Raw genomic sequence first — 72,089 nt, forward strand, 5'->3', positions numbered from 1 at the left:
TCAAGTGTGGCTTGGGGTAAGGAAGAAGTGATCCTTCCTTTGTACACGAAAATTGGTTGTAATTGATCAACTAGAAGAAACTTGCTTTATAAAGTGATATTCAAACTCAAGAGGAGTTTGATATTTAGTTTGCTACTTTATCTCTTTCATTTACTGTCTTGCAATATAAATTGTTCATCTCTTCTATTTACGAGCATTCGTGCTTTCTTATTGATTGTTCCATTGTGTGGTCTTCTAGAAAAGAGAGTAAATTTCATTTTGAATAAAAAGTGTCTCATAACTTGGTTAGTTTTTAATTTACCTAATCCATCCCCCCTCTTAGGTTGTTTTCGATCCTTACAGATAGCATTGACATGCTCTTTCGAATTTACTTCGATTTTACTCGGCAATTCGCCAGGGTTCCTGCTATTGATTGAATTGGTAATTTGATCAATTTGAACCTCTATATTTCTATACATTTCTGTCAATTGATCTAACCGTCCCTCAATCCGCTCAAATCTTTCTGAAGTACCCTTAGTCAATTTTTTCATCGCAATCTCCCAATCCAGTTTAGTATTCATTTGTGGTTGTCTTGATTGGAATCCTAGCAGATTGATCGATTTTTGAGGGTTGTCATGATCTTTCTTCCCAAAATTGGGATTATTCCTCCATCCTGAATTGTATGTATTTGAATATGGGTTATTTTAAGCATTCCTATTATAATTATTAACAAATTGAGCCTATTCAAAATCAACACACTCATTAGTATCATGTTCTCCTCCACATATAGAACAACAAGTAACATGCATATTGGAAGAAGAACTTGAACCACACCCGACGTGTCTATTCAGCATCTTCATCATATTGCACATTTGAGCACTAAGCATATTGATGGTATCAATTTCAATCATACATGTTTGGTGTCTTGGATTACCTCTTTCATTAGCTCATTGATAATTGTTTGCCACCATTTCTTCTATCAAACTTTTTAGTTTCTTGAGGCGATTTTACCATCAACGCTTCACCTGCGACTGCATCAATAGTAGTTTTAGTAAAAAAATAATAAATCATTATAGAAGATTTGTACGATTAGCCAATCAGAAAGTCCATATGTGGACATTTCTGAAACAAATCTTTAAACCTTTTCCAATCTTCATACAATGATTCACCATTCAATTGATTAAAACTAGTTATATCCATTAGAAGTTTAGCCGATTTATCTGATGAAATATACTTATTCAAAAATGCTCAAGACAAATCATCCCAAGTAGTGAAAGTATTATGGACATGAGAATGTAACCAAATTTTAGCCTTATCCCTTAATGAAAATGGGAACAACCTTAGCCTTATAGTATCCTCACTAACTCCATTCATTTTGATTGTATCACACATCTCCAAAAATGTTGCTAAATGTGCATTTGGATCCTCTACGATATTACCTTCAAATTGAAATTGTTGCACCATTTGGATTAATGATGGTTTAATTTTAAAATTATTAGCATTTATCGTCGACCGTACTAAACTTGTTTGAAATTCTTGGACTTTCGATAGAGCAAAATCCCTAAGTACTTGCTTATTTGCTTCACTTTTTGCCATTTCTTCTTCAAAAGGTAGCTCTATTGCGATTCCCTCTATTTGTTGTCGAATCTTTTCTTCTTCTTGTTATGGTGTATACCTTCTTTGTTTACGTAGTGTCCTTTCAATTTTCGAATCAAAAAGTGCGACTACCCGTAAAACCCGATGCATATACTACAAAGAAAAATAACGAAATTATGTAGAATTATTTCACAAAACTACTAGTAATTCTAACTTAACTAAAAACAAAGTTTACTTAACTAATATAGAGAATGTCTAAATTAATAAAGTTTGTTAGGCCTTAATATTGCAATTCCCCGACAACAGCGCCAAAAATTTGACGAATTTTAATATAAGTACAAGTTTAATTCTGAATTACACCCGTTTTACTGCAAGCATACATGTCAAACCTGTAGTATAGGGTATATATCGGATCGATCCTATAGAGAGCAACTTTGCAAGTACTAGATTCTTAGCTACTCTATTATTTAGGCTAATGATCAATTTAAGCAAGAAAAGTTGTAATTATTAGTACCTAACTAGTTTTAGCTAGATATTTACAAGGTAACAATGGAGAAAATTCACTAAATACTTGAGTTTAGGAATATAGATTTCACTTATGGCATGAAAGATACAAATAAATAGATTTACCTCTTGTTACAACTCTTGTTTAACTAGGGATTCATTTCCAATATTATCAAATCTCATTCTCATGATGAAATGGCCTAAAATATACCAGTTTTTCCTATTTTCATGGTGAATAACTAGATCTATTCTTGTTTCCTTCATGAAATGTAAATTTAATTCACTTAAGTGTATCTCTATTCTCATGAGTCTACTACTCAAGCTTCGTTTATGTGGTTCCATCATCATTATCAATTTTCATTGAATAATAACAACTATAAACTTGCTATTAGTGATCAAATAAGAACAAGTGATAAGCATGCATAAATAGACAAGTTAATACAAGGTGTAATAAGTTTAAATCATATTCAATTCATATCAAGTAGCCATAAGGTTCATCTATGTGAGGATCCGAAAATTATTTTTAAATTTTTTCCTATTTTTGAAAATTTATATTTCCTTTTAAATTTACTTTACTTGCTTATTTGTTAGCCTTAATTTGATAGTGAATTTAAAAGTTAAGTTAAGATTTTTATCATTCCTTTTTTTATAATTTAGTGTATGTTAAGTTTTGTAAAGTATTAAGGTAGTGTGACCGACTAGTGAGATGTGTGCGTTATATTTGGTGAACGAGAATAAGTGTGGTATTAGAGGAATTATGTGATTAGAAATATTAAAAGTGTATTAGAGAAGCCCTAGTTATCTTGGAGATTGGGACAAATAAAAGACAAAGAGATAGGTATTACTCTTGTTTCGCCATTTGTCGATCATCCATCAAGTCTTGACTAAGACTTTGACTAAGATAAAACTTGTATTTATCTTCCAAATTAACATCAAAATACCTTCATCTTTTCCTTGCTTTGGCCGAAATTAGAGAGACGAAAAGAGAGAGAAAATTTTCAATTTCCAACTTGATTTCTTGCTTGATTTCTTGAGAGGATCAACCTAAAACCCTAAATCCATCCATAGAAGGTTGCAACAAGGAAGGATCTTGGTGTGGTGTGATTTTGAGGGAAGAAAGCTATGATTTACTACTCTCCTTAGGGATTGAAGGTACTCTTGGCAAAGAATTATTTTTTTCCCTTTAATCTTGCATTTTAGTGGATATATTACTTGAATAAAGAAGTTTTATGGAAGATTTCATGATTTTGCTTACTAGCTTGTAATTTTTAGCTTTGATATGAATGGTTTAGTTTTGATATGAGGTTGGATATGAAATTTTAGCTTTGGTATGAGGTTATCTATCTTCTATATTTGAATTTCCAGCTTTAGTGTTAGTTTCCAACTTTGATTGATGAAAAATTTCAGCCTTGGTGTAAGTGACTTGGAGCTTGATATATATGGTCAAAGTTGATAGTTTTGTGACTTAGTAAATGCACCATTTGTCCCCTACAATATGCATCCTTGATTGAGTTTCATTTACTATAAAACTAAGATTTGAATTGGATGATTAACTTGAAGAGATATAGAGACATATTATTGGATATTCTCCTTGTTGGTCAAGTGAGGGGTGAGGTGTGAATCTAGAGCAGTTTTGTTTTTCTCTTGCATATGTTTTTACTTACAACACTTGTTACAATCTATTTCTTTGCATGTGTGTTAGTTTTGAGTCAAAACAAAGAGGTTTAAGATGGGCAAAACCTAGTTTTCTAAATTAATTGCTTGCTGAAAAATTTTCGCAAGAAGTCCTGCGCAGCTATAACTTTATATAGGAAAGTCAGAATTGAGTTTTGTTTGTTGCGTTTGAAACTAGACTCATAGAGTTTTCAACGATATAAAATTCAGGGTTGGTTCAACTATTATAAATATTAGCAAATCTACAAATTTTCTTGAAAATCATGACTATTTTGTTTTTGCACATGAGATAGCAGTGAGTTTGAACTGAAATTTGACTAACTTCTGAGTCGAGTTTCATGAAGATGTCTTCTAAATCCTGTTAGTACTTCGAGTCTATTTTCTAATGGTGTAAGTTTTGTGATTTTTTGACTTACGGAAGTCAAGTTATACTTTTTCAAAAAATGTCACCCAAGTTGGGAATTTTGTCAAATGAATTGAGTGGGATTTGAAAAACTTTGAAAATTTTTTTCTAGATTTTAAACCTTAATTTGGTGTGATTTTGGATGGTTAAATTGTTCTCCTCACTTTTAGAATACTTGTGTTGGATTTTATCTTAAAGTCTCGAGATCAAAGTGAGAAGTATATGGAATACCTTGAAATACTAGACGTGTATGTTTTGGCTAGTTGAATCTACTAAGTTTAAATCGATTGTAATTGTGAATCTTGTCTCAAGGTTTGATAGCGATCAAGGTTATCATCCAGAGAATTGACGTTTAATCTACTGATATCGGTGAATGTTTCTTGCATGTTGTACTACCAATAACTATGTGAAATATTGTGAATGTTTGCTTGAATATTAAATGTTTTTTAATGAATTTTCAATGAGTGAGTGTGTACTTTATCTCACTCGACCTAAGTGAATGTGAATTTTCAATGATCAAATGATTAAATGTTACTTGTACATGAATGTAAGCCTTTGGCTGAACTGAACCCTTGCCCTTCGTTGTCAGTCAACTCGAGCCAGAAGCAGATTTGGTCGGGCGGCTGGTGACCCTAAGATAGTGTTTGGTATACTCGAGTATGACCATGAAATCTGATGGAGTACTGGCCAGTGAATGCAATGTAATGATTGAAATAAATGACTGAATGAATGAATGAAATAAATCAACACTGAAAGAGTTTTCACTTTTAAATATTTTCAAATGTCGGAGGAATAATGGAAATAGTCAGCAACTGAATAATTGAATGAATGGCTCCAAGTGAGCACGTATCCTTCCTTCTAATGATTAAATGTTTGTTTCTTGAATGATTGTTTATTACTGTGTAAAATGTGCAAATTGTTAAATGTAATACTTTCATGTTTTATCTACCTGATTGTTTATTTGGGAATCTAGCTGGAATTTTAGCTGACAGGTGTCAAGTCTATGCAATAATAATTACTAAAAAATTATAATTACCACTACAATTAATTATAGAACAAATCCGAGTACTGGAGCAGGGATTTTAGGTATGCAATCGATTAATTGATTCACCCTATTCCCGAATACTTTGCTTGATCCGATATACCAGAATTGTCTATAAAAATATTAATTTTACATACAATGGCAAGTAGGGTCGATTCCACAGGAAATGGATAGGAAATTATTTTTTTCCAAGTCAATAGAACAAAATTGGAGGATATTTAATGGAATGAAAATAAAAATAAAATAAACAAAATTCAAAAGCTAACTCAACAAGTAAAATTTGCTAAAAATGACAATTAATGAAATTCTACCCAAAGGATCAACTTTTCAGGTACGGTCCAATTAAATGATCATCGATGCAAAGATATTTCATTCATTCGTTATTAGGTTGGTTATAATTATCAATAATCTCTGACTGCCAGTTCTTTCGTACTTTTTCGACAGCCAAGGGTAAATCATTGACTGCTTCTCTAACTAGAAAATAACCCTAAGTACGACCGTAGGAATTTAATTATCCAGTTGCATTAAAGCTAGAAGAACCCGACCCTAACCAATAAACACGCTAAGAGGGTTTATTTAAGTTAGACCTTACGTTTCCCCAACATAAAGCCAATTATGGTAGTTGCCACTAGTCGTCAATTAAACGAACAATTACGGATTCAATTTAGTTAATGTGACAATAGGCTATTAAATTAAATTAAATATCCGTCCATTGATATTCAATTAATAAAATATCCATGATCAATTAATCCAGGAAACGCACGAATAGTAACGAATTGGAAGAAATAATGAAAATTCGATTAGATCTCATAGATGTTATGGACCGCGCCTTCGCGTCGACCTTTGAGTAGAGGAGAAAAGTAGCCGCTCCTCATCGTATCAATTTCGCGTCATTTGATTGATATCATTCAATTAATTGCCGAAGAATTGGGAAAAGTGAACCAACGAAGGATGAAGAGAAAGTCTTTTAATCCCTTTTCTTATTTCGTGTCCGTACTGGGACGAAGTCAAGAAGAGTCTCACGAAATTTATCAAAAGCCAAAGCAGAGGGAGAATCCGTCTACAGTGAAGGAAACGAAAACTAAACTATTAAGCCCACGTGATTCTGGCTTTTACTCCTGTTCGCAGTCGAAAAGCAAGACAAAACGTCTAACGAGTTGGGAAGAGAACCTAAGCTAATGTCTCTATATTCATCGTGAATCTGGCTTTTCTCTTCATTTCTAGCGCCGCCAGGAGAAATCCACAAAAAGTCAGGAGCAAAGCTTTTCTTTTTTTTGGGGTTTTAATCCCATGCCTCTCGCGGTTCACGTGGACCCGATTTCTTGATTGGTTCTTCTGCTGTTGATCTCGCGGGTCTGGTTTTTTTTGGGTAACCTCCTACAATTTCTGGCGTGGGCACGCCCTAAGATGAAGGGTCTTCTGAAAATTTGTTTCAAGAGATTACTTTAACACCAATCACCTACAATTCACACAAATATCAAATATGAGTAAAATCTCAATTCTTAGCATCATGAGTAGCCAAAGTTAGGACAAAATAACAGTGCAAAGTGTGCCCAATAATTGTTCTATCAAATCCCCCCACACCTAGACAATGCTTGCCCTCAAACATTTCAAAACTCAGAAATACAACCAAGAAAGCAAAGGTTATGCGAAAATTTACACTAGCACAAGCATTTCAGATCCCTGATAATGTTGCCAAAATTGGAACACACCGGACAGGTGGTGATTCAAAGAAAATGTATGAATACTAGGGCGCTCAAATCAACATCACGGAATGGCATTACCATAGGATTTTACACTTATCACATCTCCACCACTCAAAAGTGAACTAAATATATATATCAAAGGGATTTTGATAGGGTTGTAATGGGATTTAGGTAAAAGCCAGGGTAAGAAGGTAAAAAATAAGGCATAATGTGTCAAGTGTCCAATATCCACTACATAATCTCAACACTTTACTGGAGTAATTTCACGATCCATTTGCTATACCCATTGTACAAGTGTCGATTTGATTTTTTTTTTCTTCTCTTTTTTTTTTTGTACAAAAGGGGCGACGTCTTGTAAGGCGTGGGCACGCCCTGTAAGCCAGAGTTTGTTGTTCACCATTTTATTGACAATTTCTCCCCCTTTTTTTCTTCTTTGTTTTTCTTTTCTTTTCTTTCGATCTCAGATGTACAGAAACCGCACCATACAGCATCTATTCTGACAACACTTGCGACCCTAGATTATTTGTCTTGCACAAGTAATGAATTTCAGACATCTCTTAATGACACAAGATTGAACAAGAAAGTCTAAAAAGGTCATGAGTTATCAAACACGGCTAACAAACAAAAGTGAAGAATAAAAGCTTAAATTGATTCACTATTGGGAGACAAGATAAATGCATGATTTTTAGAAAGTTAAAGGAAGTTAAATCCTAAATGCCCTTATCATTTCAAATGCATCCAATTCAACAAAATGTGACCTCAACATGTATAAAATAGCAAGTTCTAGAATGCCAATACCATATGTGATACCCACTCAATCAAACAAAAACAGAGCAAACAAGAATAATGTGCTCATGCATGGCTCAAAAAACTCCCAAAAGTTTCAAGAATGGGTTAAGTCCAACATATTCAACATTCAACGATATTGCCAAAGAAAAACAAGATGCATAGCCAGCATACATGATCGCATACCCGTGCACCATGATTGTGCAATCCATCATAGCAACATGCTCTAACAGTTAACAAATGTAGAAATGAAAATGAAAAGAAATTCAACTAACTACACTTTTTTTTTCTTTCTTATTTTTTTCATTTTCTTGTTTTTCGTTTTTTTTTTCTTTTCTGGTTGTTCCCATTTTTCCTCTTTTTTTTCTTTTTCTCTTTTTTTTTTGAATAAAAGAAATTAATAGAAACAAAAAGAAATAATAGAAACCATTCCCCTCACTCCTAAAATCTACATTGTTCTCAATGTAATCCAGACAAATAAAGTGCAAGGATAAAGGGAGCGAAACTTCCCTGACGACTGAAACAATGCAGCGAGAGCCTAAGGAAGCGGCGGATGTGGTGACTGGAATCCAATATGAGCATAGAAAACTGCCTGATTCTCCATCTGAATACGGAAAAAAACCTGTAGCGCTCGAAAACGGTCCTCTAGTCCCTCAACTCGCCCCTCTAGCGCATGGATAGACTCCTGAAAAGAGTGATAGTGGGACTCCCAAGCAGGGGGAGCATGGTAGAAGGACGGACTCGCTTGATCTGACTGAGGTGGAGACCCAGTAAGGGGTTCAGTAAGAGGGACTCGGGGCTGTGGCCTGCCCTCGTCAGGAGCCGTCATCTGATAGACATCTCCTACTTTGAAAATGACCCCTATCCGCTCCAAGTTTCGCAAATTCCGTGGCTCAATCTCGCGAGCTAGAGCGAAGTTGTGCTCGCTGTTGAGGTCAAGCAATCCCAACCGAACAGCAAAGTGAGTGATGAGCGAGCCTAGAATTAGCGGCTTATGCCGCTTTTGGACGATGAATTGCATTTGAGTGGCCACCCAACACCCAAAGTTAACCTGAATTTTGTTTCGCATGCACCAAAGAAATAAAATTCTGCCTTGGTAAGAGTGCCGGAGGAGTCCTTCCGACTCAAGAAGTTATAAGCCAAGAATCGGTGGATGACTTTTAGGACCGGATCCTTCATATAAGAGGCCTTGGACTGACTCGGATCATAGAGTTGAGTGTCCGTGGACCACTCTCTCCATGTCAATGTAATCACTAAAAAATGGTCTAGTGTAATCACACGCACTGTTTATATATGTTCCAGATGAAATAGTATCCTCATTAACAAATCCCAAAGTCACATTACAGTCATTAATGGACATCTCATGATGGGTACCCCTTAATCTAAATTGAATAATCCCCTTCTCATCCAAAGTGATGAATTCATTTTTTATGAACTCGAAAGTGGAGTAGAATTCACAGCATAACTCCTCGAACGTGGGGCAATCAATGGTTAGATACCGTTGCCAACCTATTGCCGAGAACAACTGTTCAACTTCTCGTGTAATTTGCAAATGCTCCAAGATCAGGGCATGGAAGCACTTACGTAGAGCAAAAGGGCGGTGCACCATGCTATTAAATCGATCCTGTTGTGCCCTTGTAAGGTTGGTGACCAGTTTCCCCCAATCCCCAGGAGACATAGTACTCTTATTCAGGCCTAAATCGGATCAAATAGGGCGTTGAATTGGGGCTCGCCTCTTACGAGGTTGGGACCCAGATACCCCAGAAATTGTTGCCTTTTTCGGAGGCATTCGGAGACCACAGATAGAGTGCAAATAAGCACAAAGACAGCCAATCAACCACCAAAAGAGGACAGGGGACCACAGTCAACAGATACTACTCAATAGGCAGCAGTCCAATAGCAAAGAGGGAACACAATTATCCCACCAAACGACGACAAAAACAGAAATTTTTCACTAGCGTCACTTGACAAATAATAGTAAAGGCACCTGATCCAAGACCCCACAAAGCGAAATATCAGTCAATAATAGTCAACAATTGGCTAGTAGCTGACTACGTGTACCAAATAACAGGTCATCAGAGCCCACAGATGTCCCCAGATAGATAATCAATGAAAGGCAGATATAAGGCCTCTCACTTGCAGACAATAATCAAATGGTCCCCCGAAAACTATCAATTATGTCAACCCAAAAAGAAGCGAAAATTCAACAATAAAAATCCCATATCTTAGTCACTAGTGCAAAATGAGAGAAATACGGGTACCACTTTTTTTTTGTTTTGTTTTCTTTCATGCAGGAGGAGGCCGAGGCAGTAACACACGGCAAGAGGGGCTGGCGGATGCGCTGCGCTAGCGGCTGTGCGCGCGGTGAGGTTTGGCTGCCGCCGCTACTGCGCGAGGGTCGCGCACACTAAGACGCACTGACTCTGTTGGGCCACGCGGGTGCTGGCTAGGCTGGGTGCCTGTTGGTCGCGCTCACTGTCGCGCGCTTGGGGCTTGTCGCGCAGGGGGGCTGGTGCTCGCACGCGCTCGGGCTGTTGCGTATTGGAGTTGCGCACGCGGTTGACAAGGCGCTTTAGGGCGCTCTTCTGTGGGCTGCTGGATCTTAGCCTGAGGTCACGAGCCTGGACTGGCACCTGCTGCAAGTGGAGTGGGTAAGCGGTGGCTGCAGCTGAGAGAGAGGGAGAGGAGTCGTCTCGGGCGGAGGCGGCTAGCTGCGGCGGCGGCGGGCAAGGTGGAGCGGCGGCGAACGGCAAACAAGAAAAAAGGAAGAAGAAAGTGAAACAAAGGAAATGGAAGAGTATAGGTTGAATCAACGGACATTGACAATATTAGAACAGACAAAGAAAAGAGAAAAGTGGAAAAGTAGGGTTAGAAGCGTCCTGGTCAACAACTTTTTCTTTGACTTTCATTATCGGAAGGGTTGGAAAGCGTGGGCACGCCTTGTAACTACTAGTCTCCAATTTACTCAGGGCACCTGGCATACCCCTTCCAAGGCATGGGCACACCTTAAAACCTCTCATTTTCTGTTTATCACCACAAAAGAAATTAAACTAGAAAAATAGAACTGAAAAATTGCAAAGTAACGAAAAGTGACCACAATTAATACTGTAATTCTTGGGTTGCCTCCCAAGCAGCTCCTTTCTTTAATATCTTTGGCTAGACATGGCAGTCAACTATTTAGACCTCACAACTTGGATTATCAAGACAGATGACCTCCACTTGCTCACTACTAAACCCTTCATAGCAAGGTTTTAGACGGTGACCATTTACAACGAGTTTCTTCTCCGTTTTCAAACTCTGGATTTTTACTGCGCTATAATGAAAAATATTAGAAATAACAAATGGACCAATCCAATGCGAACACAACTTACCAGGGAAAAGCTTAAGTCTCAAGTGATAAAGAAGGACTTTTTGCCCTACTACAAATGACTTCCTTGAAACTTGTTGATCGTGAAAGATTTTGCTCCTTTCCTTATAAATTGCTGCGTTCTCATAGGCTTCGTTCCTTATTTCCTCTAACTCTTGTAATTGGAGATTTCTATGTCCTCCGGCACCCATGAGATCCATGTTAAACCACTTAAGCACCCAAAACGCCATGTGTTCAAATTCTACTAGTAGGTAGCATGACTTTCCAAAGACTAATCTGTATGGGGACATTCCAATCGGCGTTTTATATGCGGTGCAGTAGGCTCATAGAGCATCTTCCAACTTTACACTCCAATCCTTTCGATCAGGCCGCACCATCTTCTCCAGGATTGACTTGACCTCCCTATTCGACACTTCGGCCTGACCATTCGTCTGCGGATGGTAGGATATGGATACTTTGTGAAGCACGCCATACTTACGGAACAAAGCAGTGATCGTTTTATTACAAAAATGAGTGCCCCTGTCACTAACTATAGCTCTTGGCATTTCAAAACGAACAAAAATGTTAGATTTTATGAATTCCGCCACCACTCTCGAATCATTAGTTCGGGTGGCTTTTGCTTCCACCCATTTGAAAACATAATTAACAGCAAGGAGAATGTATAAGAAACCAAAAAATGAGGGGAAGGGACCCATGAAATCTATACCCCAGAGATTAAAAATTTCAACAAATAACATGGGAGTTTGACTCATTTGGTCTCTACGAGAAATATTTCCCAACCTTTGACACTTATCACATGATTTACAAAATAAGTATGCATCCTTAAACAGAGTAGGCCAGTAAAAATCACTTTCTAACACCTTAGGAGCTGTTCGCTTTGGCCCAAAGTGTCTTCCACATGCAAATGAATGACAAAAAGTTAGAATAGAGTGAAACTCACCTGCACTTATACACTTTCTTATTACTTGGTCCGAGCATTGTCTCCACAGGTACGGATCGTTCCAAATATAGTGCTTGGCATCACTTTTCAATTTATCTCTCTTAGCTTTTGACTAACCTGTAGGTAGTTGATTCGTTACCAAAAAATTTACAATGTCAGCATACCAGGGTACCGATGAATCAATGGCTAGCAATTGCTTCTCAGGAAATGACTCTTTCAACGGCAGATCCTCCTTATTCGTGAGCAACCGGCTCAAATGATCAGCCACCAAATTCTCGGCTCCGCTCTTGTCCTTGATTTTTAGATCGAACTCTTGCAGGAACAAGATCCACCTGATCAGCCTCGGTTTTGCATCCTTCTTCACCAACAGGTACCTCAAGGCTGCATGATCAGAGAAAACAATTACTTTCGCACCTAATAAATATGACCTAAATTTTTCTATTGCAAAGACCACAGCTAGTAATTCTTTCTCCGTCGTGGAGTAATTAAGTTGGACTCCACTCAATGCTCTCGATGCGTAGTAGATCGCATGCGCCGCCTTACCTATTCTCTGTCCTAACACGGCCCCTACAACATAATCGCTTGCGTCACACATTATTTCAAATGGCAAGCTTCAATCTGAGGGTTGAATGATGGATAGCGATGTCAACGATTCCTCCAATTTATTAAAGGCCACCTTGCATTCATGGGTAAAATCGAATGTCACGTCCTTTTGCAGCAACTTGAACAGGAGTGCTCCGATTTTTGAGAAATCCTTGATAAAGCTCTTGTAAAATCCTGCATGGCCCAAAAAAAGAATGTACTTTCCACACACACACAGGATAAGGTAGAGCAGAAATAAAATCTATTTTAGTTTTGTCTACCTCTATTCGCTTAGCTGACACAACGTGCCCTAAAACAATACCATGTTCTACCATGAAGTGACATTTTTTTCAGTTAAGAACCCAGTTCGTTTCTATGCACCTTTTCAAAATTAGAGCTAGATTATCAAGACATTCATCAAATCTATTCCCATATATACTAAAATCATCCATGAACACCTCAATAATCTTTTCTACATATTCGGAGAAAATACTTACCATACACCTTTGAAAAATTGTAGGAGCATTGCAGAGACCGAAAGGCATCCGACGATAAGCGAATATACCAAATGGGCATGTGAATGTAGTATTTTCTTGGTCCTCTGGCGCTATCGCGATCTGAAAGTAATCTGAAAAATCATCCAAGAAACAATAGTAAAAAACGACCAGCTAATCGTTCTACAATCTGATCAATAAAAGGGAGAGAAAAATGGTCAATTTTATTCACAGAATTTAGCCTCCGGTAGTCAATGCACTGACGCCAGCCAGTAGCTTTCCTAACCGGAATCATATCACCCTCCTGGTTCTCCTCTACGGTTACTCCCGTCTTTTTCGGGATCACTTGAACAGGACTCACCCAAGGACTGTCCGAGATAGCAAAAATAATCCCCACCCCCAAGAGTTTAAGTATCTCCTTTTTTACAACTTCCATCATCAGGGGATTCAACCACCATTGTGCCTATCTTATCGATTTCGCATCATCTTCGAGTCGAATCCGGTGCATGCATAAGGATGGATTTATTCCCTTGATATCTGCTATGCTTCACCCAATTGCTTCCTTATGCTTCCTAAGGATTCGCACCAATTTGTCCTCTTGACTTGGAGACAAGTGTGCAGAAATGATCATCGGAAGCGTATCTCAGTCTCCCAAAAATGCGTACTTTAGATGCTTCGAGAGAGGCTTAAGCTCTAACTCCGGTGCTTGTACAACTGAAGGAAGCAATTTTGTCTGAATTTCTGGCACAAAGAGAGAAATAAGCTCATACCTTGGAGAAACGATTGGAAGTGAGTGCAGGGCTTCAACTGCATGGTGTAACTCATCCCTCATGTCCACATCAAGAGTTACACCCAACTCAAGATGTTTGGTTAGGGCTACTTCTAATGCATTTTCACCATCCAATTCGAAAGTTTTCTGCACAAGAGGCTCAATAACACTCATAGCAAAGACTGAGTTAGATTCCTCTAGATATCTCATCGTTTCAAAAATATTAAAATTCACAGTTTTACCATCGAATTTTATTGATAAAGTACCCTTATTCACGTCTATTTTAGTCCTGACAGTGCTAACAAATGGTCTACCTAACAAAATAGGTTACGGATTTAACGACCTTTTATCTCTCATATTCAAGATATAAAAATCTGTTGAAAAAACTAACTCATTTACCTGGACCAAGACATCCTCAACTAGCCCCTCTGGATAAGCATTGGTGCGGTCAGCTAGTTGGATTATGATGGCTGTCTCTTTCAGTGGCCCAAGGTTTAGAGAAGTAAAAATGATTTTTGGCATCACATTAATTGACGCCCCTGAATCTAACATTGCTTTTCTAATCGATGTATTTCCTATTTTGCACGGGATCGTGAACATACTTAGATCCCCACACTTGGGTGGGAGCTTTCCTTGGAGTATGACTGATACGTTTTCTCCCACCGCTACTCTTTCGTCCCCTCTCAAATTCCTCTTATGGGTGCATAAATCCTTGAGAAATTTCGCGTACTTGGGTACCTACTTAATTGCTTCCAACAAAGGGATGTTGATCTTCACCTTTCGAAATACGTCCAGGATCTCTTTCTCCTTCTCCGCCTTCGTTGTCTTTGCCAATCTGCATGGGAAAGGAGATAAATTAGATTTGATGGGAATTGATGGAGTAAGAGTTATCTCAGGGTCTCAATGAATGCGTCCTTCTTCCTCCATCTCCCTCTCGATCTCGTCTTCACTTTTGCTCTTCAGGTTCGTGGCCTTAGGCCCCTCGACTTCCTTACCACTCCTCAGTTTCATGGCACTAATATTTTTTGGATTCGCCTCGAGTTGCAATGGTAACTTTCCAAAGACTTGGGACTCTAAGCGATTAATTGCAGTCGCCATGTGACTTATTTGAGTCTCCAAATTTTTCATGCCCGATCTAGTTTCCTATTGAAACTGAGCGGTGCTCGTGACCAATGATCTCGTTTCCTGTTTGAGCTGAGTGTTGCTTGTGGCCAAGCTCTTGACAATATCTTCCAGAGAGTCTCCTGAATTGGAGGGCGAAAGTTGAGGCTTGGATTGCCATGGTTGTTGAAATTCTGGTGGACGATTCGAGAATGAATTCTGTAATCTGTTCCCATAGCTAAAATTGGGGTGATCTCTCCAACCCGGATTGTATGTGTTGGAGTATGGATCGTACTGCCTACGAGGTGCGGGCACGCCTTCGGCCATGTTTACTTGTTCAACCCCATCCTCTTGCAGCATGGGGCATGAGTCAGTGGGGTGGCCCACATTTGTGCAGATTCCACAGGCCTTTGCCTGGTATCTGTTTTCTATAGCTAATTGCCGAACAAAGGATGTTAGCTCCGATAGCTGCTGCTGAATGGATGACGTTTCTACCTCGTTAACCCTACGGGTAGGGTTACTCTCACGGAAACCAAACTGTTGAGAATTTTCCGCCATTGATTCAATGAGTAGCCATACTTCCCTTGGTGTCTTGTTTGCTACCGCTCCCCCACTCGCAGCATCAATGATACTCCTATCAGATGGCTGAAGTCCCTCATAGAAGTATTGGATCAATAGTTGCTCACTAATTTGATATTGTGGGCATCTAGTGCACAACTTATTGAACCTTTCTTAGTAATCATATAGGGATTCTCCAGGATACTGCTTAATACTGCAAATCTCCTTTCTCAGACTTGCAACCCGGGTTGCAAGAAAGAATTTTTCCAAAAATTTCTTTTTCAGTTGGGCCTAGGTCGTGATACTACCTGCAGGTAGGTAGTATGATGATACGAACCCCATCGAAGACGAAACCCGTAGTCACATGCCCTGGATCTAGACAACTAATACCAACGGTTTGATAGCGAAAAACTTGACCCTAATTAATCTTAGAAGTCACGAACAATATTGATACTATCTCAACCCGTAACCAATCGAATTAATGAACCAAATTTGTAAGGTAGAGGAACGCCACAATCAAGGTGAGTACTTGATTGATAAGTTCAATTGAATAAGTTAAGAAAACTCTCAAGTATTCAAGAAAGGCTCTCTTGGAAAGACAAAGTGAATAAACGTTCAAATTTATTGGTGTAAAATCTGACCCCCCCCAAACGTATAAGGTGTAGGCTTATTTATAACCTTACAATGACTCCAAAACCTAATCTAACTTGGACTAAATTGATTTTCCTAATTAAGTAGCAATAATTCGGCCATTACAATACAACTTTTGGCCGACCTTTGGACTGAAATAAATTACTTAAACCACTAAATTAATCAACTATACTTTCGATCCAATTAGAAAGTAAGCAAACCAAAATAAAGACACTAACAAACGACCAACAAACAGCAAGAAACTTGACAATATATAGCCTAGCCATCAATACTAATTAAACGACAAAACTTGGGACTTGAATCTTGTATGTTGGCATGCCTTGATTCACATCATTCCCCTCTTCTTAGAAGCGATTTGTCCCCAAATCAATGGCTTGCTTGGACAGCATCAACATTGGATGCCAGTTTATGATGACTAGCCATTCCACATGTCATTTGTGCAACTGTAAGATGCATGTGAACTTGAGACATAACATGGTATGATTCAGCATGTGAGGAACATCTCTCGGGTTGTGCATGACATAGGCGTTGATGTTGCTCAACATATGAGAATGCAAATGCTTGAAATCCACTTCATATGATGCATACGAACTAGGAAGATATGAAGCAGACCAAAGGAACAATGTGGAACCAGATTCCAGAGGCTGAAACAAGAGTGAAAATTCATGGTCAACTGCTGATAAATAGCCTTCAAAATCGGCAGCAACTAACACTACAAAGTGCACGAAATCTGATTGGATCTTGCTAGGCAAATCTGGAAAATTCTGGACAGCTTCATTACTTGCATGCAAAGGACAAAATTCGGTTCTTAAAGGACCAGAATCTTGCTCCAGGATGGGAAGGATTTCATGTAGGAGTGGATAGGGAAATGTAGAGTAAGATTCAAGTGGAACCACTCCCTTTGAGTCGTGAGTAAGCTCTTTGACAAGCAAGACAGCTCTAGGAGAATAAATGGGTATAGTGTATTGAAGAGCAGATTTGATGAGCAAACTACGAATTCCTTGGAAACACATGAGCTCTCCAAAGGATTTAGGAATTGAACAAAGTAAGATAAGTGTAGTTGCACCTTGCTCCAGCTGCACAAAAGATACGGTGTTAAACAAAACAAAGGTTAGTGTGCTAGGGAGTGAACAATCTCCCTCACAAATGGCTTGTGCAAACATGCTTAATTTCCCCCTATTGCTTCCTACTATGGCCAACTGAATTTTGCCTCTTTCCATTATATCTTGCTCGACGCTTTGTTCACTTCGAATGCTCCTTTGTTTACTTTCAGCTTTATCTAACTCCCACTCCCTTTGAAGCATTGCTTGATCTTCTCACACTTGCTTAGGAGGAAGCGGAGCAAGAGTAACCTTCCTATCCCTGTGAAGAGAGGAATATTTGTTAGTACGACCGTCATAAGTAACCTTCTTATCGTATTGCCATGACCGTCCCAAGATGATGTGAGTGGCTTGCATCGGCACTACGTCATACAATAGCTCATCTTCATATCTACCAATGCTAAATTTCACAGGTGCTTGTTTGGAGACACGTACATCACCACAATCACTAAACCATTGCAATTTGTAAGGTCTAGGGTGATCTCGTGTAGGTAGTTGTAGCTTCTTCACCATTATCGACAATCAAACTACACACTTTGCCATTAATAAGACAACGTGTCTAGAAGATGTTCTCTCGTTGCACTTCCTCCTCAATGCGCTGTGCATTCAACTCCATCCTTGTAACCAATCCTAACCCAATAGGTTGATCGATAGGAACTTCCTCACTTGATTCGTCACCATCATCCTCCTGTAATGGCAGCATCCCTTCATACTCCTTTTTATCATCGGTGGTGATGTCTCCATTAGGGAGCATAAGCATTACTCGCTGGTTTGGGCATTGGTTTGCAATGTGACCAACTCCTTGACATTTTCAGCACTTAATATCTCGATTTCTAAGTCTTGAGGTCTCATTTACTGGTTTGGAAGCTCCTCTAGAATCAAATTTAGAAGCATTTGGGCGAGGGTTGATGGATAGCTCTTGCTTCGGCCATGAAGTTGTTGGATTACCAGCGGCTGTATCATCTCCCCTAGGCTGGAAATTTCGCTAATTTGAAGTGTAAATAGAGGCATAATTTCTGGTTGTACCCCTCCTCTTGAGTCGTCGCTCAATTTTGATCGCCTTCTCCACCATGTCCTCTAGTTCAACATAGTATTATAGCTCGAGTTGGTCAGCAATTTCCGGTGTCAAACCACTGAGAAAACCCGCCATTGTCGTTTCCCTATCCTCATGAATGTCGGCTCTGAGCATGGAAATTTCCATGTCCTTGTAGTAGTCCTCAACCGAACGATTTCCTTGGGACAAGGTTTGAAGCTTTTGGTACAAGTCTCTATGGTAGTGACTTGGTACAAATCGCTTCTTCATGAGGCGTTTAAGCTCAGTCCAAGTGGTTACAGATGGGTCACCACACGTTCTTCGGCTTGTAACCACTTGATCCCACCAAACTATAGCATAGTCGGTGAATTCTACCACGGCCAATCTCAACTTTTGCTCATCCATGTAATCGTTCCAATCAAAGACTAACTCCACTCGCCTCTCCCATTCAAGGTATGCATCCGGATCTGATTTACCTTGGAATGGTGGAATTCTCATTTTAATTCCCTTGATTGCATTACCAACTTGTTTGGTGTTCCTCCTCAGTCGCCTTTGCCCACGGTCAAAGTCGTCATCTGAGTTAGAGTCACTAAACACGGGCTTAGGCCTTTCGCGACTTCTCCCACTGTGTTGACTACCTTTGGAGCCGTTTTAGGACTCTTCCAACCTGTCAAGGTGTATATTCATGGGTTCAAGCTTTTGATCCAAAAGGCGTCCCATCTCCTCCTTCAAACTTTCTGTCAAACGGGAAAAATCAAAAGCTGGTGTGCTTTCTCCTTGGTTAGACATGGCCTTTGATTTTAAACCTGCAAGAAAGGGTTAGTATAAAATAGAAAATTTTATCTCACCACTTCCTCACGTGTATCACTCACCCTCGTGTATCACCACTTCGCTCAAATGTGTAATCACTCGAAAGATCTCACCAAGCAACTCTCAAATTCGTCAATCCCCTCACTTGAAGAAATCAGGATTTTTCTCAAATGGCCAAAACTTATCACCAACAAGTCACTAAGGGAAGTGACGTTTCCTTTGGATGTGGTTCACTTAAGTTGAGAAGATTTCGAATTGGACAAAATTGAGTGACTCAATTATGCGGAAGTGTGCTGGAAAAATTCCAGGTTTGGATCGACTAAAAAAGACACAGAATTGGGAAGTAACTAATTTGAACAAGTAGACTCAAACTAGGAAACTAACGACTCAACTTAGAAGACTAGGAAGTCAAATCTGATTGGGACTCCCTTTGGTACTTGGGCACAAAAAAAAACTACAAAAATTGACTCCAAGACACAACTTTATGGACTGGACAGATTAGAGACAATGACTCAAAGAAAAGGTTGGCAGAAATTTTTGGCGCCTAGAATACTCTACCCAAATTGCACCTTGGCTGAAATTTTGGTGGTTTATTCAAGGTCTCCTTGGGTCGCTTTTGGAAGGTCAGTTGCTATTTTCTTGGGAGTGTTTCACGTGTGCAACAAGTTGGCAAATCTAATTTGGGAGTCAAGTGTGACTAGGAGTTGTTTCCAATCCCAAGTCAATATGGATTCCAAATTTCAAATTGCTTTCTTGTTCTACTTCAAAAAGGATCCTAATAGCTTTCTCTTTTCTTCCGTGGTTCTTTCTTTTTTTTTTCTCTCTTTGTTTCTTTTTTTTCCCACACTAAATAGATTGTGTTTCTTTCTTCTCTCTCTTTTTTTTTCACTTCGGATCAAAACTCAAGAACAAGAAGTTCAAGCAACCGCAATCAAGAAAGCAAGAATTTCAGCAGGCGCAACTTGTTCAAGAAATAGAAATTTGGTTCCAAGATTTGGGAAGTTGGTTTCAAGATTGTCAAGACCCCAATAAATGCAAGGTTTATTGCTGGAATTTCGTCCAAGAACTCAAGGAGTTCAAGATTTTTTTTTTGTCAGATTTCAAGAGCTACAAACAATTCCCAAGAAAACAAGGCAGCCACAATTCAACAATAAAAGATGAATAACAGCCATGGTTTTTTTTTCCCAACAAGGTAATGACCATAAATTTTTTTTTTGACTCTAAACAACTTCAAGACTCAAGAATCAAGACAACAAGACACAAACAAAATCAGGAAATATGACCAGATTTTTTGACTCAATGCCAAGACACGAATTCAAAGACACAAACAAGATCAAGAATCGGGTAGCAATAGAACAAATAAAAAACCATAGGACTCAAATTTTTTTGTTTGTTTTTTTTTGTTGACGCATGAATCTAAATTGAATCTAACTCAAACACAAAAGAAAAAAAAGATATAACCTGGTATTTGTCAACTAGCTCTGATTACCAGATGATACGAACCCCGTTGAAGATGAAACCCGTAGTCACATGCCCTAGATCTAGACGACTAATACCAACGGTTTGGCAACGGAAAACTTGACCCTAATTAACCCTAGAAATCACAAATAATATTGATACTATCTCAACCCGTAACCAATCGAATTAATGAACCAAATTTGTAAGGTAGAGGAACGCCACAATCAAGGTGGGTACTTGATTGATAAGTTCAATTGAATAACTTAAGAAAACTCTCAAGTATTCAAGAAAGGCTCTCTTGGAAAGAGAAAGTGAATAAACGCTCAAGTTTATTGGTGTAAAATCTAACCCCCCCTCCCAAACGTATAAGGTGTAGGCTTATTTATAACCTTACAATGACTTCAAAACCTAATCTAACTGGGACTAAATTGATTTTCCTAATTAAGTAGCAATAATTCGGCCATTACAAGACAACTCTTGGCCGACCTTTGGACTGAAATAAATTACTTAAACCACTAAATTAATCAACTATACTTTCGGTCCAATTAGAAAATAAGCCGACCAAAATAAAGACACTAACAAACGATCAACAAACAACAAGAGACTTGACAATTTATAGCCTAGCCATCAATACTAATTAAACGACAAAACTTGGGACTTGAATCTTGTATGTTAGCATGCCTTGATTCACATCATATAACCAATCCTTCGCTGCATCCTTTAGGGAAAAAGGGAATGCTCTAAATTTGATCTGCTCCTCAGTAATTCCTGGAGGCTTCATGCTGGAGCATATCACATCGAACTCCTGGATGTGTTTATGGGGCTCCTCACCTGAGAGGCCATGGAACGTGGGTAATAGGTGAATCAATCCCGACTTCAGTTCGAATGAGGTATTCTCCGCTAGAGTGGGAAACGTGATGCACAAAGGCTGTTGGGGCAATTCCGGAGCAGCCAACTCCCTTAGTGTTTTTGCAGTCGCCATAAGGATGTCCTATTGGCCTGTGTCACTTGAATTTTCACCACTCAAATCTGTTGATTCAACCTCAAGATTCAGTCCCTGAGATGCAGTGCTAGATTGCTCCTCTCTGAGCTGTCTAGTTTCTTTCCTAGTTCGGCGCGCAGTCTTCTCTACTTCCGGGTCGAAAATCAAATCGCCTGTACGAGAAGAACGAGGCATCAACTAGAAAAATACCAGACAAATCCAAAGAAAACAACTTCGAAAGGAACAAAATTAACCAAAACACCGTTCCCCGGCAACGGCGCCAAAATTAACAGGTGTTGAGCCTGTGCAATAATAATTACTAAAAAGTCCTAATTACCACTACAATTAATTATAGAACAAATCCGAGTACTAGAGCAGGGACTCTAGGTGTGCAATGGGTTACTTGATTCATCCTGTTCTCGAAGAGTTTGTTTGATCCGATATACCAGAATTGTCTATAAAAATATTAATTTTGCATACAATGGCAAGTAGGGTCGATTCCACAGGGAACGGGTAGGAAATTATTTCTTTCCAAGTCAATAGAACAAAATTGAGGGATATTTAATGGAATGAAAATAAAAATAAAATAAACAAAATTCAAAAGTTAACTCAACAAGTGCAATTTGCTAAAAATGTCAATTAATGAAATTTTACCCAAAGGATCAACTTTTCAGGCACAGTCCAATTAAATAATCATCGATACAAAGATATTTCATTCATCCGTCACTAGGTTGGTTATAATTATCAACAAGCTCTGACAGCCAGTTCTTCCTTACTTTTTCGACAGCCAAGGTACGACCATTGACTGCTTCTCTAACTAGAAAACAACCCTAGGCACGACCGTAGGAATTTAATTATCCAGTTGCATTAAAACTAGAAGAACCTAACCCTAACCAATAAACACGCTAAGAGGGTTAATTTAAATTAGATCTTACGTTTCCTCAATATAAAGCCAATTATGGTGGTTGCCACTAGTCGTCAACAAAACAAACAATTACGAATTCAATTTAGTTAACGTAACAATAGGCTATTAAATTAAATTAAATATCCGGCCGTTGATACTCAATTAATAAAATACCCATGAACAATTAATCCAGAATATGCACGAATGGTAACAAATTGGAAGAAATAATGAAACTTCGATTAGATCTCACAGATGTTATGGACCGCGCCTTCGCGTCGACCTTTGGGTAGCGAAGAAAACTAGCCGCTCCTCATCGTATCAATTTCGCATGATTTGATTGATATCATTCAATTGATTGCCGAAGAATTGGAAAAAGTGAACCAACGAAGGACGAAGAGAAAGTCTCTTAATCCCTTTTCTTATTTCGTGTCCGTACTGGGACGAAGTGAAGAGTCTCACGAAATTTATCAAAAGCCAAAGCAGAGGGAGAATCCATCTACAGTGAAGGAAACGAAAGCTAAACTATTAAGCCCACGTGATTCTGGCTTTTACTCCTGTTCGCAGCCAAAAAGCAAAACAAAACGTCTGACGAGTTGGGAAGAGAACCTAAGCTAATGTCTCTATATTCATCATGAATCTGGCTTTTCTCTTCCTTTCTAGCGCTGCCAGGAGAAATCCATAAAAGGTCAGGAGCAAAGCTTTTCTTTTTTTTTTTGGGGTTTTAATCCCATGCCTCTCGCGGTTCACGTGGACCCGATTTCTTGATTGGTTCTTCTGCTGTTGATCCCGCGAGTCCGATTTTTTTTGGGTAACCTCCAACAATTTCTAGTGTGGACACGCCCTGAGATGAAAGGTCTTCTGGAAATTTGTCTCAAAAAATTACTTTTAACACCAACCACTACAATTCACACAAATATCAAATATGAGCAAAATCTCAATCCTTAGCATCATGAGTAGCCAAAGTTAGGACAAAATAACAGTGCAAAGTGTGTCCAATAATTGCTCTATCATTAGCTCATTCTTTTAATTTTGTTTTTCTTACAGGAGTGAAAGTCGGATCAAGTAAGCGTGAACTAATGTGTATAATCTTCATGTACTTGTACTTTTTTAGATAAAATGTATTTTGGATCTTTGTTAGTGAAATCCTATGTTTCACCTTTGGGTTGTAAATTAAGTTGGAATTCTTGAATGAATGAAACTTTTATGTTAATCTAGAGACGTGAAAGACTATTTCAAGAATGTTAGTGAATAAGTCCTGACGAGAGTTGGATAGGCGGTCTGTCAAACCCTTGGGTTTGCCCTAGGAGGAGGTGGGGTCATCACGATCTACTCTCTAAATCTAGAAATTTAGCTACTCATATAATATAAAAACAAGAAAAAACATGGTTTCATTGCATGCACACATATTGAATTACAAGTAAAAGATAGATAAAGAAAGTTTAGCCAAGATTAGTGAAGAAATTCCCAATGATCTTCTATTTCTTCAACAAAATGAATTGTACAATGAAGTCTCCAATTATTCTCACAAAAGTTCTAGTTAGAGAGAACAAAACAAGACTAACCATTAAGTTCTAATGCTAAAATCTGATGTGAACTACTTCTAATAGCCTATTATCCTCTCTTCTAATGATTCTAACATCTCAAGTGTTAAAAGAGTCAAAAGGTGATTTTTGGACAAGACATAAAGCTTCTTTTTTCTTTCAAAAGGTTCCTTGAACATGTGCAGCCAAAATTCTTGTCTGGAGTTGAGCTAGAAAGTAGTGTGAAAGTAGAGCAAGTGGCTGAGTAAATTGCAGAAATCAAGCTATAATACGCGACTTGGGAATACGCGACTTCAACTCGCGTATTCAAGAGTCGCGTATTCAACTCTGTGAATTTGGAATCATTCAACTGCTATTTTCTCAATGATGGAGGCTGAACTAGCTCTTGCGCAAAACGTGAAAGTTGTAATCTTTTGAGATAGTTTCCAATACCTCAAGAATCATCTCATTTGGAGCTCTGTAGACCAAGATATGACCAAAATATCCTCGTATGGTCAAAGCTCTGTTTCAGCTTTCGACCATGCACATGTGTTTCTGTATTTCGACTTTTTGACAATGAAAATAACTAAGTCGAATTTCGATATATTCTTATCAAATATAGATCTATCTCTTGATTTCAAAATGGTGTAAAAATCACTACGATGCTTGTAGCTTAAGGTATAGTCGAAATACCTCAAGGTGTCAAAACTGTTTTCACTTGCATTTCTTCTTTTGAACATTTTGCACTTCATGTCTTCTTTAAATCTCTTCAAATCATCGATAATCATCCAATTCTCTTCTCAATTCATGCCCTTTGATGATTGAATCATTAAACCTATAAAAATATGAAATTTTCACCATTAAAATTCATATAAATGCAATTTTTACCACTAAAACCATAAAATGTATATTTTCATTAAAATCCTAGTAAATTAGTTATAAAACTAAATAAAACACACCAAAACTGACTAATAAAATACACTAAAAACACAAAATATACTCTTATCAAAGAGTAGTAGCAGTAGTACTTGAAACACTAGTCTGAGTTGGAGAAGCCACGGATGTTACATTTGAAACTATTGGAACACGTTTAGGTGCCTATAGTTCACATCGAAATGACTGAGTGTATAAGTAGCAACAAAACAAACTAGAGAATTAATTTGGTTCTAAAATGTTACATTGCTTTATAAAGCTTGGTCTTTGGGTGAATTGCTAATTTGCAGGTTCTTATGTTATATCTAGATTTCAAACACCTCTAGCAGTAACTGCAAGACTCTTCCTGCTTGCTTTCTGCTAATTTGTAGGCTCTTTTGGACCCTTCTTTCTCTACTTCTTTGGCCTATCAGGCTATTTTTTTTACCAATGGTGGGTTCAAACATTGTATTTTGCTATCCACCTAAAACTGTTTCGAAGAAACAGGACCAATTGTGAAGTTGTAGACCCTTAAATATGCTTCCCTATGGTAACAAGTATTAACATATTCCTCAAATTCCAACTTTCTGCTCTAAATGCAGGCAACCGCAGACACACATGGAATGCTACTAAGCTAAAAATTACCACAGAGACATATCTTCATCTCCAGATTGATAACATTTGTCCTTCCATAACTATCTACTTCCAAATTCCCTCTTCCTCCATAAATCGTGACATAATTTCTTGCCTTTATCTTCAGTTTCTCTAACTTCTCATGAATATTTGAACATAAAGTGTCACTATATTTCAGCATGCCTACTCGTTTAGTTACCAACCATTGCATTAATCTTCTCCAAATCTACTCCAGCATTGTTATTATTGGCTCACCTTTAGCCTTTAAAATGTAATTATTCCATGACTCACTCATGATGTTAACGCATATGTCACTCCTACAGGCTATACTAAAATGGACTTTGGACCAAAGTTTTGGAGGCAATCATTTGAACCATTACGCAGCTGTTAGCTTGTCACCTTCTTGTGGGTTAATGCTTTCAAGATTTGCTAGAGTAGCTTCATATTCCGGTATGCTTGCTGCTGCAGTAACTTCCCAAAACATGTCTCTAAGGTCTTGATTTTTGAATCTTTGTTTGAAGTTCTCGAACATATGTTTCAAGTAGAATTTGTACTCTGATTCATGGAACAACTCTTCAATTGCATGAACAAGACCTTTTTGCCTATTCAAAATGAAAGTGTAAGCCACTCCTTTGTTGCCTCTTCAAACTTGGGTGACTAATTCCCTCAAAAATCAGCTCCAGCTATTGTAGTTCTCTATCTCAACAACAGCAAAGGAAATAGGGAACATGTTTTCATTGGCATCCCTACCCAAGACTGTAAACAGTTAACCTCCAAAGGGACTCTTCAGGAAAACCATTCTTTAGAGCCTTTGTCGCGCCCCATTTTTTAATAAGAATAAAAGATGGGTTTAGAAAAATGGCTTTTGATTCAATTTTTGATTGGAAAATGAATTTTGGATTAAAAAAAGAAAATGAAAAACATGGGTCTAAATGGGACTTGAAAATGCGATGATTTGACCCAAATATAGTTTAAAAAGGGTTTTTTTGAATGAAAAAATGGAGTCGCCACTTGGTATAGAGTTAAGGTGTACCAAGTCACCTAAAAATAAATTTTTAAAGAAAAAAGTAGAAAACCCTTTATAAACGACTCCAAGTCTACGAAATTAAGAGAAAAAGATTCGGGAGTCACATTTGAAGAAAGGGAAGGCAAGGATAAGAATCCAAGGCACCCTTTCAACCTAGCCAAGGCTAGTTGCGCGATTTAGTCAAAAATTTTCTTATTTTAACCTAAAGATTTATCACATTTGGATGTACTATATGAATACAAACCCTAGACCTAAGAGGGTATCGGAGGGGTCGAAATTTCTCTTCAAAGCTCAATTGGTGCCAATCACATTAATTGTGATGCCCAATGTGAACTTTTTGAAGAGGTCACGAATAATGCAAAAATATGTGACTCTAAGAAAAAGAAAAGGAAAATAAAAATAAAAATAATTATACAAATATATGTGACCTAAAGGAATGCATCATGTTGGGTGCGGGGGACTAATATTCGTGACTTCAATGTTCCCTTTAATAGAGGGAATATGAGCGTGCTAAGGCTAGAGAAGCCAAACTCGTCCATATCCCATATCCAAGGGGTTTTCCTATCTAATCAAGCAAATGATCTAACCTAATTCTAATGCTTAGATGAAATGCAAGTCTAATGTCATGTTTCATACAAAGAGGTAAGTAATATACATATAAGGGAAAATACGGAATAAGGGATATAAATAGAAGGGAATATGGGATAAAGAATGTACATATATAAGGAAGTGTCATGCAACATGGTAAAAAAAAACCCTAAAAATTAAAAAAAAACATGCATGAAATGTAGTGATTCACACAAACATGATCTAACGCGTAGACGGTCCCTAAAGGTCTAACGTTGGACTAGCCCATGTCTATGAATCCCTACTAGTATTGGACTAGTGAAAAATCGAGAAAAAGGTCTCAACTAGTGTTGGACTAGCGAGAAATTATAAAAAGGGACCACAACTAGCGTTGGACTAGTGTGGTGACGACGTGTATTTATTATAGTCTAATAAATCAAATAAAGCATAATAAAGCAAATAAACACATAAATCACATAAAGCACATAGCACATAGGCATGATATCTAGATGCAAGACCCTAAGAAAGCGATTAAACACATAGGCAGGCAAACATGCACGCAAAATGAAACAAACAAACAAATGAAGCCCTATCTATTACATTGGGGAGGCCCTACTACAATCTAAGAGGGGGAAAAGGAATAAAATAACTAATAGCCTAGCTATTACAACCTTGGCATTAAATTGCCTTCCCCAAATAATTACAAATAAAATAGACAAAGATTGAAACAAAATAAAGCGAATAAATAAATAAATAAAAATATTCAAAAGGCATGGAATTAAGCTCATGAAGTCACATAAGTGTGCACATAGGGTCAAATAAAGTAAAATAAGGGATAGAAATTACCTCCCTTGCAATGGTAATCAAATGAATGAAAGATTAGCTTCAAAACAATAAAAGGGTCAGGGCGCCAATTAAATAGTAAAATATAAACAAAATCACCAAATCCCTCCCAATTGCAACTTAAATGAAATCAAATAATGCATAATTTCCAAGAAAGTAAATTATTGATCAAATTTCTAAATTAGCAACTATTAAAGACCCAATAGCAACCCTTAACTAATCATTCAAGTCCAATTGAAACATTTTGGGAACTTCAAGGGTCCAAGAGCAAAGAAAGAGTCAAGTAATGGTTGAAATTGCAATTACTTTAGGACCTAATTGCAAGAAATTAGAACATGATTGGGCCTTTGTAGCATAGACAGAAGCTAAGGGGAGAAAAATGCAATTTTTGAAAGCCATTTTGCATGCAAGAGCCATGAAACAAGCTTCTGCAACCGAAGGAGAAATCTGCTGCATTTTAGTTTAAAAAGCTCATGTCCCAGACAATTTTTTATCAACCTTTTCCAACCAAACACTCAAAAACTTAATCTAAGCAACGTGACACACAATTTCAACATCCCAACAAACCAAAACATAGAAGGAAAAACACACAAATGCTAGAGAAAATTCCAGCAAGCATTCGGCAACCTGATTTGTTCATTTTCCAGCAAGGTGTTTGATCATAGTTCAAGTATTGCAGACTCCAAACATACAAACTCATCACCAAAACCTTCCATTCCTTTCCCTTCAAACCAGATTAAGCATGCAACTCAAGTGTAAAGGTTTAAAGAGCAGCCACGGGGAAGAAAACAACACACACAAAAAAAAAATGTAGCAGCTTTTCCTTTGTTGTGAATTTCGCAACTTCAACTCGCGTATGTTAAAAGCTGAAAACATTGCATTAAACTCCCCATTTATCCACCAAACTCACACACATATTCACTCACCCATTGATCAATGCTCAAGCATGGTTATCTTCCCTTAACTATCTCAAGCGAAAATGTTCCAAGTCCAAGAAAGCAAGAACAACAACCAAAATGCAGCAAAGAGCCTTATTACTTTGTTTGAAAACGTTAAGCTACAACATTCAAGAAAACAACCCAATCTTGAACCAAACCCTGAACTCATCATGAAGATATAGTATTAACATGCAAGGGATAGCTTGAAATAAACATCGCTCATGTTAGCACAAATAAACAGCAAACAACGACAAGGATATCAAACAACTACTAACTTTAGTGTTCTAAAGAAAGGAAAAGCTGCTGCAACAAGTCGATTGCTTTCAAGCTTATTGCAGCAGATTCTATACGCAATGCTCATCCCAAGGAAAACTAAACCCAAGCAAGGGAGTCATCAAACATTCCAATGGCTATCCATCCTAGAGTTCAAGCAAAAGGAAATTTCTTGTAACTAAACAATGCATCATGTGCCACTGCCGCAACAAAGTGCCGCTACGAACTTCACAACTTATCCCATGCATGTATGTTCATATGACCAGAACCAAACCATCATTTTTAGCCAGAAACCCACATATTCCTTAACCCTTTATTGCTTACAGAAACCAAGCAAAATAAAAAAAAAAACATCTTAAGATAAACTAAAACAGATTAAAGGGTCATGCAAATCTGATAACAGAGAGAAAACCTATAATTTGCTGGGCTTACTTATCACAAATATCAGCCATAAATCCAAAACAAAAGCATCTCAAATTCATCATAAAACCACCACCGAAGAGCCCCAAACTATTGTCCCTAAAACCCCAGGTCAGAACCTCCATGCGTTCATCTACCATAAATCAAACATTAACAACAGAAAAAATCCAAACTTGGCATGAGTTTGTGACTGAAATACCTTGGTGAAGATCTGCTGATGGCAATGGAGGGCTGAAATGATGGCGGTAGTGAAGGTTAACGATTCCAACAGTCGCTTTGCTCCTTGGGAAGTAGCACCAGGTCTCCTTTCTTCCTTGCTCAGAAACTCTCTTCCGTTGTTCTCGACCTCAGCCGCCCCAGATTATTTTCATCCGCCGTTCTCTCCCTCGGTTCCTTTCCTAATACTCTAGCCGTTTCATCAGCCGTCACCCTCTCTTTCTCACTCTATCTCCGTCATCAGACCCCCCCAACCTTCATCAGACCTCCCTTGAAGCTCTCTCAATCTCTCGGCTCTCTCTCACTCCAATCTTAGCCGCCACCTACTTTCAGCTAACCTCCAGACCTTTTTTTCTTTCCCCTTCTGTTTTCACTCTTTCCTTCAGCCGTCCACTCTCCTGTTGCTTCATCAGCCGTCATCCCATTCTTTTCTCTCCAGATTTTTCAGCCGTCATTAGATGCCCCCCAAACCCTCTCATTTCAAGGCTTCTTATAAGCACCCGAAACCTAGTATCCACAGTGCACAGCTGCTGCGTTTTCTGTGATCCTCCGGGAGCCCTTAGATGGCTTTTGCTTCTCAAAACCTTGAGTTGTCGGATGAAGGCCAGATGGCCTTGTACTATGCCAATCTGATGGAGCAAAATAATGGGCAAAAATGCCCGAAAAACAAGCTGGAAAAATGGAGCTGCATTTTTGTTCTCTGCATTTTGTTAGTACGCTGCTATTAGGAAGTTCAGCGTTTTTTTTTTAATTTAAGATAAATGAACAACAAAATTTCATAGATTGAATCTAAAGAATTAAAGTGTATTTTTGTGAGTAATTTTTTTTTCTTTTTCTTTTTTTAAAAAAATAAAAAAAAATTAAGCGACTAATTAAGAAATGAATAATAAATGTCTTTAATCCATAAAAATGAAAAATAATAACAATTAAAGCTAAATAAATAAATACAGTATCTAAAAAGCTAAAAATATCTAAACTAAAGTCCTGAGATTGATAAGTAAAAATAGCTAACAATTATCAATAAAATAAAATAAATAACTAATAAAAATAAAAATTTGGTGTCTACAGCCTTCTAGAAAACCATTCTTCAGAGCACCTAATGAATAATATATCTTCTGAAATGTAGCTCTTTCCTCAACACTTCGCCTATCAATCTGCAGTGAAATATGACTACAAGGATTGGATTTTTTTATAGTGGCTTCATAATCCCAAAACCTATGGTATTGCTCCATGTCATTTCTACTAAGTGTCTCTAATGCTTTCTATTTTGTTTTGGCCACTTTATTCTTACTAATGTCTAGCATAAATAGTCTTCTTGTCTCATTCACTATACCAGGAATATTGTACCCAAGATCATCTCTCACCTTGGTTTGAAATTTATTATTTAGATATGTCGAAGTGGCATGTCTATTGCTCTAATCCTAGCCACAATGGTGCTCTCCCTTAAGAATTTTGATTATAAATGTCTTTGTTCTTTGGATTCTGCTTCCATGAATTCTCCAACTACATCCCTTTGCACTTTTAGCTGTGATTCAAGAGCCTTCATTTCTGATGTATTTGTGCTCATATGCCTCCCTAATTTCCCATTCCACTAAAGCCTCCCTAAATTTAGAGAAGCTACTAAATTTTTGTCCAACCTTTAGTTTAAAGTGTTCTTTCCTAAACTCTTCCTCTGCATTGAAGTTACTATAACTAGGGATGCTTTCATTATCAGATCCTATCCCTTTGTAAACAGGATTTCATTATCCTCTACTAGCTCATTCCATTCCTCGTCCTGCTCATTGGCACGGTAGCTATAATCCACACCTGATGTTGGTTGACTCCCTTCTTCATGGGTTTCGTTCTTTGCTTGTTTTCGTGATTTCGATTGCTGATCTTGTTATTGATGCTCTGAACCAACTTGTTTTTTGGACTAGGCCTGCTGATTTTCTTGTTCTTGATCTGAACTAGCTTGTTTTCTAGTTTTTGCTTGCTGATATTCTTGTTACTGCTCTAAACCAACTCCAATAGAATTTGTAGATCCTGGATTTATAGATGTCTGTGTTGATCCTTGACCATTTAAGCCTACAAATATGTCATCATCTTTAGGCCCTTCTAGTCCTTCTCTTAGCCAATTAGGAAGATTTGAATAATCTAGTATGACATCATCTTCTTTTCCACCTTCATGAGCTATTTTTTCTCCCCTAAAATTAGCTGTTTCTTTAGTTGGATCTTTCTCAGTTGTTGTTTCTTCTGCTGAATTTCTTGTGGGAGACTGCTAGACCTTTATGGTTGTATCAACTTTTTCCTTCTTTTTAAATAATTGCTTGACTAACTTTCTTACACTTAATTTTACTCTTTGCCATTCAGTTTTTTTTATCATTTGTTGTCTTCTTCCTCTTAGACTTGTTAGCTGAATCATGTATTTCCTCTCTATGTGGTCCCAAAAAAGTTGGACTCGACCCTATTTCTAATGACCCTTTATCACAAATGCCCTTTCCTTTAGAGTTAATGTATCGAATGTCATTATTATCCTCATTCCCAATTACTGTAGGGTCAATGTTATCACTGCCTTTAACAGCTACGGATGAACCAATCTCAACATGCCAATTGTCATGATATGGAAGTGCAAGTAGGTTATCACAAGTCACTCTCTTGTAGAGTAATTTTTCATCCGAAGACACAACTTCAATGGGATCAGACTCCTTCTTAGCATATATGTGCATTTCTGGAAGCCCCTCTTAACATGTTGTCAATAACTCGATGTCGGCATAGGCAATATTTCATACACTTGCGATTTCAAAAAAGTCAACATTAACACACTTATCTAGAAGGCTAAAAAACATAATCAATACCAGTATGGATCACAATAGTCTTGATTACTCAAAAAAGACCCATTCTTTTCTAGTTTTTGTGTATATAGCAATTTTTAAAAAATTTTCTGACAAAGATTGTCAGCGAATCTTCTGACTAAGGCAGAACAGCCGCTTCTTTTACCAAGTTTCAAAATATCTCCAACAATTTACTATCAAAACGCCTCCCATCAAACCAATCAATACAAGTAAAGTTAGGGTTTAGGTATAAGATTATCTCTTTAATCACTATGTTTAATGCTTCGCAACCCTCAATCGATCTGTACACAAACGCCTTCTTCGTCTGCTAGTTAAGGTGTTAGATAATAAGAAGAAAGCAGAGTCTTTATTGCTACCAATCTTGATGATATGCAACTTATGATTTTAAAATATGTTTGGTGATAGCGAATCTTCGAATCAAAAGTTCACGGAATTTAACCAAGCATCTGTGAGGGTGAAGCTTAATTGCTGGCGCCAATCTTAGTAGAAGCATGATGATGAGTCATGCTGTTTTCTCTTCGGCCACTTAGTAATATCTATTGTTCTCGTATTTGCAGTCTTACTTTGGTCTATTTAAATGTGAAGGTGGGAACTATTAACTAATTATGGTATCATTGCTGTTAGCCTGTTAGTGGTCGCTACTTCAGGAGCTGGATACATACTTGAAAGTAGTAGTGCCATTGATTTCGCAGGACTTTGTTGCACTTGTGCTGGTACAATGATGGTTGTAGCGTCTGCAAACACATTAAATCAGGTTTCGCATCTGGATCACATGCGTAACTTTAACATGTTTCATTTCTGCTACAGTTTCGTATGATTAATCTGCATCTCCATTGCCTTATTTTCAGAATCTCTTATGCAATTCTGTCGTAATATTTATCTCATTTTATTATCTTGGAATGATGTTACAGTATGAAGAAACAATGTCCTAGTGCTTATACAAATAGACTAGATATCCTCATGAAGAAACCGGGTCTTTGTGCCTGTATAGGTAGACTAGTTAGGTATTATACGGGTCTTGCATTGATGACATAATTTGATGAGTGGAGAAAAATATTCAGTATTTCGCTACAAGACTCTTTGTATTAGATTTACAAGAAATATCTATTTCACTGTTACAAGATGATTCTGCTTCAGGAGATTGAACCTTAGGAATGAGAAGTATTTTTTCCATATCTGTGTAAAAATGAAGTATGCTTGGTAAAACGACATTTTTTAAACAGTGTCTATTCCGTTATACCAGTACTTTGGAAATCGTTCGTCATCTTACAAAGTGAAAAACCGGTGTTCATCATTGTGCATTACTGGGATTAGTTTTTGGTGTCGGAATCTTATAGATTTGGTATCTTCAATAGGCATGGTTTATGATCAGATTTAATGCTGTTGTCTGAAGTCGTGTCTCACATGATGTAGATGTATGAATGTGTCTATGTTTTTTGTAAATTTTGTGTCATTGTGTGATTTCTTCTTAGTTCCTATTCTCAACTGGTCTTTTGGACCTGCTCTTATTTAGAAAATCAGTTATGCGATGTCCTCAACTGCTTCCCTTTTTTTTTTAACCCCTGCTTTTGGCTTCTTTAAAGATAAAAAGAGCCAAAATCAGCGGCTACAATATACATGCTTTTTGGATTCTAATTTTGGATTTTCAAAAATCAGCTCTTACAAACCAAAATCAGTTCAAACTAGGCCTTACTTGTCCCTGATTGGATTGAGAATGGCACAGTTTAACTTGCATTTGCTTGTTAGGTTTATGAAACTAATGATGACGTTCTGATGAAAATAGGCCTTACTTGTCCCTTCATGTCAACTTACTGTTGCTCATGCTGTCTCACCTAGGCTTCGTTTGCTGACATGGCTTTACTGGCTTGGATGGTGGTTGGATTACTCTAATATCTATCCTGGCTACTGTTCTTCCTTTTTTTTCCTTTCTTTTAAAAATCCTGTCTGCTTGTACTTGTCTCTTCATGGCTAATATGTTGCAGCTGGGCTTGCTGCTTCTAACCATGTTCTTTAGTCATTTGTATACATTCCAGTGCAAAAATTCATCCTATAAATAATTGTACTGGCGCTATTCCACCTCCTTGTGGGTACTTTTTCCATTACTTCTTTGGTTCTAATTGCATTCTTGTTGTTCTTGTTCTTTTGTAAAATGTTAATCCATTTTATAGGTTTATTTATCAATCACTGACATTTTCTTCCCTTGCTAATTTACTACGATTCGGTTTTTTTTTTTGGAGGGGGGGGGGGGGGGGGGATGGAAAAAGAGAGAGAGTGACAGACTGTTCCACGAACTTGCGTTTGAACTTTGAATTGTGTGGCTGACCAAGAGGAAAACAGAACTTTGACTCTCTGTAAATCTAAAGATGTTGTGGCTGGTGCTTTCCTGATCAAGAATATAGTGTTGTGTAACATTTACTGCTATGTAATGGTAGAATCTTCTTATACTATTTCTCCATTAGGAGGCTTAAGGCGATCTGCTGTATGCTAGTCACATTCTTTCTTAATATCAGTTGTTGAAAAAGAATTTAGTGTAGGAATGGTACATGAACACCCTTTAGAATGCATATGTCCAAGGTGCTATATGTTTCTGCTCCAAAAATTTCAAGAAGTTTGACATATTGCAGTTCCTCCTTTGAGAAGGCAGCCTACAATTTTCAAGAGGAAAAACGTAGAAGTAGAAGATAGCTTATACATTTCATTGGAAACCACATAAACCCAGTTTGGGATCTTGTTCAAGCTCTGAGTCGAGTAGTAGCCTTTCCCAGTTTGAAGATTACAATTGAACAGCTGTGTCATACTCTAGGTCAAAATAGAGAGGTTGATTACAAAATAAACAGTTTCTTCTTTAATTTCAGACTTTAGAAAGAGTAGAAAATGTTTGATTGATTTTATTATGTGAATGTGTGGTATTTATCTGCCAAATTGTATAGGCTGCTCTCTCTCTCTGTTGTGCCAACACAAGCATGCTGTATCCCATCTATAATTTTTTATTGCTTTGTTATGATGCAGAACAGTCGCTTCTGGCAGCCATGCTAGTGTAATAAGCTGAATTGGGAACTGAGATCCTCTACACAAGTATCACTGGACAGAGATCTTTTGATGAGCTGCCCCTTTACTGATGAACAGGATTAAAATGTGTAAAGCGAAGCAATCTTTTTGTAGTTTTGTTCTCTGTTGTGCTTGCCATTAATTTCATTGATTGGTCATATATCTAATTAGGTTTTGGGCTTGGATTTTGTTTGGTGTGGCACACTCATGTCTTGATTTGCAAATTTAGGTGGGCAGCAGCTGCTTGTGCGATTTCAATCAATGCTATGATTCTTCCTGCTGCTTTATACTTGTGGCAAGTACCTCAATTCATGGCCCTTGCATACCTATGCCGCAAAGATATATGCAGAGGGAGGTTATGTACAGCTTGGATATGTAAAACATCCACCAGATTTGTTATATTAATATTCTAAGCAAAAACTACTTGCAAACTCCACTGTTTTCATTCTTTTCTATCTTTACTAAGAACCAACATATCTGTAGCAAATGACTGTATGTTGATGTCTGTGAATTACATGCAAACGTGTGGTGTTTTTGGGTTTTGATAATTGAAGAGATATAGAAAAGTGTGCATTTACTCTGGGCTCAAAAGTATACATACTTTCATGGACAAGTCTGCTGATTGGTGGTGTTACTTGACCTTTTGGATGTTGATAGACTTCAAGGCTGATCAGTTTTCCATTGTAATTACAATTTGTCATGATTTGTGCTGTGAGTGCAGGTATAGAATGTTCTCTCTTTCTGATGTTTCTGGTCACAAAACAGCCATGGTTGCTTTGAGGAACTGGCTGTATTTACTTCCATTGGGTTACCTAGCCCGTGACTGTGTGTGTAACTGAGTTCATAGCTAGATTTTGCCAGAATTCGTTGATTGTTGAGTTGTAAAATTGTCTCTTGTTACTTTCTTTCTTCAGTCCCTGCCTTGCTGGTGATTGTTTCCCGCTCCCTTCGGAGCTCATGTATTGTCTTATGACTACTGCTTGACCAGGTGGGGTGGGTATAGCTTCTCTTTGACATGTACTGGAGCTGATCTCGCTACTTAATGTGATTAAATTGCTCAGGCAGTAACTTCTGGACGATTCTGCTTTGAGTCGACAAACTTTCCTCTAGCTATATCAGCAGTACTTTAAATGCCAAGAGAATGTTCCGTACCAGGCTATTGTAGTATCTTCCAGCGTTTATGTCTGGGCTTCTGTCTTGCCGCTTGCTGGAAAACCAACACTGTCAAACACTACAGTATTCACACAAGTCTCTTGATCTTTCAGCATCGGCAGCTTTGCTCCTTGACGAGACTGAACATGTCAAAGAGCAGTGTAAGGTGAAAAGTTGGGAGTATGGGTGCTCGATGACGATCATCGGTGGCTTATGCTTTCTTTGCTGTGTGTGTTCCCTTTTCTCACCAATTACCAGCTCTATCCACATGTTACACAATTGAGGATGTAAACCTGACGAGTCTTTACCTCTTCTATTTAAATTTTATATTTGATGCCCTCCATTTGTCATTTCACGTTGATGCTTTGGTGGGTGATGAAATGAGATCTATCATTACAAGCAGAATGAGACACGCCAAGACTTTTTTTTGTCGATTTTTAAGCAACCTGTTTAGTTCGTTATGAATAGGCTAAATTGTAAACGACAATACTTTGAACGAAGTTCTACTGAAATGCTGCGTAATTCCTAATTTCTCACTAGAATTTCTTATTGTGTGCCACGCTACTTCCTGTTGACTTGAGTCAGGGAATTCACGAAATTTGCTTTTAAATTATTTCAAAGGAAATATAGCCTAGTAACAACAAAGGATAATTACAGTCGAATGATCTCGTTTAAGTTTAAACCTTGGCCGTAAGACAAGTCATTTAGCAACGAAGAATTATTGCATTTGGAAAGCATAGCAGTAGAAGAAGAGAATTTCCCAAAAATTCCAGTCCCCAAAAAAGCTTTTTAAGGAGACTCAAACCACTTAAAAATGGGGACTGGAAAGCAAAACCATCATTGGTTATTTTCTGTACCTAAAGTTTTGCTTCGATGGGGAGAAAAAACAAAAGGTAACAGAACAACCTCAAAATAAAAAAAAGGAGACTTGATACATCCTGTCAAAAGCAACTGCTCAATTTTCAAAGCACTAGGAGGAAATCACCGCGGTAAACGCGGTGTGGAGTTAATGGCCTAGATTTCTTTGTGCCCAGCATTGTTTAGCAACGATATAAGTTGTACATGAAAACAAATTGTACAATGTTAAGTAAGATTATGTATTTTCTATATCAAGAACTTGGAAGTAAAGGGGAATAATAGTTAGTACAACAATTAAGATGGTCTTCCTGAATACTTATCAAATGTCATGAATTAGGAAACATATTATATAAAATATAAATTACGTTCCTAAGTACACAATCGAATTTGCTAAACATATAAAAAGAAGCAAAAGATTAAATGTCAAGATTGGAACTAAATCAGCTTCCAAGGCTCCAATATTTGCATTCTCGATCACTACGTTAGAAATTAATAGTCTCCTGTACATGTCTTTTTTCAGAACAAAGCGTCAGCATGACAATCATCTCAATATCATAGGCAGCACACCATTATTCATTGATCAATGCTCTAGTATAGTGGCGTAACCAACGTTCCTTCTAGTGCAGAAGCCTAGTGACAATATCAAATTCTTTTTTAGAAATAATTCACAATCAAAATATCAACATTAATAACAATAAAACACCAGCACAAAGCAGTAATCTAATACTCAAAGTAAAAAATATAAATATAAATAAAGCCAACTCCACTTACAAAGTTTCTAAACAGACTTTTTGAAGGTAAATCCTTTTTCTTTGATAGCTTGTCTTAAGAAAGTCTAACAAAAATATATGTCTAGATTATCAAAATAGAACAAATAAATCAATAAAACTAGGGATACACATACAAAAGAAGTATAAAAAACAATTAAAGGTCAAATAAAAGGAAAAGAGATAACTAAAAAGGAAAAGTAATTTCTTAGAATCCCCTCTACATTTTTTTCCCCAAAAACTCTCTTCACAGCTAAATTTTGAAGGAGATTGTAGAGTATCTTAGACAAAAGATTAGATTTTTAAATACAACAAGAATTCAAAGACTTAACCACCCTTTAGCAACTTGCAATCAGCTTAAATCATGTATATGCAGGAACAAAAAGACACTAAGGACAAGAAAGGAGAATAAAAATCTACAATGCTTTTCGTTAGTATATCCAATTGAAAAACTATGTCTATTTTACACCATACTCCAAAGCCACAGCTAATACCTTGAATAGCATCCATGTTTGTCAATTTCTAGAAGCACAACCATTTGGCAAATTATAATCATGCTTGTTAGTCCAAAAAAGATGGAAACCAACCATCTTATAAATACAACATGGACTCTTATAATCCCATCAACAAATGTAGAACTGAAATGCAGATAGGGGGGAAAGGAAGCATTTACAAAGAATAAGAAAAAAAAAAGGAATTTAAAGTCTTTTTTGGTTTTTATGCTATTAGCTACATCATTGCTTATTTTCCAAAGAAGTAAATAATAACTTATGGTCATTAACCATGTAATTTACTAATTAGCCACCAAGTATTCAACCTTATTTAGCGAATAAACCTTCTTCTTGTAGTACAATGGCCTATTCCATAAATCAATAGGCAATTACTTCATCTTACGGTGCAAGGATCCTTACACAAATCATAGCAGGGTAACAAGCAACAAAAGAAAAACCTAAATGTCTTTCATCCATATGATCATAGCTGTTCCAATGCGCCAGGTCTCACAAATCTTCCATTGATCATGTCCTGACATGCTGCAACAATAAAATTATACATGTAAGCACATCAATTTGTCAAAGTTTTGAGGACCCATTACTAAGTTTGAAAAAATAAAAGGCTCCGAACCATACTCATTATTTGAGAGGTGACAAAAGAGCTAAAATAAAAAAAACAGAAGCATAAAAAACCTGTAACTTATAGCAAAGTTATACTCTGCTTTGCAACACAATGGCATACTAAGTAAAACCCACCATTCCTAATTAGCAGTAATTTCTACAGTCACCTAAAAGCAAAACAAGTGTCAGAAATGAAGCTACTGGTGGTCTTTAAAAAAATTGATGCAATGAATTGGACCATTAACTTGGCAAGAAAAGCAAATAATAGCAAGGAAATAGACATACTTCAGAGATACTAATTCTACTTGAGCCATTGCTGCACCAAAAGTAGCCATCCAATCTCCGATTATATCAAATTAATGACCTGAGCCACTTGTTATATAAATCCCAACCCAACAATTATACAAGGATCAAGGAATTAATCTTAATAAATGACTATTTCGAGTTTTTACAATATGAATTGCCTTTTTGCAAGCTAAGATGAACATACACCTGCATCAAGATACCAACAGAGGGGGAAAAATCAGATCATCTTTGAAGAGCGTTAAGAGTGGAAAAAAAATGTTTAAATCAGATGAAAACTCAAATTTACATAGTTTCTACAATCTTTTTGCAGGTGAATATTTTCCTTGATCACACGAAGAGGATAGGGACATGAAGATCTAAAGGGAAAAAAAATTGGCTAAACTACTGAGCACAATGAAAAGCCTTAACATGGAAAGAATTCATGCATTATCCCATAGATGAGGACTCTACAAGAAACGATCATCAATGGCTATTTAACCAAAACACCAAAAATTTAGTTTTTTCAATTACCACTTCAACTGTAATCTACTCAATAAATTATTGTGCAAGCACCATTTTACTCTCTGTTTTATCTGTTTCTCTAAGCCATAAACTCAAACATGACAAACGAAAAGGAAGCCAGACTATATACTTAATTACATGACAAATACTTTACAAAGCAAATTTTTACTGGATAGCGGTACTCTCTACATATTAGTATGAAAAAATGATCTAAGAAATACTGAACGTCCTAAAAAAAGTTCCTATGAAAAATCAAAGACACCAAGTTGCCAAAGAGAAACTGTTAGTCATTTTCATGGTTCCTCCTACAACAACAACAAAATGAGAGTATACCGGAGTTCTTTATGAACAAAATATTCCCTATCTTTAATGATTTAAGGTAAGAAAACCTTATATAGAGGATGAAGTCTACCTGAGCAAGAAATTTGTCAGCACAACTTGTTGGATCGCAACATACTGTAACAAAATATCCTAACTATCAAATAAAGTAATAACCAATTCATTGTGTAAACCATCAAAATTTGGTGGCACTTACATACCACCAATTTTGTGTTCCACACACACACGGTGTGGTCGTCCAACCCTGAATTTTGTTGTTCGCAGTCCAATTTTAGTTCTTCCACCTCCAGATTTCAAGTTGAAGTCATAACAGCATGTTACTAGTATCTCTGGTTGCAGTCCAACTTACAATATCAATTTCAATTACTCCTACTTTCTTCAAAGTAAGCCATCAAAACCAGTTCTTTCACACAAAAGTTAAGAAGAAATTCTAGTACAAAAAACTATGAAAAAGAAATAGAATTCAAACCACCATGACATGAAGTCCCTACAAAATTTTTAATCTAAGAACCCGACAACTACTCTGGTTAACCTAACACAATTTTCCTTGCATAATTACTTAGCAAAAATATTAAAGCCTGTTAGGAAATTAGCTTAAATTCTTTTAGGTAGATTTCTTATCTTGTGTGGAAGTAACTAGTTTCCTAATTGGTTTTAGTTACTTGAAGTAGTAGCCAAGAAATTCTATTTAGTTTAGGAAATAGTATTGGTTTCCAATTGTTATTTGATTTTTTGGCAGTAATGTTCCCTATAAATAGATTGGTTGGCATACCACACAAGGAGACACAAGGGGCATCATGTAGCCTTATACATGGGGTGTGAGAGAGGGTTCTTGAGAGATGAGAGATGGTATACAAGGGTTGGGATTGGGTTCAAGTTGTATTCTTGTATAGGGTTTTTCTCTCATAATAAAGAACAGGTTTCTCTCCGTGGATGTAGGTTCAATGGTGGAGCCGAACCACGTTAAATATTGTGTGTCGTCTATCTTTCATGCTTGTGACTTGTTTCCTTATTAAATTGTTGTGCACTTGATGTCTCAATAGTTGTTTGTTCCGCGCCTAGATCCTAACAAAGCCTTACCTTTGAAATATATGCCATTTGGCGAAAATGCCAACTCGTTACACCTGCAATCGCAGCAAAGAAGAAAGTGAGTTTTAGAAAAGAAAAAGGAAAAAGTAAAAAAAAACACACACACACATGATGGGTAGAGGTTAATGTTTGCAGTAAAACATCTGGAAACATGGAAAAATGTCAAAACATTTTGGCAACTAACAAAATGACGTAAGACAGAAGAAAAAAGCAAAGAAGGCAAAAAAAAAAAGCATTTGACCTGCGGTAGAATTCCTGTCCCAATACACAACAAAGAATCAGCTTCAAAGAAGGATCCCCGCAAGAACCAAATGGGCACCGAATTCTACAAGAAAAAGCATACCATATGGATGTAAAAAAAATATATATATATATGGATGTAAAATAGGCAACGACAAAAATAGGAAGGAAAACTGAAGAAAGAAAGGAAAAGCCAGGGAAGTTTAAAATGAACTCACCACAAATCCAAAAGCATACAGCCACCAACATTTATGAAGAAACGGAGGACAAAGTTGAAGTTAGTTCACAAAAAAGACAACGTTACAACACTACTTAGATAACAATAGCCGAAAATCTGTAACAAGAAACTCACCGAGGCAATGCACGTGAAGAAGCTGAAGAGAAAAGAGGCTTCGAAAAGAACAGAGGAAGAAGCAAAAGAGCAAATGAAACTAACAGCAGAAACAATACAATGCAGAAGAAAAGATAGTCTCCTATCAGTAGAAAGGCAAAATAAAAAAAGAAAAGAAAAACTAAACGCACTAGAAAGCATCATCGCGTCTGCAAAATCCAGAACGTAAGACAAGGGTAGAGTTCCTAATACCATACGAACAAGAAGGAAAATGGAAGTGTAGTCTAAAAGATTCTACAGTGGGTGGGATTTTTTTTTTTACGTCTATACTACAGGGGCGGATTTAAGGTGGGGGCACTGGGGGCATGGGCCCCCACTGCCTCCCCTCAAATTTGTATAATAGTTATATAATTTTGATATAATCGTAAAGGTGCCCCCAGAGTTTTTTTAGAACAAATGTGAAAAAATAGATCACAAATTTTATATCATTCACTTTCCTCCCCTGGTCTCCCATTTTTTCCCCCAACAGAGCCAAATACCAATTATATCAGTCTTTTCTTTTGGTCCCCACTCCCCAATTCCCTTTCCTCCTCTGGTCCCCATTTTCCCTTCACAACCGACGGCTCTTCTTTCTTCCCCCATTTATACTTGTTGGTGAATTTATTATTTTTTTACTTAAAAAATTAGAAAAAGAGTAGATAAAAAATTTTGATGTTATTTTTGCCCCCACTAAAATTTTTTTCTGGCTCCGCCCCTGCTATACTATAACGTAAGCAGAAAGCTAATTGAACCTGCCAAAAGAAGATAAAAGAGCATGTTTAACAAGGGCAAATAAGTAAAAGAAAACAGATGACCCGTCACATTCAGTCCAATGACTACTCCAATTTTCATCACAATTCATTACCAAAAGCCTGACATCAGGTAAAGGTGGTAAAGAGGGAAAAAAGGCCAACCACATACTGCTTGAAGAGAAGAAAAAGGACAATCACTAACCTCACAAACACAATTCACAGCCCAATTTGCAAGCATCAGGTCACGTGAACGGAGCATGGAGGACGACAACTTTTCAGCAAATCACCAATCGACACGTCAGCAAAAACACACACCTTGGGACAAGTTCCTAAGCTCTTAGTCTATATATGTTTGAAAAGGCTATACTACTTTTTAAGGAGACTCAAACCACTTAAAATGGAGACTGGAAAGAAAAACCATCATTGGTTATTTTCTTTACCTAAAGTTTTGCTTCAATAGGGAAGAAACAAAAGGTAACAGAACCACCTCAAAATAAAAAGGAGACTTGATACATCCTGTCAAAAGCAACTATTCAATTTTCAAAGAACTAGGAGGTATAAATCGCGTGCTGCATGGTAAAAATAAAAATGTGTATGCCCAATTTAATATAAATAGCTGTAAAATACTATATTAAAGAAATACCTATACATCCAAAGACATTACTATTATTTGAAAGATAAAGAAACTGGACTAAAAAAAAAAAGTAGCACAAGACCAGAAGAATCAGGAGATTACTGCTAGCACACTTAGCGAACAATCTACCAGTAACAATCTACCAGTAATTAAAGTTTACAAAAGAAAAGAACCAATGTCTTAAAGGATAGGTTTAATTAAAGTTCCAAAAAAAAGCTCATGAATTGAGAGGTTGCCCTCTCCAGTAGGCAACTCTGAATCTCAACCAACAACCCTTTAACATAAGCAACCAAAATTGAAGAATCCATTGAAATCCCGAAATCTTTTCCTTGTTTTCCAAGAATATCTCTTCTGGAAATGACCACAGTCCCACTAGACACATCACGAGGTCCAATCTCAATTCTTAGAGGTACTCCCTGCAGAAAAGCTAGGTAAATTTCAAAGCACAATTGTATTACATTCAACTGTAAAATAGTATTTCTTGAGATACACACACATAACTTCCAAATATGGAATTGTTAATAGCAACAGTAGACATTTCAAAATTGAAACTTCATTCCATTCCTAAAAACAAAGCCAACAATCACTGAAATAGCTCTAGTTGAGCTGACCTTCAATAAATATCACTTGACTTGTTAATTATTCAAGCCAGTCTTCAAAAAGTTTTGGTTGAGTGAATCACAATGGAACCTAACCACTCAAGCTGATTTTTTTTTTTTTGTCAAACTAATTTTAAACAATACCTCTAGATGCTCAAGCGAAGTGAAGTAAGGTGACAAGTCTTAAAAGTAACCAAGTTTGGTGAGATATATTAGATTTAACCTTCAGGAATCTTAAAGCTCCAAGGAAGTTAGTTACTTGTTCCCTATGCTTGTTTGTTTAGATGTAGTCCCGCACTCAGTAACATTCTAAGAAAAAAATCATTTGAAATGTTCATGTAGCCATGCATTTGGAAAATTCTACTCCCTAAATTTCTCTTATTTTTACTCATTCTTTGGTGGGAGAACTCCAGCGCCAAGCTAGATACTGGGCAAGATACAGAACATCTACAGAAGCGGCAAACCTTCATCTCCAGAAAGTTATATTTCCATCTAGGTGTTCTCTAATCAGAGTCATCAACCTTGACCTTTATTCCAGTTGCATACAGAGTTTCTTTCACTGATGATGTAGCATTAAGAACTCCAATTCTGTCATCTGCTTTCTTCCACATTGGGACAATCACAACCTGAAAGCAGTCAGTAAAAAGAGTTATTCCATCTCAAGAAAGACAATTTTTAATGCACATAGCTAGGAAAATGGAAGGGCTACCAAAGCAGAGAGCTGTTACTTCACTGCACTGATGAGTCCACTTTCTGGACCAAAATCAAAACAAAAGTTGCAGAACTAATGTAAAATGCTAGAAATACAAAACCTGTCGGAGTTTAGTTAACCAAATAAGGATTAAAAAAGATCAGTATTGCAGAAATTAATTAGCCCATTGAGTTCAAAACACTGCATCCATCCCCAGCCCCCATCACTCTATCTTTTGGGCACACACATTAGCAAATATAGTCAGTAAAACAACCAAAAATGTGCAATAGGCTCAGAAACAATTATTCAGTCTGTCAGAAGAAGATTCTTCTCTCCTTGTATGTAATGAATATGAAAAATTAATAAAAAGAGAATCTCTTGTGCAACAAAGATTTGAAAAAAGTTCAAGGCCAACTTAGGCATTTGATAAATCAGAGTTAGCACTCAAAACCAGTACAAAGTCACATAAACTGCTAATGCTAAAAGCAAAACAAGCAAAGGCTAACGTAAAACAGATTACAAGTACAAGAATTTCTATTAAAGTTATACAGAACACAAGATGACACACTTACCTTGATAGGAACATTAAAAGATTTAGCAACATTAACCATTACTGGGGTAAAAACGATCCAGAAAATGTCACATACAAAAAGTCCAGCCTGCAAATTAAAAACATGTAAATTGCATCATAGTAAACGAATGGTAGGATAGTGCAATCTAGAAGATGCATCAATTAGAGCGGGAATACTTGTATCTATCAAAGCATGCTGACAAAGCACTGATACACAATAATAAAATTTTTGGCGTACACAGTCTTGGTTGTCACCTTTCAATTTATTTTATTTCATTTATACAAAGTTTATTTAGAAGTTTATTTAGGTTACTAAACTTCCTTCACTTACCAAAAGAATAGCTCCAGTCTTGAATGTGCCAAGTGAAAGCATTTCGATTCCTTTCAAAATCAAACACAAAATAGAGTGAGATCATTATATATGCTTATAGGATTTAAAACAACATAGGATCAAATTGATGAAGAAAGTATGCTTTATTTACTAATAGGAGGACAGATGAAAAAAACCTTAACATCATAACAGATAAAAAAGATGAAAACGAAAAGCTGCACAATTATTTCAGATTGTAAAAAATGCAATGCTGTAGAGAGGGTTGGATTAAAGATGGCGAATCATATCATCGTATACATGTGTTCCCTTATAAGCAGTCGAGGACGAAAAACAGTCAAACATCAAATTCAAAAACTCAGCCATGGACTCTCATCATAGCAGCCAAAATGAGGATGACAAATTGACAACAACTATTAGAACAATTAGAATAAAAGCCATACCAGGAATTACTGTATCCCCAAACCCAGCATTGAAAATGGATGTGCAGAGTCAGCTGTTGGTAGCTGTAGAAAGTATATATTGTTATCCTTGGTTGTAAACTATGATAGACAGAATACAAGTACAAGAATTTCTATTAAAGTTATACAGAACACAAGATGACACATTTACCTTGATAGGAACATCAAAAGATTTAGCAACACTAACCATTACTGGGGTAAAAACGACCCAGAAAATGTCATATACAAAAAGTCCAGGCTGCAAATTAAAAACATGTAAATTGCATCATAGTAAACGAATGGTAGGATAGAGCAATCTAGAAGATGCATCAATTAGAGCGGGAATACTTGTATCTATGAAAGCATACTGACAAAGCACTGATACACAATAATAAAATTTTTGGCATACACAGTCTTGGTTGTCACCTTTCAATTTATCTTATTGCATTTATACAAAGTTTATTTAGAAGTTTATTTAGGTTACTAAACTTCCTTCACTTACCAAAAGAATAGCTCCAGTCTTGAATGTGCCAAGTGAAAGCATTTCGATTCCTTTCAAAATCAAACACAAAACAGAGTGAGATCATTATATATGCTTATAGGATTTAAAACAACATAGGATCAAATTGATGAAGAAAGTATGCTTTATTTACTAATAGGAGGACAGATGAAAAAAACCTTAACATCATAACAGATGAAAAAGATTCTGCAAATAATATGCTACCAAGTATTCCAAAGCATGATAAAAATAATGGCATTAAAAAAAGAAAAAAAAAAGGGCAGAGGGTATTCTAGTTCTAGAAAATGGAGGACAGATGAACCCTAGAGCTAAAGGGTATTCTAGAAAATGTTGATAAACCCTAGAGCTAAAGGGTATTCTAATTCTCAAGAAGGCCTCAAGATATTAAGATTCTGATAAAAAAAAAAAAAGATGGGACAACTGGTTATTTCATACTAATACAAAATAAAGAAAACGATGTTCTTACCAGTTGAGCAAAAAATTCTCATATAAGACTAAGGATGAGGAAAAACAAAGGAAATGACAAAGCAGAAACGTGGGAAGAATGTTTCAATGGAATTAATATTTCATTCCGGTTTGAAATATTTGGTCGTTAAAGTGAACAAAAGCAATGGATATAATCCTGCAAGTATACCCTACTTTGTTTTCCATTAATCTAACACTGTGATACCTCAGGAAGCTAAAATCACTTTCAACAAGTCTTCATGACATAACTCTTGAAAATTCTGAGCAAAAGCAATACATACACAACCAGTACAGTCACAACCTGACAGCCATAGCACCATCATGGTGGCACTTCTCCTAAAATGCTTTGGTTGTTTATTGCATTTGACTACGATCTCCAACTTTTTATTCCTGGTATCTGCAATAAAAGATATGACAAACCATCATCAGATTGTATGCTATCCACCGAAGCAAGAAAATGTCTATGATACGACGGCCAAGAACGCAGTCGGAGCTGAGCAGCTATAAGCCGAGCTAGTCGGGAGCTTCCGAGTTGATAGGGGAAGGTCGAACTGAATGTCCTGCGAAGAAAAGAAGGCGGCGGGACTAGAGTCCCCGGAATAGCTCCGACGATCAAGTCAGTAGAGCTCAAAAGTAAGGCAACAGTGGGAAGTACTGAAGATAGTGTACTTTGTGTCGTCTTGTGGTGCTGTATTTATAGGCTTGAATGGATAGTAGTTTCCTTGCAGGAGTCAAAGTCCCCTTAGGTTTCGGAGTCTTTCTAGGGTTTTGTACGACAGCCCCTACAAGTTCGGAGGCGGCGGCCCATGAGGCCCACTCCCTGGAAAGGCGACTGCAAAGGCCGAGCTGACCCTTTCTATGCCGAACTAAGGTGTCTGAGCTACAGGATCCCTATTGCCGACCTGTGTGTGCGGTATGCCGAGCTGACACGTGTCATGCGTGGATTTACCCCACTACACTAGCCCCCCTCTGAGTCTAGAGTCACCGAGAGGTCGCGTGAGTCTGGACCAGATTACAAAGCGTCAGGTCGGCTTGGTGTGGGACCCACGATCCTATGATCGCGCCCTTTGTTCGGGTAACTGCCACGTCTACTGTCGCAACTGTCACCTCAAGGGTCACGTCCTCTCACAATGGCGGTTGTCAGCTCAAACGTCTCCCAAGGTAACCGTTCTTTTGCAATAAATTCGAAATTTCAATTCGGGACTCTTCAGCTTCCCGCCCAGGTGGCCTATAAATAGACCCCACCAGGCGTCACTTTCAAGCTTCCTTCCTCACTTTTCCTCCTTTCATATCTCCATCAGCTCGCTCCACGCTTAGTGAGTCCATCCAAGTGTAGCGTCTCCTTCTAAGCACCAACCAGCTCCTCTCTCATATCCGCTAGTAAGTCTTCTTTCCCTTTTATGTCTTCCTCTTCCACACACTCAGACCTCACTAGTTTGGCACCTAGACGCAGAGTAGTCCGACCTGCCCCCATAGAGATTCTTTCCTCTTCTTCTAGCTCTTCTTCTTCCAGTTCGTCTGGGTTTGAATATCTTCCTTTCCCAACTCCCCCTCCAGCCCTAGACATGGACCAGCCCGGTCAACCTGCCCAACCCGAGGCCGGAGCTGCTGCCCCAGAAATTCCTCTGGAGGTAGTTCCAACTCGTGCCAGGGCAGGCCCCTCCAGGGGGCCAGATATCGACTTCGGGGAGGTCGAGATCATCCCCCCCTCCTGGACCAGGGGGTGTAGATGAACTAGTGGGGAGGTATGACATTCCTCCTCAGTTCGAAACTAGGGCTGCCCAACCAGGGGAGTACGCTTGCCGACCTCCCTTTGAGTTCGTGGCTATCTACAGGGATCAGCTCGTGGCTGGTCTCCGCCTTCCCATCCCCCATTTTCTTTACGAAATTCTGACCTTGTGGGGTATTCGAATTACCCAACTCGTTCCAAATACCATTCGATCTATCCTCGGCTTCTTTATTTTGTGTCATGTCCTCGAGATCCCCTATTCTTTGGACCTGTTTAGGTCATTTTTTCAAATGAAGGTGAGCAGCCCGATTCATGGTTGGTTCTACTTCTCTCGCAGGAGCGGAGGGGAGCTCCCCACCCGCGAGCTGTTCATATAGATGCCTTCCTCAATCAAGGGCTGGAAAGCCCAGTTCTTTTTTGTGAAGAATACAGGGTTTCCTCCCTTGACCTGGAGGGAGGAGACCCAGGTATCTGATCCCATCCCCTCACCTCTTCCAGCGGCCGAGTTGGACCGTTTGGTCAGCTCAGAAGCCCGGCTGAATGTGAAGGAATTTAATAATGCCCAACTCTGGTCGGCGGGGCTGATTCGAGTAGAGGTGAACGACCTTGCCCCCGATCTCCGGCCCCTCGCCTCCGAGGAGCTGACAGCTTGTAACTTCTCAATTTCATCCCTTCTTCCTTCCTCTTTTTTTTTTAAGTTTGATCATATCGTCCGAACTGACCCATCCTTTCTGTTTTGCAGTGAAGAGGTTTTCCCAGCTGCTGAATATTGGGGGGACTGGCAGCGCGAGCACGCCAGCCCCAACTCCCTCCATCGTTCCAAGCAGCCCGGCTCCTCCCCCTTCACCAATGCCTGCTCTTCAGACTGCAGCTCAGTCGTCACCAGGGGAGGAGCCTAAGAAGAAAAGGAAGAAGTCGGCGGCCAAGAGGGCCAGGACCGAGGCGACTTCCCCCCAATCCCAGGAAGAGCCCTCAGCTGCTCTCGCCACTCATTACGGGGTGAATACTGCTGAGCAGCAGGCCTCGTCCGAGTCACCACCAGCCATGTGGCGCATGAGAAACGTGATTCCCCTGAAACCTCCTGCCGGACAGAGTGCGCACCCGCACCCCCTGCACTTTTTCCCAAAGTGGGGGTTGTCGGTGAATGACCGAGCTTAGTTTTCAGAAGCTGCTCGGGAGCTCATCAGGGGAACGGTGCTCCCTCGTGACCACCACTTCATCCAACTCGCATCCAATTCCGAGCTGCTGGAGCACTACTACCTGAGTGCAGCCCAGGTAACTCCGCAACTGGTCGTGCCTCAAAGAGATTCTTTTATCTTGTCAGTCTCTTATTCTGTTGTTTGACTTGTAGCTCAACGTGGCTGGTGCCAAGTTGGCACAGAGGTACGAAAACATGGGAGAGAACCTCTCCCAGGCCGACGCGGCCAAGAACAGACTGTCCAGCCAGCTGGAGGCAGCAGAAGCGGAGCTAGAGTCTGTGAAAAAGCAGCTCGCCGAGTCTCAGGCATCCTGCGAGCTGGAAAAGAAGAAGTCAGCCGAACTGGCCACGCAGCTGGAAGCAGAGCAAAAGAAATCCGTCGAGCTGCCAGGTCAACTTGAAGCAGCTCGTAAGGAGGGCCGACAGATGGCGTCAGGGACTTCAAGAAGTCTGAGGATTTCATGAAGGATCTGGCCATTCTCAATGGGCCAGTCCTGCAGGTGGGATACGCCCAAGCCATGCATGACGTTCAATCTCTGAACTTGCCCGGGTTTCACCTGAACAGGTAGCCCAACTACAACCCCCAAGCAGTTCACTAGATTGACAGACTCGTGGAGGGCTACGCGCACGGGCTCGACCTGGCCGCGCTGGTGGCAGATCCTACCCTGCCTACGACCTCACCCGAGCAAGAGCAACAAGGAAAGAATTAGGCAACACTCAGCATAGGTATAGGTTACGTAGAGTAGGGTCCGAGCTGTCCAGCTCTTTTTGTATGGCCCCCCTTGTGTATATTTGTTTTTGAAATGAAATGAATGGCCTTGTCATTCAACACTTGGCAAAAAAATTTTTATTTCTTTGTAGAATCTTGAATACATTCTTAAGTACCGATCTAACAGCTTGTCGAGCTAAACTACCCACCGAGCCGACCTCCGTAGCTATGGCCATGCAGACCTTCAGAACTCCCTTCCTCAGCTCGGGCTAAGGTCTAGCGAAAAAACCTTAAATTCGAATTGTGCCAGGTGCGCGGGACTTCGTCCCCATTGAGATGAGCTAGTTTACAGTACCCAACCCGATCAGCTTCTCTTACCACGTAAGGACCTTCCCAATTTAGGTCCAACTTGCCCGTGCCCGCAGCTCGGCTTACGGAGTTTCTGCGCAGTACCAGGTCCCCTGGTTTGAAGGAGAGGTGTTTGACTCTAGCGTTATAGTATCGTGCGACCTAACCCTTGTACTTAGCCATTCTTATGCATGCTTCTTCCCTGCGGTGCTCGAGCAGGTCCAGGTCAAGCAGCATCTCCTCTTCGTTGCTCCGGGCCACAAAATGTTGCACCCTGCTTGAGGGCCCTCCAATTTCTGCCGGAATTACTGCTTCGACCCCATATGTTAAGACGAACGGGGTCTCATGTGTGGCCGTCCGAGGTGTGGTCCGGTAAGCCCATAGTATGGTGGGCAGCTCATCCAACTACCCTGTCCGAGCTGACTCTATTCGTGTCTTCAACCCATGCAGGATGGTTCTATTGGCATTCTCGACCTGTCCGTTAGCCTGCGGGTGCCCTACCGAGGTGAAGTGCTACTGGATGCCGAGCTCGGAGCACCACTCCTAGATTGATCTGTCTGCGAATTGCCGACCATTATCCGAGATTAGGACCCGGGGTATGCCAAATCGGCAGACTATGCTTTTCCAAAGGAACTTCTGGATTGGCCTACTATTGATCGTGCTAAGCGGCTCAGCCTCTATCCATTTAGTGAAGTAGTCAATTGCCACCACCAGATGTTCATAGCCTCCCGTAGCTCGAGGGAATGGGCCTAACAGGTCAATTGCCCATTGGAAAAACGGTCACGGGCTATGGAGAGGAATCATCTCCTGAGTTGGGGCATGGTGAATTGGGGCGTGCAACTGGCAAGACTTACATCTGGCTACCAGTTCGACCGAGTCCCTGAAGATGGTAGGCCAATAATATCCAGATAATATTCCTTTCTTGGCGAGCACCCTAGGTCCGACGTGGCTGCCACTGATGCCCTCATGCAGCTTGTGCAATACATAGCTTCCCTCCTCTGGTGTCACGCACTTTAGCCACGGCTATAAATAGGACTTCCTATATAGTAATCCCTCCGGAAGCACATACTTCTGTGACTTGAGAAGGATTTTCCGGGCTTCTGTCCTACTCGGGGGAGCTCCCCACGAGCCAGGTACTGGACAATGGGGTCCATCCAAGAGCTTACTACCTGGATGATGGTGGCGTCTAGCTGCTCATACGCCCGACTTTTAACGACCTCCACCAATATCTCTCAATTTAGAGTGCTAAACGCGGTAGATGCCAGTTTGGACAGGGCATCAGCTCTCTTGTTTTGGCTTCGTGGGATCTGCTCGAGGATGAACTACTTGAAATGGCTCCTCAGGTCATGCGCCTTGGCGACATACTTCCTCAAAGGCTCTTCTTTGACCTCGTAGCTTCCCCCAACTTGGTTCACTATCAGTTACGAATCGCTGTAGACTTTTATTGATTCAGTTCCTAATTTCCGAGCCAACTCCATCCCCGCAATCAGAGTCTCATACTCAGATTCATTATTAGAGACCCTAAAATCGAACCTTAAGGCATAGGCCAGCTCTTCCCCTGTTGGGCTGATTAAGAGGAGACCTGCTCCACATCCTTCCTTGCTTGACGCGCCGTCTACGTACATCGTCCAGATCGGACTTGTTTATCCTGCAGCCTCTATAGCCTTCTTGGTCGATGCAGTCCTTCCGGCCAGCTCGGCCTTGATGCTCCCCCAGAGTTCGTGACCTCGGCAGCCCCTCCGAACTGTCCGACCCGGGCTGTTTCTCTGGCCTGTCCGACCTCGACAGCCTCAACGGCCTGCTCGGCCTCAGCTGCTTCTCCGGCCTGTCCCACCTCTGCTACCTTATTGGTCGGGACGACCTCGGCAGTGTTTTCAGCCTGTTGGATCTCGACTGCTCCTTGGGTCTGTGTGGCCTCGGTAGTTTCACGGGCTTGTAGGGTTTCGACTGCTTGTCTGGTGCGTATGTCCTCAGCAGTCTCTTTATTGGCCTTCGCGGCATTACCTGCTTCTCCGGACAGGTCGGCTCTGGCCTCGTGCAGTCCAAAGGAAACACCCTCTGCTATGAAGTCTGCCAGGGCTTGGGCTTTAATGGCCGTTCTTAGCTGATACCTGAGATCGTACTCCGACAGCTCTACAGCCCATTTTACCATCCGTCCTGAAGCATCGGGCTTAGAGAGAATCGACTTCAAGGGCTGGTCCGTCACTACTACCATGAGGTGAACTTGGAAGTACGACCTGAGTTTCCGAACTGCATGGACCAATGCCAAGACATACCGTTCTACCGCGGAATACCTCACATCGGCCCCCTGCAGGGCGCGACTAACGTAGTACACGGGTTTATGGACCTTGTCTTCCTCTCGGACTAGTACAGCGCTAATAGCCTCCCCCTCCATTGTCAGGTAGATGAACAAGGTTTCACCCTACTTAGGGGAGGTTAAGGCCGGCAACCGAGTAAGGTGGGCCTTAAGCTCGTCAAACGCTTTCTGGCACTCCGAACTCCACTCGAACTGTGGACCTCTTCTCAGGGCCTTAAAGAAAGGGGAACCCCGAGTTGCTGACTTAGACAGGAATCTGTTCAAAACTGCCATCCTTCCAGCCAGCCGTTGTACCTCCTTGATGTTTCGGGAAGGGGCCATGTCCATGATGGCCTTGATTTTATCTGGATTAGCTCTTACCCCTTCTTTGGAGATCATGTAGCCCAAGAATTTTCCCGACCTGACCCCAAAGGTACACTTCTTGGGGTTTAGCCGCATCCGTGAGCTGCGAAGGACGTTGAAGATTTCTCGGAGGTCAACAATGAACTGCTCCTGAGTCCGGCTTTTCACCAACATGTCATCTACGTAGACCTCCATATTTCGTCCGATTTGGTCCTTAAAAAGTCTATTGACCAGCCTCTGGTAGGTCGCGCCCGCATTTTTCAGCCCAAACGGCATGGTGACATAACAATAGGTGCCATTCTCGGTGATGAACGAGGTCTTCTCCTGATCCTCCTCGTCTAGGGCTATTTGGTGGTACCCCTTGAAAGCATCTAAAAAACAGAAGATTTCGTACCCTGAGGTTGAATCCACGAGCTGATCAATCCGAGGGATGGGGTAGCAATCTTTCGGGCAAGCCTTATTCAAGTCGGTGAAGTCCACGCACATCCTCCAAACTCTCTCTTCCTTCTTGACTAGCACCGGATTGACCAGTCAGGTCGGGTAATGGATCTCCTTTACAATCTTGGCCTCCAACAGTTTGCCTACCTCACTTTTGACCACCTCGTTCCGTTCGGGGGCAAAGCTCCTCTTTTTTTGTTTTACAAGTCGGGCATTGGGGTCCATATGCAACTTATGAATCGCTAGCTCAGTGGAAATTTCTGGCATGTTATCCGCGCTCCAAGCAAAGATCTCCGCGTATTCTTCTAAGAGGGATTCAAGGGAGTTTCGAGTCAGCTCGCTTAGGAAGGTGCCGACCTTGACCGTGCGCTCAGGTCGGTCCGGGCTGACAGGCAGCTCAGCCAATCCCTTATCTGTCTCTAGTCTCTCTCCTTTCTCCATGGACTCTCAGGGCTCCAAACAAGCTGTCTGGGCAACCAATTTCTCCTTGCCCTTGAGGGTTGCAATATAGCAGGTCCTGGCTACTTCTGGATCCCCGAGCACCTCGGCTACCCCAACAGGAGTGGAAAACTTCATGCTGAGGTGCAAGGTGGAGCAGACAGCTTGGAGGGCGTTCAGAGTAGGCCGTCCCAGAATCATGTTGTACGACGAGGGCTCCTTTACCACCGCGAAATTCACTGGAACAGTTCGGCATTTCGGTGACACTCCTACCGTGACCATGAGGGTTATCATTCCCTCCGGCCTTACCGGAGAGCCAGCGAAACCGATCAACGGAGTTCGGACCGGGACGAGCTGCTTGTCTTCCAACTGCAGTTCCTTGAAGGTCTTATAGTACAGTACATCGATGGCACTGCCATTGTCAACATATACCTTCTTCACCTTATAGTTACAGGTGATGACCTCTATCACGATGGTTTCGTGGTTGTTAGAGGCCAAAGGAATTGCATCTTCAGGTCCATAAATGATTTCCTCGTACATCTTTAATCGTTTACTCGAACTCTCTCCACTGGGAGGAGGGCGGTTGTGACGCCGAGCTGTATGGCTGTCCCTTCCAGCTGGTCCTCCTGCGATAGTATTGATCACCCCGGCCAGATTCTGAGTTTCCTGTTCGGGAGTTCGGCCACGGTTCCCCTGGGATCGGTCTCGAGAGTAGCTCGGGTACTCGGGTTTAGGCCTCCCCCGCCACTGGTCGGCTCGCTCATCGCGTATGAACTGCCCGAGGTGATCCCGTCTGATCAACTTTTCAATGTCTTTTTTGAGGTGGCGACAATCCTCCGTATCGTGTCCCACATCTCGGTGATACGCACAGTACAAACCCTGATCCCGTCGGCTCTTGTCCCCGACCAAGGGTCGGGGAGGTCGGGAGAGCCCCTGCTGTTCCATCACTGCGAGGACCCGAGCTATCGGCGCGGTGAGGGCAGTCCAGGACTTATCTCCTCCCATGGGCTGACTCCTAGGCAGACGGTCATAGGCATTCTTCCGTCCCTGGCTGTGCCGCGCGTCTATCTGGTCGGAGCTCCTTCTGCGCTTATCCTCCCTCAGTCTTTCCTACGCGCTCTTCAGGCGATTGACCTCCTCAGCATTAGCCTTTTCATTAGCTCGGTCCAGCATCTCCCGAACTGACTTGGGAGGTCTTTCTACGTGTTCGGTGTAGAGTTTCTGTTTACGCAACCTATTGATGAAGGCAGCCATGACCACCTTGTCATCCCGATCACGGACCTGGAGGGACTCGTTATTGAAACGTACCATGTACTCGCGCAAGGACTCCTCAGGCTTCTGCTGGATGGTCATCAGGTGAGCCGTGCTTTTGGAGAAGGCTCGCGACGAGACGAACTGTGCTGCGAACAGCCGTGCGAGCTGAGCAAAGGACCGAATGGACCTGGGAGGAAGCCCCTGGAACCATTGACTCGCCTTCCCCTCCAGAAACATTGGAAAGGTCTTGCACCTGACCACGTCCGCGGCCGTTTGTAGACGCATTTGCGTCATAAATGCAAACAGGTGGTCTTCCGGATCCGTGGTTGCATCGTAAGATTTCATGCTCTGTATCTTGAACTTTGCGGGCAGCGAAAAATCCTCAATATCGGGCACGAAGGGAGAAGCAATGTACCGGTTCGCCTCAGGATCCAACAGCAGGTCCAGCTCGTCCTGCACCTGGAGCTGCTCTCTCCGCGGGGAGAGCTCTTCCCTTGAGAACCCCCGGAAGGGCTCCGGATGCTCAGTTTGGGAGTGCTTGTGGGAGGGCTCCACAACCTCAACCTGTTCATGCGTGAGCTCCTTAAGCATCCGCTTAGGCCGGGGATTTGGACTCCCTGCTCTGGATTCGGACAGCCCAACTCCTTCCACCTCTTGGACCTTAGGTTCCTGGTCACGAAGACCTCCTGTCTGTCCCTTGAGGTAATTCATGATAGTCTCGAAAGTAGGTAGGTTTTCTGCCACCGTCTGAACTAGCTGCTCCGGCGGGATTCGTGAGAGCCCCGCCCCCTCGTCTCCGGGAGTCGGACCCCGGGGGGAGTTCCGAGGACCGCTTTGCTCATTCCCCTTGGATCCGTCAGCGTTCTTCTGAGACCTAGTTCTTGGCATGATTCGCAAGAGAAGAATTTACGCGTTTCCCACAGACAGGATCCGACGGCCAAGAACGCAGTCCGAGCTGAGCAGCTATAAGCCGAGCTAGTCGGGAGCTGCCAAGTTGATAGGGGAAGGCCGAACTGAATGTCCTGCGAAGAAAAGAAGGCGGCGGGACTAGAGTCCCCGGAATAGCTCCGACGATCAAGTCAGTAGAGCTCAAAAGTAAGGCAACGGTGGGAAGTACTGAAAATAGTGTACCTTGTGTCGTCTTGTGGTGCTGTATTTATAGGTTTGAATGAGTAGTAGTTTCCTTGCAGGAGTCAAAGTCCCCTTAGGGTTCGGAGTCTTTCTATGGTTTTGTACGACAGCCCCTACAAGTTCGGAGGTGGCGGCCCATGAGGCCCACTCCCTGGGAAGGCGACTGCAAAGGCCGAGCTGACCCTTTCTATGCCGAACTAAGGTGTCTGAGCTACAGGATCCCTATTGCCAACCTGTGTGTGCAGTATGCCGAGCTGACACGTGTCATGCGTGGATTTGCCCCACTACAGTCTACAAAGAAAAGATACATGCTACTTTGTCTATTCGCTGGTATCACTAATGTAGTCAAACTTTGTCTGTTCAAACAGCAGAAATTAGTGAAAATATAACGGGCTCAACTGAATGGAGTTGACAGAAGAAAGCAGAACTTAACCAATTGCTAATGAAAATGATGGAAACTAAGGGTCTGTTTGATAACATAAAAAAGTGTTGAATCTGAATTTTTCAAGACGTTCAGATGTTTTGAGTGTTTTATAAATGAAAATCTATTTGCTAATTTGTTAAGCAGTGCTGAACTTGTTTGTATTTTTTTCAGTACAAGAATCATAACTGGATGCTTAATTCTGATAAGAATCAATAGAATTACTTCAACTATCTTATCTTATCTACCAAATCTACCTTTATTTGTTAATTATGTTCAAAATTCTTATCTAATTAAACAACCTAATATTCTCTATTTAACGATTTTTAGTTTCTCTTTTCTCCCTTTCTAATGACTTTCACATTCTCTCCATACTTCTCATATAATATATTTCATCTTTTATATTAATTTGATTTAAAAATAAATATTGTCATTTTCATACCTTACAATTTTAAACTAATTAAATCATAGATTTTATTTCTTTTTTGAATGTTTTAAACTAATTAAATCATAGATTTTATTTCTTTTTTGAATGAAAGGATATAAGGGCAAAATTGTCAAATTAAACTTATTAAGTATTCAGTTATAAATATTTATCAAACAGTATAAATAGGTTTAGCATTAAAATTCAGACATTCATATATTTTTTTCAGTGCTTAAAATTCAGCAAATTAATTGTTTCAGTATTCAGATTTCAGAATTCAGACTTTAGAATTCAGATTCAATTTTATTAAACGGAACCTAAGCCTATTTAATATCGAACTAGAGCACCTGCCAATAGAAAAAAGCCAAAACTTGCCAAGTGAACAGATGACCAGGAAAAGAGGAATGAGAAACTCTGAGGAGAAACTGGTGGAAAACGAGCAGAGAAGGAAAAACAATTTAGAGTTATGCAACGAATTCTTGATGAGAGGAAAGCCGAAATGGCATCTGAGGAAAGCCGAAATGGCATCTGCAAATGGGAATGATGCTGAAGAGAAAGGTTTTTAAAATCTTCTGATGATAGAGTAAGGGAAGGAGGAAAGGGAGTAATGGAGGGATACAGAGAGGGCAAGGGAGAGGAAAGGGGAAAGAAGGAAGGGACAGGAAGTTTGAGGAAGAGCACCGAGAGATAGGATAGGTTAGAAATTAGAAAAAGGAAAAGACAGAGGAGAGGAGAGGCGGCGCTGTCTTAGGGTTAAAAAAACAAAAGGAAGAGATACCGCGCGACGCGCGCAACGAGATTCTTCACACTTCTATTACAATACATAACATTCCGATAATCTCAAATGCTAAAAGTTCAATTTTCATTTCACACTAGTTGTGAAGAACTAAACTTCAAAATAAAGTTAAATTCATCCTTCAATCATCTGATCATCTCTATAGTTTCCTCACAACGAAGAAACTATTTTTTCCTTTCCAGCCAAAGCCCACCACAAGCACACAATGATTTTCAAAGGTAACAGAACCACCCCAAAATAAAAAGGAGACTTGATACATCCTGTCAAAAGCAACTACTCAATTTTCAAAGGAAAAAGCTATACGTAACATTCCGATAAAATCAAATGCGAAAAGTTCAATTTTCATTTCACACTAGTTGTGAAGAACTAAACTTCACAATAAAGATAAATTCATCCCTCAATCATCTGATCATCTCTATATTCCCCCCCTCCTCTTCAAATCGAATACCGTGTCGGTCGGAAAAATAAAACGAAAAAACTGATGCACATCCACCAATCCATATCCCTTGTATCCCCAATCATCTCCACGACTGTTCTTCACAACGAAGAAACTATTTTTTCCTTTCCAGCCGAAGCCCACCACAAGCACACAATGATTTTCAACTTCAGCTTCTTTGAAAATTAAAGCTTCATATGGGGTCGGCCCCATATAAACACCCTACAATAACACCAAATTAAAGGACTAAATCAGCATACATGCACTTCATAAAAACCTTAATGTACAGAACACAAAATTAAGGACTACAACCACAGAACTTAGTATTTAACCCATACATCACGACAGCAATACTTTCTAAAACTTGGATACTCTCTCATACAACCAACAACAGGTTGCAGCTTAATGAACTTCAGGACTACATCCAAGAGTAACTCTGTCTTAAACTCACGAACAAATAACTTGTGCCTCTGCAATATATGAGAAGGAAACGAGAGACAACGTGAAGGAAGGAGAGTTGCGAGGATAAACTATCGAATTCCTCTTAATCCCTTAGTTGGTGCATGTTTTCAAAAAAAAAATACTTACTGTTTTAAGGGCCTCATCCGGGATGACCGGATTAGCAACTCTCATCCCCACATAAGGATACACCTTACTCTCATAAAGGCCAAATTGTTTCATGTACTCAAAAGTGGCTGTCAATGATGCTGGTGAACAGCCAAAAGCATCTACATACGTCCTCTCTAGGTGCATTTGATCATGCACGTTATCAATCAACTCCTGAGTGGATAAAGGAACAGGAACCCATGATTTACCATTGAGGCAGTGGGTTGTTGACGAAACTTCGGCGGATTGAAAAGCATAGCATGTTGCTGAATATAGGAATACAAAAAGCATGAAAATATTATGTAAGTTGTTTTGATGGCTTATAACTAAATGACAACCTAAGTAAGTCTCAGCGAGGTACTTACAAGTTTGGCCTTGATCTCCTACTGCTGTAATCGCATCTGGGTTGTCATCATAACATGTGAACTTAACCTGTTAGCCAAAAGAGGTTCTAAATAAGAGAAGTGTGAATTCAATAAAAAAATCATGTCTTGTAACTATTTCTGACATCTTTCTTTCGAACTCAAACCTAAAAATAAGTAACTGGATATCATTTATGGGATGTTCAGCAGTTAAGTAACCACCAATTAGGCAGCAATCATTGTTAAACTCCTTTAAACAAAAAGAAAGTTTTGAACTTCTTATTTGTTTCATGACATAGACAGAATATAAGCGTTGGGGGAGGAAAGGGGGGGATACCGTTGTACAATCAAAAAATTTTGCCAAGCAATCTCCTATCCAACCATACTCATGATCACTTTAGTCTATTATGACCCTAAATTGTTAATTAGCAACGTATTCATATACACGTCCAAGTGCAAGAATGCCATCCATACAGTTTAAAATAACTGAATCAACAAATAATGGCCAACTCATTCGGGAAAAGGACCCCGGCTAACCATTAAAGTTCTTACACATAAACGCATACAACCACACACCAAATACATGAACACTGACTTGCAAAGAGTCTGGAGATGCATTTCTTTTGTTAATTAATTATAATTTGTACTTGACTATCACTGATAGCAATCTTATGACTAGTATACACCAGCTTGTTTCAAGATTTAGCACTTCTAATTTGCAGTTATCCTACTAGTAAGAAGCGTTAATAGGCTATAATTACTAGAAGTCTTTTACACTATTGATATCTATTTTGCTTTGATTTGAGATCTAATTTAACCAATCATCCATGGGTTTGACATTGAATATAGGATCAGCTTATTTTAATTTGCACAAAATAGACCACATACACTTGAAAAGGGAAAGCATTTAAGGGGATCTACAAAACACGTGAAAAAGGGGTGGTTCACAGAAGTCTATACATTCAAAAAAACCAAAACCAAAATTTAAATGTCACCATACATCTTCAAAGAAGGGGTCATCAAACAGCATACGCTTTCTTTTTCTTGTGCTAGAGGATGGAATAGGCTTGGCTGCCATGAGTGCTATCTCTATTAACAAAGAAAAAAGAACTCAATATGTACTCTATGCTTCATGCTTTAAGGATATAAACAAATGGTATAACCAAAAGAAAAACAGGAAGAGTTACAGACTCAAAACAGAGAACCAAATGAACTTCAGAGTCACATCAGTTCCTTCAAAAATCACAAGTTCACAACCTAAGGCAAGGATGTACCGAGTTTACCGTTAAAAGAAACTCCAAGAAACATGATTCGTTATCAATATCAAGACACCAGATTATATCAAGGTAACTTTACAAAGGACTAATGAAATCACAAAAAACCATAAGGTCTTTGTACATCATACAAGTAACTAATGAAAGCACCAAAGTGAAAGAAAGTACCACAGATATGGTCTAGAACCCACAAAGACTCTCCCAAAAAGTAAAAAAAATTTCTTTGAACAGAAAATCCATAAAATATTTTTATACTACTGGAAAGCATTAACAAAAAACCTAACATACACCCCACAACCCAGCATATACAGGGTTTGAACCTAATATCCGAAATTATCAAAAGAAACCTGGTTCGAGTAGCAGAATTTGTGAAGCTATCAATGGATTTCAAAATTTTTGAAGCTACCACGTTTGAGAACAGATTTTATTGTGTACCATGAATACTCTAACCTCTACTTCAAAGCAAACTAATTTGCTTCATTCTTGATAGGACTTGTTGAGACTCGATTCTGTGTTACACTCATAGACGCATAGACAAAACACCCTTCCCCTCAGTATAACACAGAAAGACACAGAAAAAGGACCTAGTACGACGGCTATACCAAAGGGGGGGAGGAGTGGGGTTGCAAATGAAAGGGGAGGGAGGCAAGGGGAGGAGGGAGGCGACTAGCGGGAAGGGGGATGAGGTTGCCGGGGAAGGAGGAGGGAAGAGGGAGGTGTGTGTGTGTGTGTGTGTGTGTGTGTGTGTGTGTGTGGTTGGGGAGAGGGGGGGGGCGGCGGGGGGCTTGGGAGCGAGGGGCCTGGTGGCAGTGGTGGCAAATGGTGAGGGGTGGTGGGTGGAAGAAAAAGGTGTTAGGGATTGTTCCTTTTTTTTGTGTTTTTTGTTAGGTGCATTTGAGATTGTTCGGAGTGTTTTTGGGGTTTTTTCAGAGTGTATTACTTTAACATTAAATTTGAAAACCGTGCTAATCCAAACAGAGCCTATATTTTTCCTTTTCTAGTAATTTTTTAGTTAGTGAGTAAAGCCTTGGGTGCAAAAACTCATTTTCCACTGGGCAAAAGTCTTCCAAGGCAAGACTTCCAGATATGCATACATACTTCAGCTACTTTCCATAAAATTTATGAGTGTAGAAATTACTTTCGGCGAAAGTATAACTGGATTTACATGCTTGCACAAAGGATAACCCACGTCTACAATAATATTAGGGAGGGCTTGCACTCCTCCAACTTTCTACACAAGTCCTGGATTATGTTTAAGAATGACCTCTATGACATAGAAATGGACTACGCTATGGAGAAATAAGCAGCCAAAAATGCAGTGTGACGTCATCCCATGAAATATGTTTTAGGATATAGGTGCATTTTAATACCAAAGACAGACTCAGAGATGGCAAAAGAGAGTATTGCAATAGGTGCAACACCTCCATATCTTATTGCATGGATGGTGTTTTATGAGATCATCTACCGTAACAAAGAATTGATTCATTCGCATTTATTGTTATTTAGCACCCATAGATGCAATTGCTCCAAATCCCATAGATGCTGCTCGCTGGAATTTGCCTAACTTGTCCATAATTTAGTACAGGCTATGTAGCAATACTAGTTGTACATAATTAAGTGAGCGCAAGATAGGGAGTCAGTATTAGCTCTTTGTAATAGCAACAATTAAAAAGTAAACAATACCAATTTACTAAAACTTCAACAAATTATAAATCTTAAAACTTTTGCTGAAAATTTTGAGAATAAAACCGAAATGTCTTTAATCTATCCACCTAACAAGGAAAAGCAAACAATTTAGAGACGAAAAAAAAAATCACAATTTCCTCTCAAAACAGGGCTGAGGTTAACCATCCATTTCAGCTGGAGCATGTCATGCTAGCTAATTAAGCCGGTAAACCAATTTCCATCCGTGCAAAGTAGGGCTAATTGTCTGAGCACATGCGTATTATTGCACCATACAAGCAGATACGCCATAATTTTTCTTCAGTAAGACGAATACCTTACTTTTACAAAATGTCATTAAGAAAAAGAAAAATATGTGAACTCAAATAATGCCACCACAAAGGAAAGGAAAATTTTCACACGTTGTGTAGCAAGGGAGATAAAAATTAACGCACTTACCAGCAAAAGTTTCTTTTGTCATCTGAATCTTCTGTGGAGTTGAATGTTCTTCAATTCGCCCACCCTAGATAAACCAATCAGCATCCTCGTCCTGCTCCAGACCCCCACCCTCCCCCCCGGGGACCATCAACCCGACCTTCTCCATCTCACCTCCAAAACAGCCAACCGTCATCCCTCGATGTTGCGCCAAAAGAAACCAACTCAAGAGAACCGTTACAGGCCCTGTTGATAAAACAAGGGGAAAAAAGGGTGTTAAAGGATGAGTTTGACAACATGGGGATCTATATACATCTAAAAAAGTGCTCGCATATAACGCAAAACCTATGCATGCTAGATGACTCAAGAGAAAACGTGCATGCTTCCAGAGGAGTCGGATCCAAATACCTAAGTTGTGTTCAGCCGAAAGTTTAAAGTACATAACAAATTTCGTAGATGAGACTAAATCTTCCGTCGATCCTATCTCTTCCGCATCTGCCGAAATCCGGTAATTATATACTACTGCAACGAGTAACGTTTAACGATGCAGGCTAAATTTAGGAGGAAGGAAGGAAGGTTCCATTCGACGAAACCCTGCATCATCCCTCCCGATAGCTTGATATCTCCAGATGCTGCACCAAACACCACAAAGGTGGATATGGGATTTAACAACATCAATTTTTTCTCCAACACATCCATTTGGAGCACCGTTTCAAACACTGTTGACAAAACGAGCAGAAGACAAAGGTGTTAAAAGGAGGAGTTTCACACCTGCACGGAGGTATTATACATCAAAAGAAAAACAAAATTCTCAAAACATATGACCATAAAATGTTGCACATGTATCTAACCCTCGACATAAGTCAACAGAAAGCGTGCTAGATTCCAGAGGGCAGCTGTTAGAGATCGATCCAGATCCATATCGATGCCTAAAAGCTGCGTTGACCTGCGATCCAGTTGATCAGATCTCTTTTGCATCTGCCAGGATCGGATGATTATAGAAGAACGTTTGACGAGGCTAGATTTAGAAATGGAGGTCTTCATCAATGGAGGAAACACTAAAAGACTAGCCCAAAGTCACCGGCAGCCTCTCCCGAACAATACTGAGCACTTATATATAGTATAAAACAATAATATTAGTTGGGGGTCTAGCTAGGGACGGTCGTAACACGTGAAGTAAGGCAGATAGAGAGCAAGAAAGGCTTACAAATGGAAGCCATGCACTTCACACCCTTCAGAGTCCTGCGGCAGCAGTTTCAGTAATATTTTAGGGTTAGCCCTTTCCGGTTTTCAGTGCCATAGCTTTTTCTTTTCTTTTTAATTGTATTTTTTTTTATGCCATAGTTATTTATTTAGTGCACATTTCTTGGGAATTGAACCAATTTATAAAAGGTATCCTAGTATTGTACGTTACATATTTGCACATATGTATTTTTTTTTTTTTGTTTACATATGATTTTTGTTTTTAATCAGTGAAGCAAAATATATTTTGTCAGAAGATTTTTTTTCTCCCCTTTTGTCGACCCTTTTTTTATTTTTTGGGAGACCACCAAGTTGTTGTTGCGCTGGTAGTCTTGAGCTGTATGGAAACGGTGGAAAGTGGAAACATGTCAGACAAGGAACAGATAAGGCAACAAGTGGAGCCTAGTATAGTAGGCTCCCAAATAAAAACCATGCAATCACTTTCGGTCACGGTAAAGGCAAAATGGAGGCTTCCAGATTAAAACCAAGCAATCACCCTCGGGTCACGGACCTCACGGTAAAGGCAAAACGGAGGCTCCCAAACTAAAACCATGGAATCAGTCTCGGTCTCGGCTCACTCCGTACTCGCAATCAACTTGCCAAAACGCGAGCACAAGAAACAAATACTCCTACCATGTTTTAAAGAGTTGAAAGTATCCGAACGTAGCACTTATATCAGGGAGGAAATTGGCAACATGGCAAATGTGGGAGCAAAGATTTTTGTTTCCAGTAAATTTTATTATGAACTATTTCTTGTTACAAGGATTTGAGAGGAATCTGTCTTCCTAGTGGCATGTTTATGAATTGTAATAGTTTGGCAATTTGCCACTGAATCGTGTAATTTGTATACTTATCTATTTCCACCAAAAAAAAAAAAGGGGAAAAGAAAATATGGCGTATATATCAATTCAATTTCAATTAAAGTCGGAACTCGGAAGATGTTCAAATATTTTATAGTCTGCACACTGGTACTGCTAAGCTTATAGTCTGCTCTCTGGCGCTATATTTTTTGGGATAATTTCACAAATCTTCCCTGAGGCTTTCATCAATTACAAAAAGCTCCTCTCAGATTTTAAAATTTACATATACCTCCCTTACTTTTACTATTTAGTAATAATGTAAGCCCCACAAAATAAATTTTCTCACAAAATTTCTAAATTACCCTTTTGTACAAAATTAAGAAAGAAAAATATAGTATACCCAAATCGCATATATAGTATCAATACATGTCATGCAAAAAAAAAAAAAAGAAAAAAGAAAAAAAACACACACACAAACCCCATTGACAACCGATTTTATACCTCAAAATTAAATATCAATGTTCAAATCCCTTTGCAATATAAGCTAATCTGACCTAAAAGTACCATTACAACTTTCCTATGGCGTTAAAAATATTAACATCTCAAAAGTAGAGAATAAATTCTACATTTACAATAAAATTATAATAAAACATTTCTAATCCAATGAAAGAAATTCTTGTGTAATTATTGACATTTTATAAAAGTTTTTCTTGACAACAAACAGAATATGAAAAATTTCACATTTTCATTTTTCTTCCTATTTCAATCATCAATTTCATTATTTATTTCTCTATCACTGCGAGTCTCTTCATTTCCTTCTAGTTTAACACATAATTTGCTCCCTCTGTTAACTTTGTAGTTTCAATTTGTTAATATCCACAAAACTGAAGATAATAAAAAGAGATTATATTAACTAGAAAAAAAGCGAAGTGAAAATAGACAAGAGATAGAAAAATAGATCCTTTTGGATTTTGTAAATTTATTGCCTTAAATTTAAAATTATCTACCAAGTGGGGGGCATGATAGGTATTTTACTATGCCAAGATAAGATAAGTATAATTTTTTAAACTTGAGGGGAGTCGAGTGAAATTGTTAGAAACCTCAAGGGAGGTTTCTGAAATTATCCCATATATTTTTTTAGTGGTACCATTTTCTTATATACACACTAAGCTTATCCATCATTTATAACTTATTGTTATATTTCAACTAGACTCTCTTTGTTTGCTATTTTGCCATTAATAAATGATTAATCACTATATTTTAACTTCCATATTATTTTGGATTAATTTAGGATACGTTTGATAAAACTAAAGTCTGAAATCTAAAATCTAAAATCTAAATTCATTAAATTATTGAATTGTTAAATATTAAATCTAATGCATTTGAGTGCATATCACATACAGTGATAAATGAATAGTTTATCACTTAATTTTGAAAGCAAGTTTGTCTAGAAAATTCAGTGCTACTTAATAATTCAGTTGTTCAATTTTTAGATATTAAATAGTTTGAATATGTTAAGATCTGAATCCATTAAATTTAAACGTTGAATTGGATTATCAAACAAGACCTTAATCACCCATTTAAAATATGCTTCACAATGTGTGAAATGCACATCTTATAATGCAGTTTAGATTTCATGCTTAATTACCAGCGAGGAGCAACGAGTAACCAAATCCATGAGCTCAAACTCATGAATTGTAATGATTTAAACCATCATTTTATTATGTTTAGACAATACTACCATACTAGTAACAGAGGGAAGGATGCATAGCTGTTAAACTCAACCCAATAAACAAGTTACTAGATCGGGCTTTCCAATGTGATTGGATAGGGAGAAATCTAGTCAACAATTCTGAGAGAAAGGAATTAAAGTCATTTGAGCTTTTCTAAGCTCTGAGCTCCTTCGAACTAAACTCATTTGTGTGATGCAAGTCAAGTTTAAGAGGGGTGGGGGCACTGGAGAAAGGGGAGGAGGAGGAGGAGAGGGAAAGGGAGGTGATGGCAGAAAGAGGGTAAAGAGAGAGACAAATATGGATTAGATCCGATCCAGATCAGGGGTGTGGGAGGGAGGAGAAATGAGCAAGAGGAAGGCATGAAGTAGTGGTAGGGAGGGGAAGGAGGTGGCGGGTGGAGGAGCGAAGAAAGGGAGTTGTCTTTCAAAAGTAACATCCTAGAAATACAAGGAATCCACTGTCTTCTTAGCGATGGCAATGGGACTGTTTTGACACACAGAATAGAAGGTAATTTTGAGGACTTAAGCTAATGTACTTCAGTATTAATTGGTATCAAAAGCAACATCCTAGGAACACAAGGGAACAACTGTCCTCTTAAGAATGACAACGGAGCGGTTTTGCAACTGGAACTTTTGTCCGTCCCCGCCCTACCCTGCCACCAATTTTCCTGCCACTCTTCCTCCTCCACTCTCCTTGTGAGCACCCACGAGAAAACCCATTTTTTCCCCTTGAGTTCAACAACTAAAATTTACAACTATTACTTAATACTGGCAACGTTATGTGCAATCATTACTAGTACAAATACTAATGATACTACAGTCACATTGCTACAATTACCATTACCAATCCACTGCCATAATGAAACCTCTATTTATTAATATCCCCATTACTACACTACTAAGGGTGCATTGGAAGTTTTATTACTAATAATAATCTAACCCAACATAACATAGAAAAGACTAAGAGGAAAAGATAAAAATAATATCCTATATACATTGTCAATGTAATAAAATTATATGCAAAAATAATTAATTGTAATTATAAATAGCTAGTCAGTACTTTTATTCTAATTAGAACTAATTTATGATCGTTTGGTTACATCAATAAGTTTGATTGTTATATTTAAGTGATATGGTGGAAGGGGCTAGGTTACCCTACCTAGCCCTCCGCCCCATGTAAGGGGTAGGGGCCTCCCCATTACTCCCTCTACAAGGTCTCCATCCCCATTGCCATCTCTATATCCCTCTACTAACATATAATGGATCAAAGTAGATAACAACAACAAAAGGACAATGTCCCATATAAACATGAGGGCCTGAGTATTATTATTATTATTATTATTATTATTATTATTATTATTATTATTATTGCGTGGAGTTAAAAAAGAACAAAGGGATATTTGTCCTTAATTCATGAAATGGAGTAAGGTAAATATTAAAGGTTAAAAATTATCCGGTGCATCTGGTGTGTGGCTTCGCATCCGGTGCATCAGGTGCATAGGTGCACCTGAAGTTGATTGGTGAGGCAAGAGTTTAGCATGTGCGACACCGACAAAACGCAGTAGTATTGTTATCAACAAACCGAATTTGATTCATTTGCCGTACGTATAAAACATGCAGCTTCAGGTCGATGGTGATTAAGGAGAAGAAAATCGGAAGCCGATATGCCTTGTTTCGTAAATTGCGACCCATTTAACTTCTACAAAAAGTTTACTTAGAATAATTATTGTAATATTTGTTATGATGCAAAAGCATGTGAGATACAGTAAAATTATTGAGAAAATAAAAACTTTGATTAAAAAACATGTTTATGAATTAAATGTGTGTGTATGTATCTGTATATATTAAATAATACCAATCTAAACACACCAAATAATTGAGCAAATTTAAGCAGGTTAACTTCTCTCCAATACTCTTGTGAAAGGTTATTCATGGTGAGAAGCGTCATTTTCTTAGTGGTAAACTGAAATAGTTGTAGGAGTTGATTTTGGAGGAAAATTGTAGAATTTTCAACGTAAATTATTGCAATTTCCGTAGTCGTTGTCCCTCAAAATCCGCCCCATGGAAGGATGGAAATATAGAAGCAGGAGTACTTGAAATTTATGCTGGAAATCCTCAAAAAAAAAAAAAAAATTTTAGGCCAGAAATGTGCTTTAACGTTATTGTAAAGTTTCAGCAGAGTTGAGGGGCTCACCGCTAACCTCAGCAAGTTCCAGCTCCGTGCTTGTTAAGTGGTAATCCGACGCCTCCTCATTGGAAGGAAAAGCCATATCAAGATGATGACCTACGCAAGCAGAACAGTGAAAAGCCATGGTGAAAAAACAAAGCTTCACGTGATGTCTCTCTCTTTCTTTATTTTTTTTTCTCTTTTTTTTTTCCCTGACGTGATGTCTCTATCTCCCAGAAACATGAAGAAGGACCAGAGATACGAGCCAAACCGTATAAAATTTTCTTTTGGATTTGCTCCGGGGGTCTTTGTCGCCTTGTCGGAAGATAAGATATCCAGTGCCATCCAAAATTTGACTGCTTCCTCACCTCTCCATCCTGAGTCCCTGACTATAGATCCGGGATAATTTTGGAAATGTCCCCTCAGGTTTTCTATAATATTACTTAACTCTCTTAAAATTTTTAAAATTTTATTTACCTCACCCATCAGGTTGATAAGATTCAATATTCCTATCAAATGTCATAAATTGAGAATTTTACACTTGCACTCTTAATAACTATTTAACCAAAAATTCAAAATCAAATATAGTTTTTAAACCAAAAATGTAGATAAAAAAAATTCAATCATTATCTAATATTTGTTCATATTTTTCTGTATCGTGGTGGTAGTAAGATAGCAAAGAACATAGGTAAATTAAATCTAATCAAAGTCAACCACTTAAAAAGATTTTGATAAGTAATCAATACTTTGAAAATTTTTGTAAACAATTATAAAGAAGTTAAGAAATTTTTTTTAAGAATTATATTTTAATACATAATGTAGTTTAAGTTGTACTGAAAATTAAACTTATATCTTCATATTTGTGATATGCCATATAAATCCTACTTATATAAAGAATTTTATAAATAAGTTAGAATTTTAAAAAAAAATTAGAAATTCTTTTAGGAACTATAGTTTAATATATGATGCAGTTTAAGGTGTATTGAAAATTAAAATAATCTCTTCATACTTGTGATTTGTAAATAAATCCTACGCATAGAAAATTTTTTATAAATAAGTCAAAATTAAAAAAATTAATCAAAAAATTAATATATATTTTTTTGGACTAGATAATAGTTGTTGTATATCTATAAAATTACTCGTTATTGCATTTATAACTACCCATATTTTTGTCTTTTTACTTTTAAACCTTGTTTTAATTTTTATTATTGTTGTAAGTTTGATAGGTAAAATAAAGTAAGGATAGTATTGAAAATCTAAGAGGAGCTAAGTGATATTATTATGAAAAAACGTCAAGGGAGGTTTGGAAATTATCCCTATAAACTCGTACAATAAAAGGAGGTGAGCAATGAGTTGAAGTACATGAAAAGTGTATTACTCCATCTGTCCCAATATTAGAGTCGTTTTTAAAGAATCCAACTTTTTAGGGAGACATAGTTATCATTATACTTAAATGAGGTGGCATTGATGAATTTACATATGTATCCTTTGAATTCAAAATATTTCTTAATAGATGTGTATTGCAATTTTTGAAAGTTGTTTTTTCAAATGGTAAGATTGAAAAACATGTGTTAAATTTCAAATGATGACACTTATTTTGGAACATAAATAAAGTGAAAATACGGCAATTATTTGAATGTGCCAGGATACGACACTAAGAATTGTGCCAGGATCCAGATTGATCTAAAATTAAAGAAAAAGAAGGAGAAGAAAGAAAGAGAACGAAATTTGCAAACGTTGCACTCTTTCCATCGTATTGACATGGAGCCTAAAGTAAAGAGAACCTAAAGTTGAAAACCCATCCAACTTCAAAATGGAGAATTGCCGTTAATTGGTCGGATATTTATTATCCTAGCAGAAGGTAGTTTGCGAATCATTTAAACAGGAGGATTTCCACCACGCTACTTGATGTCTCCCTCTATTTCTGGTGGAAATTTACTAGCTCAAGTGCTCAGAGTTCCTTTCTTTTCTATGGCGTACCAGATCCTCAGGGTATGAAGATGAAACTTCACAGATTATTAGCTAACAAATTTGTCCAAAAAATACGTCATTCATTTCGACTGTTTTTTAATCTCAGACAAGTAGTCACACCGGCCCACAAAAAAAAGAATGATGCGCAAATTACCAATTAAATTATTGTTTGAGTTTTTGTTCGAAGACCGAATCTGCTTTTCTAACTTTCGACCACTTGACTTGAGACTATTTCGCCAATTGTCAAATTACATTATTCAAAATTGATCAAAAGTCGAAACATTTAACGTATTCAATTGATCAAAAGTCGAAACATTTAAAACTAAAATATTTTCTATTCGAAAAAAATCTAAAAAGGAGGAGGACTATATCCAAAATTATTCTCGTATGATGCAACCAAATTAATCTGAAGGGACTCGTATGATGCAACCAAGTTAATCTCGTATGATGCAACCA

General features: G+C 38.9%; 4 protein-coding genes and 2 non-coding genes across 15 annotated transcripts in view; 3 read left to right on the plus strand and 3 right to left on the minus strand.

Moving 5' to 3' along the window:
* Positions 1-1,081: 1,081 nt before the first annotated feature.
* On the plus strand, positions 1,082-1,188 carry LOC113764225. The gene has a single exon (XR_003467510.1). It is a non-coding gene; the product is annotated as a small nucleolar RNA R71 (small nucleolar RNA).
* A 9,679-nt stretch (positions 1,189-10,867) lies between these two features.
* Positions 10,868-11,287, minus strand: LOC113759382. The gene is made up of 2 exons (XM_027301954.1): positions 11,062-11,287; positions 10,868-10,998 (listed from the first exon to the last, which is right to left on the minus strand). Exons 1-2 carry the CDS (start codon positions 11,285-11,287, stop codon positions 10,868-10,870), a joined length of 357 nt encoding a protein of 118 aa, XP_027157755.1.
* A 4,344-nt stretch (positions 11,288-15,631) lies between these two features.
* LOC113764250 lies at positions 15,632-15,738 on the plus strand. The gene has a single exon (XR_003467532.1). It is a non-coding gene; the product is annotated as a small nucleolar RNA R71 (small nucleolar RNA).
* A 10,074-nt stretch (positions 15,739-25,812) lies between these two features.
* Positions 25,813-36,506, plus strand: LOC113759383 (protoheme IX farnesyltransferase, mitochondrial-like). Its single transcript, XM_027301955.1, is given in 7 exon segments — positions 25,813-25,997; positions 33,205-33,373; positions 34,403-34,491; positions 34,594-34,652; positions 34,655-34,706; positions 35,897-36,022; positions 36,389-36,506. Coding segments are annotated over 7 exon segments (798 nt in total).
* An 18,423-nt stretch (positions 36,507-54,929) lies between these two features.
* Positions 54,930-55,925, minus strand: LOC113759384. Its single transcript, XM_027301956.1, has one exon. It carries the CDS (start codon positions 55,923-55,925, stop codon positions 54,930-54,932), a length of 996 nt encoding a protein of 331 aa, XP_027157757.1.
* Positions 55,926-58,995: 3,070 nt separating this feature from the next.
* The window catches only part of LOC113761785 (cathepsin K-like), a 14,274-nt gene continuing 1,180 nt past the window's right edge, over positions 58,996-72,089 (minus strand). For 3 of the 10 annotated variants that reach the window (XM_027304923.1, XM_027304924.1, XM_027304916.1), the window contains 11 exons: positions 69,934-70,051; positions 69,690-69,779; positions 64,929-64,963; positions 64,573-64,831; positions 64,130-64,440; positions 63,746-63,967; positions 61,351-61,439; positions 60,354-60,420; positions 59,971-60,254; positions 59,721-59,852; positions 58,996-59,604 (listed from right to left, as the gene is read on the minus strand). In XM_027304923.1, coding sequence (XP_027160724.1) covers positions 59,362-59,604; positions 59,721-59,852; positions 59,971-60,254; positions 60,354-60,420; positions 61,351-61,439; positions 63,746-63,767 — 837 coding nt within the window. In that variant the 5' untranslated portion in view covers positions 63,768-63,967; positions 64,130-64,440; positions 64,573-64,831; ... (1 more) ...; positions 69,690-69,779; positions 69,934-70,051 and the 3' untranslated portion in view covers positions 58,996-59,361. Of the gene's footprint in view, positions 59,605-59,702; positions 59,853-59,970; positions 60,255-60,353; positions 60,421-61,350; positions 61,440-63,745; positions 63,968-64,129; positions 64,493-64,546; positions 64,832-64,928; positions 64,964-69,689; positions 69,780-69,933; positions 70,052-72,089 lie in introns of all 10 variants that reach the window. The other 7 variants (XM_027304920.1, XM_027304918.1, XM_027304917.1 and 4 more) reach the window with 7 other exon arrangements.

The sequence above is a fragment of the Coffea eugenioides genome, chromosome 2, assembly GCF_003713205.1.
Source record: "Coffea eugenioides isolate CCC68of chromosome 2, Ceug_1.0, whole genome shotgun sequence".
Taxonomy (NCBI): Eukaryota; Viridiplantae; Streptophyta; class Magnoliopsida; order Gentianales; family Rubiaceae; genus Coffea; species Coffea eugenioides.

What these genes read in the sequence shown, in the direction of transcription:
- LOC113759382 (XM_027301954.1), bottom strand. Translation starts at nt 11,287, where the DNA reads ATGGCGTTTTGGGTGCTTAAGTGGTTTAACATGGATCTCATGGGTGCC. An exon ending in GAGACTTAAGCTTTTCCCTG is followed by an intron (nt 10,999 to 11,061) that starts GTAAGTTGTGTT and finishes ATTATAGCGCAG; the next exon opens with TAAAAATCCAGAGTTTGAAA.
- LOC113759384 (XM_027301956.1), bottom strand. Translation starts at nt 55,925, where the DNA reads ATGGGAGGAGATAAGTCCTGGACTGCCCTCACCGCGCCGATAGCTCGG.